Source organism: Pongo pygmaeus, chromosome 11, assembly GCF_028885625.2.
Source record: "Pongo pygmaeus isolate AG05252 chromosome 11, NHGRI_mPonPyg2-v2.0_pri, whole genome shotgun sequence".
NCBI classification, from domain to species: domain Eukaryota; kingdom Metazoa; phylum Chordata; class Mammalia; order Primates; family Hominidae; genus Pongo; species Pongo pygmaeus.
This window is the reverse complement of record NC_072384.2, coordinates 132111270-132181788: the sequence shown is the minus strand read 5'-3', so window position 1 is coordinate 132181788 and position 70519 is coordinate 132111270. Positions and strand designations below refer to the sequence as shown.

Sequence of the window (70519 nt, the reverse complement as noted above, 5' to 3'; positions counted from 1 at the left end):
TCAAGTGATCTCCCCCCTCAGCCTCTCGAGTAGCTGGGACTACAGTCATGAGCCACAGTACCTGGCTAATTTTTAAAATTTTCTGTAGAGATCAGGTCTCACTATGTTGCCCAGGCTGGTCTCAGACTCCAAGCTCAAGTGATCCTCCCGCCTTGGCCTCCCAACGTGCTGGGATTACAAGCGTGAGCCGCTGCAACCCGGCCAGAAACTTTTTTATAGTCCACGACATTTTGCAGCTCCTTCTTTCAAAAGATAGAGTCTGTTTTCTCCACTACTGGAATCAGGGCTTGGTCTTATGACTTGCTTTGGTCAAGGGGACAGTAAGGAGCATGACACAAGCAGAGGCATAGAAAGCATTTGTGTTCATCCCTGAGAGGTCTGAGAATAAACATAATAGGAAAAGCATTTGTTTGCTGGGGCTTGGCCTCTCTTGCTTCTTTTGGAGCCCAGCTGCCGTGTGAAGCCTGGTCTGCTTGATGAGGAGATTAACCTGGCTCCGGTTGCCCCCACCACCCCAGCCAAATGCAGACATGTGAGTGAGGCCATCTGGGACCCAGACCAACCAGCTGCAGCCCATCTGCCAGCAGGCTATGGCCACATAGTGAACTAGGTGAGACCAGCAGAAAAACTGAGGCAGGAGGTGGGAGTTGACTCTGGAAGCAGGGCTCAAACACCTGACCAAATTGAGGACTAGCTAAAACAGGTTGGGGGTGGAAGCAGCTTTCCATAAGACCCTCCCACCAGCATGCCCATGTTAGTTTACCATTGCCATGGCAACATCTGGAATTTACCATCCCTTTCCATGGCAATAAGCCAACAACCCAGAAGTTACCACCCTCATCCTAGAAATTTCTGCATAAACTTTGTTTGTTTGTTTTGAGATGGAATCTTGCTCTGTCACCAGGCTGGAGTGCAGTGGCGCAATCTTGGCTCACTGCAACCTCTGCCTCCTGGGTTCAAGTGATTCTCCTGCCTCAGCCTCCCAAGTAGCTAGGACTACAGGTGCACACCACCACGCCCAGCTAATTTTTATATTTGTAGTAGAGATGGGGTTTCACCATGTCAGACAGGATGATGTTGATCTCTTGACCTCATGATCTGCCCACCCTGGCCTCCCAAAGTGCTGGGATTATAGGCGTGAGCCACTACGCCCCGCCAATTGTTTTTTAATTTGCATGTAATTAAAAGTGGGTATAAATATGAGTGCAGAACAGCCTCTGAGCTGTTATTCTGGGCACCCTGTCTATGGGGCAGCCCCACTCCACTAGGAGCAGTACCTCTGCTGCTGCTGTGCACGGCTGTGTCAATAGAAGTTGCTGTTTAACACCACTGGCTTACCTTTGAATTGTTTCCTGGGCAAAACCAAGAACCCTCTCAGGCTAAGCCCCAGTTTTTTTGTTTGTTTGTTTGTTTGTTTGTTTTTTTGAGACGGAGTCTCACTCTGTCGCCCAGGCTGGAGTGCAGTGGCGCTATCTCGTCTCACTGCAAGCTCCGCCTCCTGGGTTCACGTCATTCTCCTGCCTCAGCCTCCCAAGTAGCTGAGACTACAGGCACCTGCCACCACGCCCGGCTAATTTTTTGTACTTTTAGTAGAGACAGGGTTTCACCGTGTTAGCCAGGACGGTCTCGATCTCCTGACCTTGTGATCCGCCCGCCTCGGCCTCCCAAAGTGCTGGGATCACAGGCGTGAGCCACCATGCCCGGCCCTAAGCCCCAGTTTTGGGGCTTGCCTATCCTGCATCAGAAACACTCAGCTGAGCCCAACCCAAATATAATAATAATAATAACAATAATAATAATAATAGTAGTTGCTTTTTTTTTGAGACTGAGTCTCACTCTGTCACCCAGGCTGGAGTGCAGTGGTACAACCTCAGCTCACTGCAACCTCTGCTTCCTGGGTTCAAGTGATTCTTCTGCCTCAGCCTCCCCAGTAGCTGGGATTACAGGCACCCAGCACCACACTTGTCTAATTGTCTAATTTTTGTATTTTTAGTGGAGACAGGTTTCGCTCTGTTGGCCAGGCTGGTCTTGAACTCATGACCTCAAGTGATCTGCCGGGCTTGGCCTCCCAAAATGCAGGGATTACAGGCGTGAGCCACAGCCCAGCCGTTGCTTTAAGTTACTCAGTTGTGAGGTGGTTTGTTACATAGTAAGGGCCAACTGATACCAAGCATCTTAGAAGAGACCTGTGACTATCACTGCTTTCTTTTTTTTTTTTTTTTTGAGACGGAGTCTTTCTCTGTCACCCAGGCTGGAGTGCAGTGGCGGGATCTCGGCTCACTGCAACCTCCGCCTCCCAGGTTCAAGCGATTCTCGTGCCTCAGCCTCCCTGAGTAGCTGGGATTACAGGCGCCTGCTGCCATGCCTGGCTAATTTTTGTATTTTTAGTACAGATGGGATTTCGCCATGTTGGCCAGGCTGGTTTCAAACTTCTGACCTCAGGTGATCCTCCCACCTGGGCCTCCCAAAGTGCTGGGATTACAGGTGTGAGCCACCGTACCCAGCCAACTATCACTGCTTTCTATGAATGGTTTTCTCTGGCTGCTCCCATCTGTACCAAGTTAACCTTTTCAGTATTATAAAGAAACATTCTTGGATGGGCGTGGTGGCTCACACCTATAATCCCAGCACTTTGGGAGGCTGAGGCAGGCAGATCACCCGACATCAGGAGTTCGAGACCAGCCTGGATAACATGGTGAAACCCCATCTCTACTGAAAATACAAAAATTAGCTGGGTGCGGTGGCATGCACTTGTAGTCCCAGCTACCCGGGAGGCTGAGGCAGGAGAATCGCTTGAACCGGGGAGGCGAAGGTTGCAGTGAGCCAAGATCGTGTCATTGCCCCCCAGCCTAGGAAACAAGAGCAAGACTACATCTCCAAAAAAAAAAAAAAAAAACGAAAGAAACATTCGTTGCCACCAGTCTTGCTATTAAAGTTTCCTAGCATTTTAAAGACATCAGCATAATGAGTATCAGCTGAAAAGTCTTAAAATTAATACCCCACAAAAATAGGATGTGAGCTTTATTAGGCCAACTCCTGAAATTACCCATATGGATTGTCTCAGAGGAAATTCAAAACATGTTTTAAATTATGGAATGTGTTTAACATGTAAAAACTGGTCTTGCTTGAATACTCTTGAATATCCCACTGGAAGGAGCTGGTGGAACACTCAGGTTTTACTCAAAAAATTTTCCTGAAAGAAATGGCATCATCTTCTGAAAACCAAACTGAGGAGACTGTCTTGGTAGGGTTGGGCAGGGGCAAGAGAGTGGGGGGTGGGTTGGAGGAGCCCTTGGATATGGGGAGAAACCCAGTGTCCTCCCCAGCCAGATCCAGCTCTCTGCTGCCTCCAAGTGCTGGTTCGATGGCATCTCAGGAGAGTGCAGCCTGTGATTCCATGGGTTGGCTGATCCCTCAGACTTGAGTCTGAACCCCAGACCCCAAGTGGCAAGGTGAATAGGAGGTTTGTGCTCTGTACCTCACTCCCACGCTTACCCCAAAAGCTGCCCATTCACTGTCATGCCACAAGGTGTCCGGTGACAGGAGATCAGGAATCATTAGCAACCACTGCCTCTTCCGGAGCAATTTAATTTTGGGGTCCAGTTAGCATTGTATTCAATACACAGAAGGTCATCCAAACCCCCCACTAAGTGTGAGTTCCATCCACAGTAATTATATAAGAGTTGAATTGCACCGAAATTGAACTTTTTGTTTTTGTTTTGTTTTGGTGGTCAAATACACACACAACGTACCATTTTAAAGTGCAGAATTCAGTGGTATTAAGACCATTCACAATATTGTGCGACCATCGCCACTACTTAGTCCCAGAGCTTTTTCATCACCGGATGGCAACCCATACCCATTAAGCAGCCACTGTATTTGACTTTTGACATAAGGTTACAATTCCTAGACACTTAAACATCTATTAACTTTGAAATGGCATTTTAATTTTTATATTTGGAGTCAATTAATTTTTTTTATATGGAGGTTCACTCTTGTTGCCCAGGCTGGAGTGCAGTGGTTCGATCTCAGCTCATTGCAACCTCCGCCTCCCGGGTTCAGTGATTCTCCTGCCTCAGCCTCCCGAGTAGCTAAGATTACAGGCACATGCCACCACATCCGGCTAATTTTTGTATTTTTAGTAGAGATGGGGTTTCACCATGTTGGCCAGGCTGGTCTTGAACTCCTGACCTCAGGTGATCACCTGCTTAGGCCTCCCAAAGTGCTGGGATTACAGGTGTGAGCCACTGCACCCGGCCAAGAGTCAATTAATTTTTTAAAAGTCACACACATTCTCACAGGACCTTCAAAGCTGTAGGCTTAGGTCTATGCCTAGAGGGTCTGGGTCGAAGGAGGCCAGAAGAGCCCCTCTCTACTCCCACGTCCCCATCCCACCATGGGCTTCTGGGACTTGGGCCCTACTGTCTTCCCCACAGTAGCCCTGCCTCCCTACATCACACTGCCATTGGCCAGTGATTCTTCTCAATATCTTCATACAGTATAATGATCTTTCCAAAATATGAAAGTATTACATGGCATTATAGATAAGCTGGAACGTGTGGATGAGCGTAAAGGGGAATAGCCACCCTCCCTAATTCTACCCCCTTGAGAGAACCGCTGTTAACATGTGGGCATGCTTTTCCCTCAATCCCTTTTTCTAGAGAAAATTGCCACTAAATTCTGGGCTTTCTGCATTTTATTTTTTAAAAAGTGCCCAAGTGTCGGGCATGGTGGCTCATGCCTGTAATCCCAGCAATTTTGCAGGCTGAGTTGGGCAGATCATCTGAGGTCAGGAGTTTGAGACCAGCCTGGCCAATACGGTGAAACCCCATCGCTACTAAAAATACAAAAATTAACTGGGTGTGGTGGTGCGTGCCTGTAATCTCAGCCACTCAGGAGGCTGAGGCAGGAGAAATGGGCAGCAGAGTGAGACTCCATCTCAAAAAAAAAAAAAAAACCCAAAAGTAACCATTCAAATGACCATACTTCAGCCAATATATATACAAGTCATATTTGCATTTACAAAATTGAGATCCTGTTGTACTTTCACTTTTACACTTTGCTTTTGTTCACTTATGAAAATGATATTTTGAGCAATTTTTTATCTTTAAACAATTTTAATAGCTGTATAAATTTAAACTTAAATATAAATTTAATACAGTTTAAGATATAACTTTAAATTTAATAGCTGCAGGCTGGGCGCAGTGGATCACGCCTGTAATCCAATACTTTGGGAGGCCAAGGCAGGTGAATCACCTGAGGTCAAGAGTTCGAGACCAGCCTGGCCAACATGGTGAAACCCTGTCTCTACTGAAAATACAAAAATTAGCCGGGCGTGGTGGTGGGTGCCTGTAATCCTGGCTACTCGGGAGGCTAAGGCAGGAGAATCGCTTGAACCCAGGAGGTGGAGGTTGTAGTGACCCAAGATCATGTCATTGCACTCCAGCCTGGGCAACAAGAACAAGACTCTGTCTCAAAAAAATAAAAATATGTAATCCCAGCACTTTGGGAGGCCAAGGTGGATAGATCACGAGGTCAGGAGATCGAGAACATCCTGGCTAACATGGTGAAACCCCGTCTCTACTAAAAATGCAAAAAATTAGCCGGGCGTGGTGGCTCACGCCTGTAATCCCAGCTACTCGAGAGGCTGAGGTAGGAGAATCCCTGGAACCTGGGAGGTGGAGGTTGCAATGAACTGAGATGGCACCACTGCACTCCAGCCTGGGCAACAGAAAGAGACGCCATCTCAAAAAAAAAATAAATAAATAAATAAATAAAAATAAAAATAAAAAAATAAAAAAAATTACTAGCTACATTCTTATCATATAGGCACATCATACTTTAACCAATTTATCATAGGATGCTTTTTAGTCAGTTTTCACAGGGTTAAGCTGTGATAACAAACCATCCCAACATGTCAGTGGCTCACAATGATAAAGGCTTATTTCTTGCCTGTTTTTCATTTTTTAAATTTTATTTATTTTTTCAAGACAGAGTCTCACTCTGTCACCCAGGCTGGAGTGCAGTGGCGTGATTTCACCTCACTGCAACCTCTGCCTCCCGGGTTCAAGTGATCCTCCTGCCTCAGCCTCCCAAGTAGCTGGGATTACAGGTGCCTGCTGCCACGCCCGGCTCATTTTTGTATTTTTATTTTATTTATTTATTTATTTTTTTTTTGAGATGGAATCTCGCTCCGTCACTCAGGCTGGAGTGCAGAGGCATGAACTCGGCTCACTGCAACCTCCGCCTTCCAGGTTCAAGCAATTCTCCTACCTCAGCCTCCCAAGTAGCTGGGATTACAGATGTGTGCCACCATGCCCGGCTAATTTTTGTATCTCACTCAAGACAGTGTTTCACCATGTTGGCCAGGCTGGTCTCGAACTTCTGACCTCAGGTGATCCGCCTGCCTCAGCCTCTCAAAGTGCTGGGATTATAGGCGTGAGCCACTGTGCCTGGCCCATTATTATTATTATTATTATTATTATTATTATTATTACAGTCCAGAGGTCTGTTATTTTTTAACACTTATTATGCCATGAATTCATAAGGAAGAGGTTCCAGCAGCTCAGGTTCCTTCCCACTGGTTCTCACAAAGTGAGCAGGCTGGCGCTTCGGTTGAACCCAGGTATCTTTCTCTGGCTTCTTTCTTTTTCTGATAATTTTCCTTCATGCATTTCAGGAAGCTGTCTCGGCTCTTAGAGTGCTTAACGTGCTCAGTACGCACATTAATTGTCTTGGCAAGAATCTTGCCCTGAACTTGTTTGTTTACAACAATGCCAACAGCATCCTGGGGAACACTGTAGACTCTTCCAGTTTCGCCATGGTGACACTTGTGGGGCATTCCTTTTTGAACAGTACCGTTCCCTTGGTGTCTACAATATCACCTTTCTTATAGAATCGCATATACATGGCCAAAGGAACAACTCCAGGTTTTCTAAAAGGCCTGGAGAGCCTATATCGGGTACCTCTCCTCTTTCCCTTTGTGTTCGTAATTTTGGCGAATTAAAGGAAGATGGCTACAGGAAGATGGCGGTTCCGGCCAAAAGGACTCATTTTTGTATTTTTAGTAGAGATAGGGTTTCTCCATGTTGGCCAGGCTGGTCTCAAACTCCTGGCCTCAGGTGATCTGCCTGCCTCGGCCTCCCAAAGTGCTGAGATTACAGGCGTGAGCCACCGTGCCAGGCCTGTTTTCTTTTTCTTTTTTTTTTTGAGATGGAGTTTCGCTCTTATTGCCCAGGCTGGAGTGCAATGGCACTATCTCGGCTCATCGCAACCTTCACTTTCTGGGTTCAAGTGATTCTCCTCCCTTAGCCTCCTGAGTAGCTGGGACTACAGGCATGTGCCACCACGCCTGGTTAATTTTTGTATTTTTGGTAGGGACGGGGTTTCTCCATGTTGGTCAGGCTGGTCTCGAATTCTCAACCTCAGGTGATCCGCCCACCTTGGCCTCCCAAAGTTCTGGGATTACAGGTGTGAGCCACCGTGCCCCGCCTGTTTTTCATTTCTTTTGTAGGCTAGTTGTGGCTGGGCTCTTCTTGGCTGTGTATCAGGTGTGGTTGTAATTCTTCATTCTAGACTAAAAGCCAAAGCAACAGCCCTCATGTGGGATACAGTCTTGTGGCCAAGGACAAGAGCAAGTGAGCAATGGCACTCAGTTTCTGCTCTGAAGGGGCACTGCTCATGTCCACACATGTGCCCTTCGCAAAGGCCATCATGGGATCAGTGGGGCTGGATGAATACTCCTTCCCCAGAAGAGAGAAGGTGGACTCAGCTTTCAGGAAGGGGGAGTGAATGATTGGGAACAATAATACAATCTTCCACAGATGTTTCCATGTTTAAATGATCAGGGAAGAGCTGTTGATTTCTCATTTTCAATGTCATTAGAGCATATATATACTTTTTTTTTTTCAGACAGGGTCTCCCTCTGTTGCCAGGCTAGATGGTGTGTAGTGGCACAATCTCAGCTCACCGCAACTTCTGCCTCCCAGGCTTAAGCGATCCTTCTGCCTCAGTCTCCCAAGAAGTTGAGACTATAGGCGTGCACCACCATGCCCAGCTAATTTTTGTATTTTTTTTTTTTTAGTAAAGTTAGGGTTTCACCATGTTGGTTAGGCTGGTCTCAAACTTCTGGGCTCAAGAGATCCGCCCACCTCAGCCTCCCAAAGTGTTGGGATTATAGGCATGAGCCATTGTGCCCAGCCACATTTTATATGATTTTATGTATTTATTTATTATTTATTATGTATTTATTTATCTTTTCTTTTTTTTTTTTTTTTTTGAGACGGAGTCTCGCTCTGTCGCCCAGGCTGGAGTGCAATGGTGCGATCTTGGCTCACCGCAACCTCCGCCTCCCAGGTTCAAGCAATTCTCCTGCCTCAGCCTCCCATGTAGCTGGGAATACAGGCACCGGCTGCCACACACGGCTAATTTTTTTTTTGTATTTTTAGTAGAGACGGGGTTTCATCATGTTGGTTAGGCTAGTCTCGAAGTCCCCACCTTAGGTGATCCTCCCGCCTCAGCCTCCCAAAGTGTTGGGATTACAGGCATGAGCCACCGCGCCCGGCTCAGGTAATGTTTTTTAAAGCCAAATAATTCTATAGGGCTTATTAAACAAACAAAAACAAACAAAAAACCCCAGCAGTTTCCTCCACCCAAATTACCACACCTCAACCAATTGATAAGGAACTTTTTTTCAGTCTTACTATGTGCCAGGAATTGTGCTAAGTAATTTTCCCAAGTATATCACTTAATCTTTACACCTACCCCGGGAGGTAAATATATTACCTCTCCACTGATTATGAAATTTGGCTGAAGAAGCGACTTCTTACCGTCAGGGGGCAGACTTGGGACAGGAACCCAGGACACTGACTCCAGATACAGAGAGCAAAACTTAAGCCTCAGCAGTTCTCAAAGCATGGTCCTAACCTAGCAGTAGGGCATCGCTGGAGACTTCCTAGGCATGCGTGTTCTTGGGTCTGCCGCTGCCTGGCTGACTTGGGAACTCCGGCTGGGCCCAGCTGTCTGAGTTGCAATCAGCAGTGAGGAGACTCAGAGACACCAACGATTGACCACTGGGCTCTCCTTGACAGCTGGCTTTCCTTCCTGCCCAGGAAGGCACCCTGGGCCCCTTCCGTTTCCCCCTTTCCCTGACTTCAGTGACAGCCCCATCTGCCTGCTGGACGCAGATGAGAGCCGCTGAAGATGCTGCCCTGCCCCTCCCAGCTTCAGGGACCACTCCAACTGCCCCCAGCACAGCATGGGGCATGTCTGCAGCATGGCTTCAGGGTGCTTGTGTGAGGGAGAGCCCCTCCCTCACAGTGAGTGGGGGTTCCTGGTCCGCAGTTGGGGTCTGTGTGAGTATTGGAGAATCTGGAGTCGGGAGGAGGTGGAATGTGATTCCGAGGGGAAGGCCTCACGTCACGGGCGTTTCTGGACTAGAATGGGGAGAGCCTAGGGTAGGAGAGTTAGGAAAGGGGTCCCAGGCCAGGAGAGGAAGGAGCACCCACGGTCAGGTGGGAAACCCCCGGGACTGTCCTCCCGAGGGGTTTTTCTGAGTAGACTGCGTGTGCCTCAGTGGAGTGTCTTGGAAGCATCAGGAGAGGTGCCCACTCTCCTCCCCACCTGAAGCCTGGTGGCCCCTCTGCCCTGGGACACTTGCTCTGGACTTTGAAGTTGGCTGAGCCCTCTTGGGTCTGTGTTCCCGGGAGATCATGAAGGACCTGACCTGCTGGGTGGTCTAAGACCCGTTGAGACACAGGCCCAGGGCCTGGGGAATCCACCCAGCAACTGGGTTTGGAGCCGGACCCTTCAGGGGCTTGCCGAGGAGGAGCGAAACCACGACACCAGAACCTGGGCTGATGGTCCAATTCATCTGGTCTAGAGATCAGCTGTTTCAGATCGAGTCACTTCATTTGGTAACTGTACCCATTTCATTTGGTTCTCTCGTGGGCATTCATTTAAAACATCACTTTCAGCTGGTTGCGGTGGCGCACACCTGTAATCCCAGCACTTTGGGAGGCCAAGGTGGGCGGATCACTTGAGGTCAGGAGTTTGAGACCAGCCTGGCCAAAATGGTGAAACCCTGTCTTTGCTAGAATGTGAAAAATTAGCTGGGCATGGTGGCACGTGCCTGTAATCCCAGCTACTCAGGAGGCTGAGGCAGGAGAATTGCTTGAACCCAGGAGGCAGAGATTGCAGTGACCCGAGATCGTGCCACTGCACTCCAGCCTGGAAGACAGAGCGAGACTCGGTCTCAAAAAAAACAAAAAACAAAAACAAAAAACAACATTACTTTTGAGCCAGACTTCTGGCCCCTTGACCTTCCATGACCCCCTGGCCTGACCAAGCAGTGCCCCTGGTGTGTCTCCCATCTCCACCTCCAGCTAAGCTGGGTATTTATATTTTCCATCTAGGAAACAAGTGGAATAAATACCAAGCCTATGAATGTTAGAAATTTCCAAACTAAGTTCATCGCTGAGCTTTAGAGGGCTTACTTTTGGCCCCCAATTTCCACTCTGGTGGGTTTAATCTCAGCCCTTGAGGGCTCTCTCCCTCCAGGTCATTCCAGTGCCAAGGCCAGGGTGGGTGGGCAGCAGGTCCCCAGTCAATAACCCACACCATGGCTGCAAGACTCTCTTTGGCTTTTTTTTTTTTTTTTTGAGACACAGTTTCACTCTTGTCGCCCGGGCTGGAGTGCAATGGCATGATCTCGGCTCACTGCAACCTCTGCCTCCCGGGTTCAAGCGATTCTCCTGCCTCAGCCTCCTGAGTAGCTGGGATTACAGGCGTGTGCCACCACACCTGGCTAATTTTTGTATTATTATTATTTTTTGAGACAGAGTTTCGCTCTTTGTTGCCCAGTCTAGAGTGCAGTGGCGCAATCTCGGCTCACTGCAACCTCTGCCTCCCGGGTTCAAGCAATTCTCCTGTCTCAGCCTCCCGAGTAGCTGGGATTACAGACACCCACCACCACACCTGGCTAATTTTTGTATTTTTAGTAGAGACAGGGTTTCACCATGTTGGCCACACTGGTCTCAAACTCCTGACCTCATGATCCACCCGCCTCGGCCTCCCAAAGTGTTGGGATTATAGGCGTGAGCCACCACACCCAGCCTTTTATTTATTTATTTATTTATTTATTTATTTATTTATTTTAAGACAGTATTTAACTCTGTTACCCAGGCTGGCAGGCTGGAGTACAGTGGCACATCTCTGCTCACAGAAGCCTTGACCTCCCAGGCTCAAGCAATTCTCTCACCTTACCCTCCCAAGTAGCTGGGACTACAGGTGCACAACACCATGCTCAGCTAATTTTTGTACTTTCTGTAGGTTTTGCCATGTTGCCCAGGCTAGTCTTGAACTCCTGACCTCAAGTGAGCGGCCTATCTCATCCTCCCAAAGTGTTGGGATTGGAGGCATGAGCCACTGCACCCCGCCTCTCTGTTTTTCTGCCAGATTCTTGAAGGCCAGCTGCTCCCCACAGCTTGGGGCTGCCCTTGGGCCTCAGGACTCCTCTGACACGGCCCTGGGTCCTCTTCCTGGATGTCTCAGGGCAACAGCATCCCTCTCTTGGTCTCGCTTCATGTCCAGGAGCAGGACCCAGGAAACAGGCCCCCTGCCCTCCGACTCTCGCTGCCCCTTACCTCCCCCCTGCCATCTTTCCGTCCTGTCCTCTAACTGGGGGAGAGGACCTTGTCCCCCGCTTCCAGTCAGACACTCTGCCCTTCTTTCCTTCTACTTGCTCAGTAAACCCTCCAAGTTCTCTTGAGACCTTCAGCTTTAAGAAAACAAAAGCCAGAAGGACCTTCAGGGAGGAAGAGGCCCTGCAGAGCGGGTGGCCTGGGGTGGCGTGGGAGGGCAGAGGCGGAGACAGCTGGGAGGCTGAATCAACAGGACCTACTGTCTGTGGATGGTGAGGAGAGGAAGACGTCAAAGCCGAGCCAGAGAGGCCAGGAGGTCCAAACTGGAGACGTGAAGAAGCTGTCCTCTTCATGGGGAAAGTGAAAGCCGCGGCCTCGCCCGTGGGCGTGTCCGGAGGACCATGGAAACGACAGGGGTGGGAAGAAGCAGGGCCGGGAAAGAGCTGAGCCTGGATGCTGGGCCCGGAGGGAGGGCAGGGGCAGCCTTGGTAAGGACCACCCTGGGGAGTGAGAATGGAGTCTGCAGAGGGAGGGCAGAGGGCCAGGCCTCAGCGTGAAGACTGCTTTATTTAGGGGATGGAGGCAGAGGAGCGGGAGAAAGGGCTCGGAAGGTTTACAAATAGCGGACAGGGACCAGCTTGGCCCACAGCCCCATGAAGGCAGTGGGTGGGAAAAGGAGTCGAGGCGTCAGTGCGTCTCCAGTGAGCCCTGTGTGCAGTCGGTGCTGGGCATGGGTGTGTCGGCTCAGTATGAGGGCTGAGTATGTGCTGGCTGAGTACACAGACGAAGGAAGGAAATGTGTGAGTCTGGTCAGGCTGCTGTAACAAAGTGCCACAGACTGGGGGGCTCAAAACATAGCAATGAATTTTCTCACAGTTCTGGAGGCTTGAAGTCCAAAATCAAGGTGTCAGCTGGACTGGCTTCTTTGGAAGCCTCTCTCTGGCTTGCAGATGGCCACCTTCTCTGCTTCTTCACGTGGACTTCCCTCTATGAGTGTCTGTGTCCTGATCTTGTTTTTTTTTTTTTTTTTTTTTTTTTTTTGTGATGGAGTCTTGCTCTTGTCAGGCTGGAGTGCAATGATGCGATCTCTGCTCACTGCAACCTCTGCCTCCCAGTCTCAAATAATTCTTCTGCCTCAGCCTCTTGAGTAGCTGGGACTACAAGTGCACACCACCACGCCCAGCTAATTTTTGTATTTTTAGTAGAGATGGGGTTGCGCCATGTTGACCAAGCTGGTCTCAAGCTCCTGACCTCAGGTGATCCGTGCACCTTGGCCTCCCAAAGTGCCGGGACTAGAGGCATGAGCCACCATGACTAGTCCTGATCTTGTCTTCTTATAAGGACACCATTCATATTGGATAGAGCCCGCTCCCATGACCTCATTTAACTCTACCTCTTCAAAGATCCTATGTCCAAATATAGTCATACTAATTGAGGGTTAGGACTTCAGCTTATGAATTTTGGGAGGACAATTCTGCCCATAACGAGGAGTATCTACATATTGTCAGGGAGACAAAATATACACACTTAAGTAATGGACAAGATAGTGTACAGTTATTTGCTAAACTGTGTGCTATAAACAAATGAGAAAATAAGATAGTATATAAGAAATGACTACACATGGAGACACTGAAGAAAATATAGTTCAATAATGCTTTGAACACTCAACCAGCTTTAAATAAGAGCAGAAAATGTCTGGGTGCCGGGAATACAAAGAGAACATAAAATGAGAGAGTTAGTGGGAGAAGAAGTTGAAATGGCTCATGGAGTTTTGGAGCCAGATGTTGGCCTTCAATGCTTTGGGCAGGGGTTTTGAAATTACAAAGGGGGCCAAGAAATTAGCATAACTGGCACATCTTGGGAGCTTGAGAGAGGCAAATGCAAAGCCTTTCTGTAGGATTGTTTCTACAATTTAGGAATAAGAGACTCCCATGGAAAGCATCCCCCACTAAGTTGAGCTCACAAGGGGTCAAAAATTAGAAAAGCAACAGTCAGAAGGAAATAGGAATAATAGCCTCCCAAAGAATAGAATTAATAGAAAAATCTAAAATGTACTCTAATGCAAAGTGTTTAAAGCGTTCACAGGAAAAAAAAAAAGAGCTATAAACCATAAGGTAAGGACCGAATAAAATGAAAAAAGGATAGGCAGATTCGAAAAATAATTAAACAAAAGTTATAGCTATAAAAATACAATTACAGGACAGGAAAAAACATCATTGGATGAGTTAAACAGTATTTTAGACACAGCCAAAGAAAGAATTAGTGAATCAGAAAACAAAGCTGAAGAAATTTTCCAGAATGCAACACAATGAGGTAAAGAAATGGAGTTGGGAGGAGAGAATGAAATGATGCAGCAGCCATTAAACAAGAGTTCCAGAGGAAGAGAATAACAGAATGAGAGAGAGAGTTCATACTTGAGGAGCTAGAAATGGCCAAACCTGTGCTAAATAATGTAAATAAGTGTTACATAATTAAAACAAGGAAAGAAAAAGACCAATTTCACTTTAATGCAACCACTTAGAAGACCCATATAGTGCTTGCTACATGCCAGGCATTGTTTTAAGCACTTTACATATATTAACTTGTTTTCTAGAAAATAATACTTCAGGGCTGGGCATAGTAGCTCACACCTGTGATCCCAGGGCTTTGGGAGTCTGAGGCAGGAAGATTGCTTGAGGCCAGGGGTTTGAGATCAGCCTAGGCAACATAGTGAGACTCTGTCTCTACAAATTTTTTTTTTTTTAATTAGCCAGGCATGGTAGTACTTGCCTGTAGTCCTAGCCACTCGGAGGCTGAGGTGGGAAACCAGGAGCTTGAGGCTGCAGTGAGCTATGATCATGCCACTGCACTCTAACCTGGATGACAGAGAGCAAAACCCTGTCTCTAAAAAAGTTTTTTAAAATAAAAAAAGAAGATAATACCACAAAAGATGAGAGGAGATTGGCATTAAAATATTCTAAGTTCATTATATTATTTGAGAAAAATATGGAGATTTTAATATGTTTAAATATCGGTTCCTTCTGTATCAAGAGGAATAAATATTGAACTCAACTTGATTTCTTTTTTCTTTTTTTTTTTTGAGATGGACCTTCACTCTTGTTGCCCAGGCTGGGGGAGCAATGGTGTGATCTTGGCTCACCGCAGTCTCCATCTTCCAGGTTCAAGTGATTCTCCTGCCTCAGCCTCCCCAATCTGGGATCACGGGCATGAGCCACCACACGCGAGTAATTTTGTATTTTTAGTGGAGATGCCATTTTACCATGTCAGCCAGGCTGGTCTTGAACTCCTGACCCCAGGTGATCCACCTGCCTTGGCCTCCCAAAGTTCTGGGATTACAGGCGTGAGCCACTGCTCCTGGCCAACTTGATTTCTTTCTTTTCTTTTCTTTTCTTTTTTTTTTGGATGGAGTTTCGCTCTTGTTGCCCAGGCTGGCGTGCAATGGTGCGATCTCAGCTTACCACAACCTCTAGCTCCGGGTTCAAGCAATTCTCCTGCCTCAGCCTCCTGAGTAGCTGGGATTACAGGCATGCACCATCATGCCCAGCTAATTTTGTATTTTTAGTAGACATGGGGTTTCTCCATGTTGTTCAGGCTGGTCTTGAACTCCTGAACTCAGGTGATACGCCCACCTCGGCCTCTCAAAGTGGTGGGATTACAAGCGTGAGCCACCACGCCCGGCCCCAGCTTGATTTCTTAGTGATGATCACTGTATCTCCTTTTGCTCCCTGCCTTCTGGGTACTTGGCAGGATGACATTTCCTGGCTGTTTTACCATTGATTAGATGGGGCCATGGGGCTAGTTCTAGCCAATGAGCAGAAGTGATTTGACATCCAGGCTAAATACTTAGTTACCAGTACCCTCCAGGGCTCTAAATAGAGTGATGGTCAACATGGTGGTTACTCCATCAGTATCAGCCCATCAGTGACATAGATAAGAAGAATACCCCTCTTGTCTCCCTGTAGAGACCCTGAGAAAGAAAGAAACTTTTCTTGTGTTCAGGGCTGGTCTAGAAGCTTCATAGTATCACCAGAGACTCATGTTTCCTCTGCCTTTCAGCTCTGCCATTCTTAGGGTGTGATGTCAAGCCTCCACATCACTTCAGGGTCCATGATAGCTGCTGGACCTCCAGCCATCACATCTGTATTCCAGAAAGGAATTAGGAGATGGAGGCTAAGGAGAAGGTAAAAATGCTTTCATCAGCTGTCTGTCCCCAACCCTCTCTTTTATTTTTTATTTTTTTGTAGCAACGGGGTCTTGTCATGTTGCCCAGGCTGGCCTGAGCTCAAGTGATTTGCCTGCCGCACCCTTCCAAAGTGCTGGGATTACAGATGTGAGCCACTGTGCCCAGCTAGCCTCTTTTTTTTTTTTTTTTGAGACAGAGTTTCACCCTTGTTGCTCAGGCTGGAGAGCAATGGTGCAATCTCCGCTCACTGCAAACTCTGCCTCCCAGGTTCAAGTGATTCTCCCGCCTTAGCCTCCTGAGTAGCTGGGATTACAGGCATGCACCACCACGCCGGGCTAATTTTGTATTTTTAGTAGAGACAGGGTTTCTCCATGTTGGTCAGACTGGTCTCGAACTCCTGACCTCAGGTGATCTACCTGCCTCGGCCTCCCAAAGTGCTGGAATTACAGGTATAAGCCACCGCGCCTGGCCTTTTTTTTTTTTTATTTGAGATGGAGTTTTGCTCTTGTTGCCCAGGCTGGAGTGCAATGGCATGATCTTGGCTCACCACACCCTCCGCCTCCCAGGTTCAAGCGATTCTCCTGCCTCAGCCTCCCGAGTAGTTGGGATTACAGGTGCCCGCCACCATGCTCGGCAAATTTTTGTATTTTTAGTAGAGACGAGATTTTACCATGTTGGCCAGGCTAGTCTTGAACTCCTGACCTCAGGTGATCCACCTGCCTTGGCCTCCCAAAGTGCTAGGATTACAGGTATGAGCCACTGTGCCCAGCCTCTCTCTCTCTTTTTTTTTTTTTAGAGACATGGTCTCTGTTGCCCAGGCTGGAGTGCAGTGGCTATTCACAGGCATGATCTAGCTTACTACAGCCCAGAACTCCTAGGCTCAAGCAATCCTCCAAGCAACTGTGTGTGTCTCCCTTAAACCGTTTCCTCATAAGTCCCACTCTACAACCTCTGAATGGCCTCCTCTAGTTGGGAAATGTAGTCATTTAGCTGAGACATGCAGTGTAAAAGGTCACTTGGAAAAACAAACAGTCTAGGATCTGTCAGTCAGGAAATAGGGAGAGAGGAAACAACATCGGGTGGGCAGCCTGCAGCCTCTGCCACAGGGTCCCAGCCCAAATCTCCTCTCATCTCTCGCAGTCCAGGCTCCACTGAGCAGCCACGGTGATTGTTTAACTTTAAGGCAATGCATGTACATGGTTAAAAAAATCTAGCAGTGTAGCTGATATGATGGTAAAATGCATCTCCTTTTCACCCCATTCCCCACCCTCCCACCCCAGAAACAATCTCTTAAATTTTCCACATGAGGATGAGACCACGTCCCTTCCGTGACTCTCTGAGTCGGCCCCTGGGCCTTGCCTTCCTGTCTGCCTTCAGCTCAGGCCACTGGCCCCCTGGTTCCTCGTGATGGGTTCATGGCTTCCAGGGGGTTCCTGGCAATGCTGCCTAGTGGCCTTTCCCTTTGTGTCCCCTCTTCCTGGAACACTCCCCCTCAGTTCTTCAGAGCTCTGTAAAACTGCAGTCCAAACTGGCCCATTTCAGTTCCACTCTGTTCAGTGGCGAGGTTTTCTCCTTGGGCCCCAACCTGTATGTATCTGAGTCTGCCTCCCTCCAGTCAGGAGCTTAAACTCTCGGACAGCTGCGTGCCAATGCCATCAACCACTAAGGGACACAATGGGGCCAGCCTAGGGCACCGTGGGAAAATGGGGAGGGACCCTGACCCAAATGTGAGTGAACTTAGGAGCTGAGGAGCCATTCATTCATTCAATATACATCAGGTGCTACCTCCTGTAGGCCTGGTACTGGGGAGACACAAGAGAGCAAGTTGGGCCTGTTCTCCTGGAACTTACAGACCAGAGGGGGAAGACAGACAATAAATAGGAAAATAAGCAAACAGAGAAAGATCGTTTCACATTGTCATTCCTCTGCCTTTCAGCTCTGCCATTCTTTTTTTTTTTTTATGGAGTCTCCGTCTGTCCCCCAGGCTGGAGTGCAGTGGCGGGATCTCGGCTCACTGCAAGCTCTGCCTCCCGGGTTCATGCCATTCTCTTGCCTCAGCCTCCCGAGTAGCTGGGACTACAGGCGCCCGCCACCATGCCCAGCTAATTTTTTTTTTTTTGTATTTTTAGTAGAGATGGGGTTTCACCGTGTTGGCCAGGATGGTCTCGATCTCCTGACCTCGTGATCCGCCCACCTCGGCCTCCCAAAGTGCTGGGATTACAGGAGTGAGCCACCGCGCCTGGCCAGCTCTGCCATTCTTACGGTGTGATGTCTAGCTTCCAGATCACTTTAGGGTCCATGATAACTGCTGGACCTCCAGCCATCACATCTGTATTCCAGAAAGGAATTAGGAGATGGATGCTCATCTCTCCTACTGTTGTAGGAGAACAGGCTCATCTCATTCTCTTGTGTTCATTGTTCCAAAAGGACCTACGCAGGAGATGTTATAGAAGGTTTGGGGGCAAGATGTCAGGACATGTGGTCAGAGCCCTAATGGATGAGAAGGTGCTGGGCAAAGAGCCAGGGAAAGGGAATCTCAGCAGGGTAAACAGCACATGCAAAGGCCCTGAGGTGTCAGAGAGTGACCTGGCAGGGGCACAAGAAAGGAGAAGGGGAGTAGAAGTGGGCAGGGCTGGGCCACAGGCTGTGTTGGGCACTGGGTTTATACTGAGGGTCCTCAGGAGGATTTTCAGCAGACAGTGGCGTGATCTGGTCTGATTTATGGGAGAGCTGGACTTTGCAAGTCCTTTAAGTGGTTTCTGTAATTTTCCATTTATAGTGTGGACTTGGGATAGCTTTGTGGGGATTATTTTTGGTTCTCTGGCCATTTTGGTCAAACCGACAGCAGAATGCATTTTCCAAGCATGGAGCAGCAGGGCAAGTTTCAGCAAATGCCCCACCTGCTCCTCCGTGATCTCGAGGGCCATCTCCCCTGGAGACACTCACACCCTCCGAATGGTGGACTCCATGCTCTTGGCACACAGACACCCAGCACCTCGCATGCCTGCCTTCCATGAAGGGTAGATGTATCCCTGTGGGCTCTGCAGAGAGACAGAACCAACAGGACATGCACACATGCATGTGTATGTGTACATATGTGTATATCTACATATATTATTTATTTCAAGATGTTGGCTCCTGTGATTGTGGGGGCTGGCAGGCTGGAGTCTCAGGCAGGAGTTGATGCTGCAGCCTTTTTTTTTTTTTTTTTTTGAGATGAAGTCTCACTCTGTTGTCCAGGCTGAAGTGCAAAGGTGTGATCTCAGCTCACTGTAACCTCTGCCTTCCAGATTCAAGCAATTCTGACACCTCAGCTTCTTGAGCAGCTGGGATTACAGGCACGCACTACCACGCCCAGCTAATTTTTGTATTTTTAGTAGAGACAGATTCTCACTATATTGCCCAGGCTGGTCTCAAACTCCTGAGCTCAAGTGATCTGTCCACCTTGGCCTCCCAAAGTACTGGACAGTGCTGCAGTCTCGAGGCAGAATTTTTTCTCTGGGAAGAGCCTCAGTTTTTGCTCTTCAACCCTTCAACTGTTTGGATGAGGCCCACCCACATTTTTGCAAGTCATCTTCTTTACTTAAAGCCAACTCATTATAACACCTAGTCTCTACCCACAAAATTAAAAAGCTAATAAATAGGCCGAGTGTGGTGGCTCGCACCTGTAATCCAAGCACTTTGAGAGGCTGAGGTGGGCAGATCACTTGAGCTCAGGAGTTTGAGACCAACCTGGGCAACATGGTGAGACCCTGTCTCTACTAAAGAAAATACAAAAATTAGCTGGGCATGGTGGGATGTGCCTGTAGTTCCAGCACCTCGGGAAGCTAAGGTGGGAGGATTGCTTGAGCCCAGGAGATCAAGTTTGCAGTGAGCCATGATTGTGCTGCTGCACTCCATCCTGAGTGACAGAGTGGCAGCCTGTCTCAAAATAAATAAATAAATAAATAAATAAATACAGTAATTAATTAATTAAATGCAAAAAGAAAGTCAACTCATGGTAGATGGTAGTTACATTTACAAAATACCTTCACAGCAGCACCTAGATTAGTGTTTGAATTAATAACTGGGTACTGGCGGCCACAGTGGCTCATGCCTCTAATCTCAGCATTTTGGGAGGCCAAGGCGGGCAGATCACTTGAGTTCAGGGGTTTGAGACCAACCTGGCCAACATGGTGAGACCCCATCTCTACTAAAAGAATAAATATCAGCTGGGTGCGATGGCGCATGCCTGTAATCCCAGCACTTTGGGCGGCTGAGGCGGGTGGATCATGAGGTCAGGAGATCGAGACCATCCTGACTAACACGGTGAAATCCCATCTCTACTAAAAATGAATGAAAAAAAAAAAAATCAGCTGGGCGTGGTGGCGGGCACCTGTAGTCCCAGCTACTGGGGAGGCTGAGGCAGGAGAATGGCGTGAACCTGGGAAGCAGAGCTTGCAGTGAGCCGAGATTGCGCCACTGCACTCCAGCCTGGGTGACAGAGCGAGACTCTATCTCAAAAAAATAAAAAAAATTAAAAATTAAAAATTAAAAAAATTAAAATTAACTGGGTGTAGTGGTGCGCACCTGTAGCCCCATCTACTTGGGAGGCTGAGGCAGGAGAATTGCTTGAAGCTGGGAGGTGGAGGTTGTAGTGAGCCAAGATTGTGCCATTGCACTCTAGCCTGGGCAACAAAGTGAGACTCCGTTTCAAAACAACAACAAAAACAAACAAACAAAAAACTGGGTACTAGTTACTAGCTTGGCCTAGCCAAGTTGGCATGTAAAACTAACATCTCAGTAAAATATATAAAACATAAAATCAAAATCCTTATTCTATGATCAACTCATGCAATCTTTGAGCCAGCCTGAGGCTCTCTGGTGTTGTGGCTCTGAGCAACCCTGTATGTGAGTGTTGGGAACATTAACATTGACCAACTGTCTTTGGGTTGAAGATGAGGGCGTTTGACGGAGGCTGAACAGGAAAGAATAAAATTCTGGGCATTCATTTCCCAATCTCGGCCTGGAGGCCAGTGGCGGAGGCCGTGTTGAGCCCATAGCTCTCCTCTTTGCCTTTTGACTCTTGGCCTGTGCTTAGAGTGGCGGTCAGCGAGTTCACAGCCAAAATGACAGGGGCCTCGCTGGGCAGAGGACGCCTCACTGCACTGGTCCCTGTGCCTCCTTTCCCCTTGTTATGGGCTGAGCTACATCACCCCCAAATTCCTGTGTTGAAGTCTTAAACTTCAGTACCCTAGAATATGACTGTATTTGGAGATAGGGCCTGAAAAGAGGTAATTACGGTAAAATAAGTTTACAGGGGTGGGCCTTAGTGCAATATGGCTCATGTCCTTATGAGAAGAGGAGATTAGGACACAGATATGTGTGTGCACAAAAAGACCCTAAGAAGACCCGGGAGAGAGAATGCAAGCCAAGGAGAGAGGCCTCCGGAGAAACCAAATCTGCCGATACCTTGATGTTGGACTTCAGCCTCTAGAACTAGGAGACGATAAATGTCTGTTTATCCACCCAGCCTGTGGTATTTTGTTGTGGCAGCCCTGGCAAATGAATACACCTCTTCTCTGAGGGGCCAGAAGGGTGTTCCTGGTTCCCTAATTTCAAGTCTTGGCTGTGCAATCTTTGCCTTCTCTTAATCGGAGAACTGAAGATCACAGTCAAGGAGTCTGACCCTTCCCACAGACTCTGCTGAACTCTGCCCCACACCCTTCCGTAAACTCATTTGTCTCAGTCTTGGTGGTTTGTGTGGTCAGAGACAGCCCAGCCGCAGGAAGAGGCAAAATAAGCTTCAGGGGAAGTGAACACATCCCACACAACTTGCCTCTGGGGTAAGGGGCAGTGACAGGGCCTGACTGTTTAACGGTCCCTGCCACTGTTCCCAGGTCTGAAAATGTGTGTCAGCCTGTGTGCACATCACATCAGGTGGATGCCTGATGGCTGAGGACAGCTCTGTGGCTGTTCTTGACTTTGCTCCACGCCTTGGGCAGTCAGCCAGGGGGACAGCACTCCTGGCCAGTTTCCCTACAGACAGGGCTCAGGGTCAGCTCTACCCCAAGGGGTGCCTTGACTTCCAGCCCAACAAGGGGGATTGCCGTGGCTTGGGTTTCTTCAAAAAGACCTGGAGGCATGAACTTGATGAAGTCATTTATTTGATACATAAGCCCAGAAAGCATGGTGAGGGGGTGGAGGAAGAGAGAGAACGAAGAGAAGAAAGAAAATGAAATGTGCATTCTGGCTGGGCCCGGTGGCTCACGCCTGTAATCCCTGCACTTTGGGAGGCCGAGGTGGGCAGATCACGAGGTCAGGAGATCGAGACCACCCTGGCTAACACAGTGAAACCCCATCTCTACTAAAAATACAAAAAAAAAAAAAAAAAAAAAAAATTAGCAGTGGCCGGGCACGGTGGCTCATGCCTGTAATTCCAGCACTTTGGGAGGCCTAGGCGGGCGGATCACGAGGTCAGGAGATCGAGACCATCCTGGCTAACAGGGTGAAACCCCGTCTCTACTAAAAATAGAAAAAATTAGCCAGGCGTGGTGGTGGGCGCCTGTAGTCCCAGCTACTCGGGAGGCTGAGGCAGGAGAATGGCGTGAACCTGGGAGGCGGAGCTTGCAGTGAGCCAAGATCGCACCACTGCACTCCAGCCTGAGCAAGACTCCGTCTCAAAAAAGAAAATGAAGTGTGTGTTCATTCCCAGGCCAGTCAGGACTACGGGCAGGCAACATGGTGGGGACCCCCTGATATACCCTGTGGAACATGGTTTAGAGTTGTCCCGCCCAGGGACAAGGAAGCTGTGGTGCATTTGTTACCTATTTTTATTTTTATTTATTATTTATTTTTTGAGACAGGGTCTGGCTCTGTTGCCCAGGCTGGAGTGCAGTGGCGTGATCTCAGCTCACTGTAGCCTCTTGCCTCAGCTGCCAGAGTAGCTGGGATTACAGGCATGTGCAAACACACCCTGCTAATTTTTGTATTTTTGGTAGAGACAGGGTTTCACCATGTTGGCCAGGTTGGTCTGAAACTCCTGGCCTCAAGTGATCTGCCCGCCTTGGCTTCCCAAAGTGCTGGGATCACAGGCGTGAGCCACTGTGTCTGGTGTATTTTTAAAAACAGTTTTATTGATATATAATTCACATACCCATTGAAAGTGTACAGTACAGTGTTGTGTTGGTTGTTGTTGTTGTTTTGTTTTGAGACGGAGTTTCGCTCTTGTTGCCCAGGCTGGAGTGCAATGGTGCAATTTCGGCTCACCACAACCTCCACCTCCCAGGTTCAAGCAATTCTCCTGCCTCAGCCTCCCCAGTAGCTGGGATTACAGGCATGCACCATTATGCCTGGCTAATTTTGTATTTTTAGTAGAGACGGGGTTTCTCCATGTTGGTCAGGCTGGTCTTGAACTCCCAACCTTAGGTGATCCACCCACCTGGGCCTCCCAAAGTGCTGGGATTACAGGTGTGAGCCACGGTACCCGGCCAAGTGCAGTGGTTTTTATTGCCACCATCTATGTACAATCATCACCATAGTCAATTTTAGAACATTTTTATCACCTCAAAGAAACTCCATTCTTTTTAGTGATCACCTCTATTCGTCCCTCCCTCAGCCCTAAGCAACCACTAATCGGTTTTCTGTCGCTATAGATTTTCCTGTTCTGGACATTGCTATGAATGGAGTCATATAATATGTGGACGTATGTGACTGGCTTCTTTCACTTTTCAAGATTTATTCAAGTGATAGCATGTATTACTACTTTGTTCCTTTTTATGCTTAAATAATATTCCATTGTATGGATATACCACATTTGTTTATTCATTAATCCATTGATGGACATTTGCATTATTTCTACTTATTGGCTATCATGAATAAAGCTGCTGTAAACATTCACATATATGTATAGGCCCATATTTTCATCTCTCTTGTGTATATCCAGGAGTAGAAGTGCTGGATCATCTGGCAACTCTATAATCATTTGAGGAACTGCCAGCCTGTTTTCCTAAGTGGCTACACCATTTTACATTCCAACCAATAGTGTATGAGGGTATTAGTTATCCATTGCTGTGTAACAAATAACCCCAAAATATAGCAGCTTAAAACAATTAACATTTACTGTCTCACACCATTTCTGTGGTAAGCTGATGGTTCTGGCTCAGGGTCTCTTAAGAGGCTGGAATCATCTTGAAGACTTGACTAGGGCTGTAGGATACTCTTCCGGCATTGCTGGGTGGCTCACTTGCTTGGCAAATTAGTGCTGGCTGTTGGTAGGAGGCCTTGGTTGCCTGCTGTGTGAACCTGTCCACGAGGCTGCTTGAGCATCCTCACAACATGGCAGCTTGGTTCCCCCAAAGCAGTGATCCAAAAGATTGTAAGGTAGAAGCTGCAATGCTTTTGTTTTTAAATATTTTTAAATTCTCATAAAATACACATAAATTTTACCAACTGAACATTTCCAAGTGTACAGTCAGTGGCATTTAGTACATTCACATTGTTGTGTTACCATCACCACTATCCATCCACAGAATTATTTTTATCTTGCACAATGGAAGCTCTGTACCCATTAAATAACAACCCCCCATTTCTCTCCCCCAGGCCCAGGCCACTGCCATTCTACTTTCTGTCTCTATGAATCTGATTACTCTAGGTATCTCTTACCATATTTGTCCTTTTGTGACTTATTTCACTTACCATAATATCCTCAGGCTTCATTTGCATTGTAGCATATGTCATAATCTCCTTCCTTTTTAAGGCAGAATAATATTCCATTTTATGTATATACCACATTTTGTTTATCCATTCGTCTGCCAATGGACAGATGAATGGGTTGTTTCCACTTTTTGGCTTTTGCTAATGATGCTGCTATGAACATGGGTGTATAAATATCTCTTCAAGTTCCTGCTTTCAAATCTTTTGGGTATATGCCCAGAAGTGGAATTGCTGGATCATATGATAATTCTATTTTTAATTTTTGGAGGAACTGCTGTGCTGTTTTCCATTCTAGTGATGCCATTTTGCATTCCCGATGACAGTATACAAGTGCATAAGGGTTCCAATTGCTCCACATCCTCAGCAACTCTTGTTGTTTTCTGATTTTTAAAAAATAGTAGTCAACCTAATGAATGCGAGGTGGTATTTTGTTTTTCATTGTGGTTTTGATTTGCATTTCCCTAATGATGAGTGATAATGAGCACCCTCTCGCGTGTTTACTGGCCGTTTGTATAACTTCTTCGGAGGGATGTCTATTCAAGTCCTTTGCTCAATTTAGTTTTCGTAATGCTTTTATGATCTAGTCTTGGATGGCATATGCTGTCATTTCCTCAATATCCTGTAGAATGGTTCAGCCCTGTTCAATGTGGGAGGCAACTACACCAGGGTATGCACACCAGGATGCGGGGATTGCTGGGATTGCTGGCTGCTCATGGGGCATTTCTCTACTAGTGCCACCCCTAGAAGGAGCGTTGTTCCTGGGTGTTAACTCTCTGGCACTCTGGCCTACATCAGCACCCACAGAAGACACTCCACTGTGCTAAAGAGCACCCCCAGGCAGAGAGAGGAGCTGTCAGCACGTTCAAGCCATGTCTGCAAATGTCTAAGGGAGGCCAGTGATCACATCGAGTGCCACAGTGGGTCTCCTGTGTCCTGCATCCTCACTGAGAGGCCACCACGGCTCAACACTTGCTCTGATGCCAATATCCATCCCCTCCTCTGCATGAATATGCCATGCCCTTGATCTGTTCCCAGTCCTGTGGTTGAAACTAATTCTTATCTGCTCCTCCTGTAGTTGGTCTGCAGCTATTTCTGCAGATGCCCGAGGACTTCTTTTTTTGAGTTGGAATCTCGCTGTGTCTCCCAGGCTGGAATGCAGTGGCGTGATCTCGGCTCACTGCAAGCTCTGCCTCCTGGGTTCACGCCATTCTCCTGCCTCAGCCTCCCTCCAGGACTTCTTTAACTATAGTTGACTTTTGAACAAAGTGGGGGTTAGGGATGATGACCCCGTGTGCAGTTGAATATCCGTGTATAAATTTGACTCCCCTCAAACTTAACTAATAGCCTACTGTTGACTGGAAGCCTTATAGACAACACATACAGTTGATTAACATGAATTTTGTACGTTATGTGTATTATGTATTGTATTTTTACAATAAAGCTAGCTAGAGAAAAGAAAATGTGACTAAGGGCCAGGTGAACGCCAGTAATCCCAGCACTCTGGGAGGCTGAGGTGGGAGGATTACTTGAGCCCAAGAATTCGAGACCAGCTTGGGCAACATAGTGAGACCCCATCTCTATGAAAAATAAAAAATAGGAGGCCAAGGCAGGCAGATCATGAGGTCAGGAGATCGAGACCATCCTGGCTAACACAGTGAAACCCCGTCTCTACTAAAAATACAAAAAATTAGCCGGGCATGGTGGCGGGCACCTGTAGTCCCAGCTACTCCGGAGGCTGAGGCAGGAGAATGGTGTGAACCCAGGAGGCGGAGCTTGCAGTGAGCTGAGATTGCGCCACTGCACTCCAGCGTGGGCGACAGAGCGAGACTCTGTCTCAATAAATAAATAAATAAATAAATAAAATAAAAAATTATCTGGGTGTGGTGGTGCACCTGTAGTCCCAGCTACTTAGGAGGCAGAGGCAGGAGGATGGCTTCAGCCTGGGAGGTCAAGGTTCCAACGAGCCATGATCGTTCCACTGCACTCCAGCCTAGGTGACAGAGTTAGACTTTGTCTCTTGAAAAAAAAAAAAAAAAGCAGCCTGGCCAACATGGCAAAACCCCATCACTACTAAAAATACAAAAACTATCTGGGCATAGTGGTATATGCCTAGAATCCAGGCTACTCAGGAGGTTGACGCAGGAGAATCACTTGAACCCAAGAGGGTTGCAGTGAGCTGAGATGGCACCACTGCACTCCAGCTTGCGCAACAGAGCGAGACTCTGTCTCAAAACAAAACAAAACAAAACAAAATGAAAAAAAACAAAACAAAACAAGAAAAAGCCCACCCTGTAATTTACATATCTGAAATCCAACCCTCCATGTCATTATGTTCTTTACAGGTTTCTCTTGGCAACATACCTTGCCTGGATGCCTTTCCAGGACAGCCTGTGTGGCCTGACCTCCCTCCTTCAAATGCCTGCACACCATTCCACAGCACTGGTGTCCTATTATTGTCTGTTCTCTATTGATAAAGATAGCAGGTGCCTTTGGGGTCTCTGTCTCCTCCCCTTGGTGGGACTTTGATTCCAGCTGCATCTACAGAAGAAGAGTCCCAACTCAGCTTGGCGTCTTGCATCTTCTGCTTTCTGCCCCAGGACCTTCTCGAACACACGGGAGCCCTCTGGACCCTTGTACAAACACAGCCAGAAAGGGCTGCAAAGTTAACATCTCTGGAGGAAGTCAGTTATCCACAAACTATCTGATCTTTCAGGAAGATGGTTCTAGGAGGCATGTGGGACACTCTGCTTTCAGAAGCTAAGACAAAGACAAGTCTCTAGGGGGCTAAGACAAGGAAAATTCATGTGGTCTCCAATTTTTTCCCTATCACAACAAGGTTATCCTAGTACCACTTATCTCTCTATATTTGAGCCACTATTTATTTATGTTTGAGATGGGAGTCTTGCTGTGTCACCCAGGCTGGAGTGCAGTGGCATGATCTGGTTCAAGCGATCCTTCTGTCTCAGCCTCTTCAGTAGCTGGTACTACAGACACGCAGCACCATGCCCAGCTAATATTTGTACTTTTTAAAGTAGAGTTGGGGTTTTACCACATTGGCCAGGCTTGTCTCGAACTCCTGATCTCAAGTGATCCACCTGCCTCAGCCTCCCAAAGTGCTGGGATTACTGGTGTAAGCCATTGTGCCTGGCCTGAGCTACTATTTTTTTCTAAAAATTTCTAGAGGTAAAGTTTCAGAGCCAAAAGGATAGACTTCTACATATTGGTAGCTGTTGCTAAACTTGTCCTCTAGAAATGTTGTCATTCCCATCTACAGTGATGGAGCGTGTTTCCTTCTACCTGGGAGCCTGGGTGCTGTGAGGAGGGTGTCTATGCAGTGAGTGGGCAACAGCTCAGAGTGAGGATTCAGATTGGGTTAGGAGGGGTCTGGTAGGGGCAATGATGGTAGCAATGGAAGGTGAATTACACACTGAGGAGGTTGGCCCGAAGAGGAAATATGCCGAAAATAACAGAAGACGAGTTTCTTCCTCTCAGGGAGGTGTCGTAGGGATGAATGCTGTAATGTCAAATTGGAATTACAGGTACTGATGTCAGTGCATGCTTTTCAACATTTATAGACAGATATAAAAATAAGTATCAGGCTGGGTGCGGTGGCTCACTCCTGTAATCCCAGCACTTTGGGAGGCCAAGGCAGGCAGATAGCCTGATGTCAGGAGTTTGAGACCAGCCTGGCCAACATGGTGAAACCCTGTCTCTACTAAAAATACGAAAATTAGCCGGGTGTGGTGGTAGGTGCCTGTGATCCCAGCTACTTGGGAGGCTGAGGCAGGAGAATCACTTGAACCCAGGAGATGAGGTTGTAGTGAGCTGAGATCATGCCACTGCACTCCAGCCTGGGTGACAGAGCAAAACTCCATCTCAAAAAAAAAAAAAAGTGTCAATATATATGTGTGTATACATACAGTATATACAGTATGTGTGTACACATACAGTATATACAGTATGTGTGTATACATACAGTATATACAGTATGTGTGTATATATCTATATATTTATACATACATATATTCCCTAGCTCTGCCCACTGAGAGGGTCTGGGAGCAGCAACGCCCCAACAGTAATGAGCACACTCAGCACTCAGATCTTGAGCACTGATTTCATTACCACAAGATCTGACCCAGATCTCATGACTATTATTACATATATATATATTTTTTGAGGCAGAGTTTCGCTCTTGTTGCCCAGGCTGGAGTGCAATGGTGTGATCTCAGCTCACTGTAACCTCTGCCACTTGGGGTTCAAGTGATTCTCCTGCCTCAGCCTCCCAAGTGGCTGGGATTACAGGCAAGTGCCACCATGCCCTGCTAATTTTGTATTTTTAGTAGAGTCGGGGTTTCACCATGTTGGTCAGGCTGATCTTGAACTCCTGACTTCAGGTGATCCACCTGCCTCGGCCTCCCAAAGTGCTGGGATTACAGGTGTGAGCCACCACTGCTGGCCTTTATTTATTTATTTATGTATTTATTTTTTGAGACAGGGTCTTGCTCTGTCCCCCACACTTGTGTGCAGTGGTACAATCATAGCTCACTACGGCCTTGACCTCCTGGGCTTGGGTGATCCTTCCATCTTAGACTCCTAGGTAGCTTGGGCTACAGGCATGCACCACCACACCTGGCTAGTTTTCATATTTTTGGTAGAGATAGGGTTTCGCCATGTTGCCCATGCTGGTCTTGAACTCCTGGGCTCAAGCAATCTGCCCGCCTCGGCCTCCCAAAGTGCTGGGATTACAGGTGTGAGTCACCGTGCCCGGCTGATCTTGGTTTCCATCATTCTCCACTAAAGGAGCCAGAGCTCCTTGGAAAATGGCTTATTCCAGGATAGCCCAGAGAAATAGGAGATGAGCCTAGAACATTGTATTGTGCCAGAAAATACAAAATATTCATAATGACACATGAAAAGGATATAGGATCCAACTTGAAGGGGCTCCCACTGGTCAAATCTGGGACAAATTTGAACATCAACACAAATAATGATAATGAATTAGTATCCTTTGAATAGAATAAGAAATCATGGGTCCACATGGATATAAGTAGAAGTGATAAGAGGAAGTTTCTCCTTCTAGTCAAAGTCAGCTCGGAAATGAAGGGATGATGGGGTTTAGAATCACCATTTGGCAGCCATCGTAGTGATAATTTATGCATACAAGAATCATACACAGGCCAAGCATGATGGCTCCCGCATGTAATCCCAGCATTTTGGGAGGCTGAGGTGGGTAGATCCCTCGAGCACAGGAGTTCGAGACCAGTCTGGGCAACATGGTGAAACCTCATCTCTACGAAAAAAATAGAAAAATTAGTGGGCACGGTGGTGTGTGCCTGTAGACTCAGCTACCCAGGAGGCTGAGGTGGGAGGATCAGCTGAGCTCGGGAAGTCAGAGCTGCAGTGAGCCGTGACTGCACCACTGCACTCCAGCACCTGGGTGACAAGCAAGACCCTGTCTTAAAAAAAAAAAAAAAGGTCATAAACAGATGCTAAAGTTCTCCTGGGCATCTTTTTGCAAAATGGTCTTGCCAACCTTATAAGCCTGCTGGGACAAGCTGTCTCCCAACTCTGGGTCTCACAATGCCTTGTGACTCCATTGTGCTCACACTAGCCGTCTGCCACTCTCTCTGAGGCTGGGCGCCTTTGACAAGGGCTTGAATCCCTGAGTGGCAGGGTCATCTGTGGTTTGTTCTGGCTGCTTGGCACCTGGGCTGTCTGCCAGGGGCTGTGGATGACCCACTGGGTGGGGAATCTGCCCCTCCTCCCCTCCAGAAGGCTGCAAGACCCATGCTCACCCCACCCATGCAGCAAGAGTGCAGCAGCAGGACCTGACTTTGTGGCATCCTGTCTCTCACCCTGGGGCAGGGGGTCCAGGGCAAGTGCTTCAAAAGGCGGGGACATGGTGCCAGCCTGGGGCCAGTGTCCACGGGATGCAGGGCCACACTGCCAACCCTTCTAGCTGCAGCCCCACCATCTCCCTGCCCCTCCAGCCTTCTTGTTGATTCTGTGAGCTGCCGAATGTTCTTCAGGAAATCCGACCTAAATCAGCCAGAGTCAGTTTTGATTTTTGAAAACCAAGATCCTTACCTGTTGTAGTAGCTCACACCTGTAATCCCAACACTTTGGGAGGCCGAGGTGGGTGGATCACTTAAGGCCAGGAGTTCGAGACCAGCCTAGACAACATAGTGAAACCCCATCTCTACAAGAAATACAAAAATTAGCCAGGCATGGTGGCGCATGCCTGTAGTTCCAGCTACTTGAGGGGCTGAGGTGGGAGGATCGATTGAGCCAGGCAGGTTGAGGCTGCAGTGAGCCGAGATCGCACCACTGCACCAGCCTGGGTGACAGAGTGAGCCCTGTCTCAAACAAACAAACAAAAACAAACAAACAAACAAAAAAACAATTCAACAGGAGGATCTTCTGGCACCCTGTCTTTCAGTCTTCACATACCTGGCCTTCTCTTAGCTTTAGGCCAACTGTGCCCATGTTGGTGCCCGCTCCTCCATCACACACCCTCAGTGCACCTGCCTTTGGTCCCCTTTCCCTGTGTCCAACAGTTGCTGTTGATACACCCAGCACTGTTTACTTACCTCCTGATTCAGTCTTTGTTCCTAAGAACACCCCAACCCTAGAAAGACGCATTCCGTATGCATGCACCACTGTCATTTCATCACCACTTTCCGGTTCTTTGATATATTTCCTCCAATTTAATGTTATTCCCTTTGTAATGCTGACCTTCCTCGCACTCTGAATATTTACTGCTTTAGTATCTATTGGCTGTGGCAGCAGCCTGCCTTGGGAACAGGCAGTAATGGAGAAGGTTTGGAAAACAGTCATTGAACTGACTAAAAGTGGCCTACTTTTTAAAAAGTGGCACGACGTGCCAGTGATTCTAAACAATGTCGGTGATAAAATATTACTCCTGCCAGGTGGACTGCCTCCTTAACACCTACTCCCTGGTAGGCTACTGCCTATTGGACAGGTGGAACTAATGGTATTCATAGAACACTTCGAAACTCAACCAGAACAGAAGCATTTAGTGGTAAAGGGGCATTATGTCTGCAACTGACTCTCATAGTCCCCCCAAAATATAGGAATCCTTTGTATTATTCTTTCGACTTTCCTGTAGGTCTGAAATAATGCTAATATAAAAGGTTAAAAAGGTCAGGGCTGGGCGTAGTGGCTCACACCTGTAATCCCAGCACTTTGGGAGGCCAAGGTGGATGCATCGCCTGAGGTCAGGAGTTCAAAACCAGCCTGACCAACATAGTGAAACCACGTCTCTACTAAAAATACAAAATTAGCCGAGTGTGGTGGCGGGCACCTGTAATCTCAGCTACTTGGGAGGTTGAGGCAGGAGAATTGCTTGAACCGGGGAGGTGGAGGTTGCAGTGAGCTGAGATTACACACACCATTGTACTCCAGCCTCGGCAACAAGAGTGAAATTCTGTCTCAGAAAAAAAAAAAAGTTAAAATGGAAAAGAAAACAAAACTACTAAATCAAACACAGCAAACTGCTGCAGACTAACAAGTTCCTGAGTCCTGATGCCGGTCACCTGTTGCAGGGGGAGAAACTTTTGTTCTGAAACCTCCCTCTGATCATGACTATGAGCATTTATAAATGGGAAGACCCCAAGAGGAGCTTCTGTAACACACCCAAGTGTGGTGTGTTAGCTGGGGAGGCTGGTGGACTTGAGGGTGGCCTTTATTGCTTGGAGGAGTAGGTGCCAGGAGTACCCTACGGGCACACAGTAAGATCTGGCCCCATTCCAGGGTGGCATGAGGGACACACAGGCCCTAGACATGAGAGACCCAGGGTTTCTCTGGCCTTCTCACTGTGTGACTTGAACATGTCCTCCCTTTGGCCACAAGCGGAAGTTGGGGCCTGGTACACAGGCTGAGCCCCTGGGAGGAGGTGACCGGCTCCCTGTGCCCAGCACCCTGCCTGAAGCCTGTGGGCTGGCTGTCTCTGGGAGAGCTCAGGAACAGGCCTCATAGTCCTCAGGGGGCAAGGGGCTAGACAGTCCCCAGTGGCCCCCTCTAGGAGCAGGAGAGGCAGGGGCAATGCTCCCTGGAGGTCTCCTCCGCTGCTGGTCCCCACCCGGCTGCAGGGCCCCGGCTGCCTGCACTGTGGCTGGGCTCCCTGCAAGCCTGTGTGCTCCTTTGCACTGGGACTCAGCTCTCCTGCCAGGGGTGCTGGGGACCTTGCCCTTCCAAACCCTGCTAAGGACAGCTCCCACCCTAGCCCTGCCTCCCAGCAGCTTTCTGGTATCGTCCAGAGAATTCCAGGCTCTTCAACCCTGCACTGAGTGCTTAAACTCACATTATCCCTCTAAATCCTCATGGCATCCCTGAAGGACAGGGGTTGTGTTTGTGTTTTACAGGCAAGGAAGCTGAGGCCTGAAGTGCAAAGTGGCTTATCTGAGGCCACGCTGGCAGAATGCGGATTCTCACTCTGGCCTCGCAGCCTCCAAAGCCTGTACTCACCATGTTCCCTGTCTGGCTTGACCATCTCTCCTACCAGCTTCTGTGAGCAGACCAGGGCTGGCGGCTCAGGGAGCATGGGTGGATGATCACACACAAGCCACGTGGCTCCCTGAGGTGCAATCCCAGCTCCCAAGTTGGGAACCCCATCACCTGAGAGGCCCAGACCTTCCTCCTCTCTCTCCTGGCCATGGCCAGGCCGGGACCCCGCAGAGCAAAACAGTGCTGAGTGGGGAGCTCTCTGACCTTGGAAGGTGCCCAGATGGGTACAGCGACTCTCCCTTGCTTCGGATATTTACTGTTCTGGTTCTCCATGTTTGCCCGATGAAGCCCAGTGACAGGGGGTCGTGGGTGGTCCCCACTGCCCAGGCTGCAGAACAGTGCCTCCCTCCCGTCCAGAGCTACAGTGTCCCCAAGCTCATCTCATCCTCCCTGCCTCCCCTCTGCAGGCAGTAAAGTGGGGTGGGGTTGAGGTGTTTCTAGGGGAACCATGGGCTTGCCAGGAGCTGCTGGTCAGCCCAAGGCTGAGAAGGTTCTAGTTTTAGCCTGGCCTGGGTTTAAGCAGCCCCTCTTGGCTCTCAGGGAATCAGCAGGATGAGGAGGGGATACGGAGCTACTCACATGCCTCTGGCCCCATGAGTCCTGCACACGCCTGGGACCTGGGTGGTATCTCAGCAGCTCCTGGAGGTCCCAGTGGCCCTCCCTGAATGCATTTGCTGTTGTGCAGAGTTAGGTCCTTGGCCCCCTCGTCTGGGCAGACGCCCACCAGCCAAGCTTAGGAGATGGATGTGTACACCCAGAAAACCGGGGGATGCCACCTCGGGACGGAGTAGGAGAAGGAGGATGTCATATGTTTCTGATGGGACACTACCGTGGAGGCCTTGAGCTCAGGCCCAGAGGCCAGGGCCCCTAGGGCCCTCTGCACAGTGCAGAAGTGAGGGCCACAGCCATTGTGGCCACTGAGGCTCTCCTTTTTGGGGGCTGCTCTTTAGCCTTTGATGGCTGCTAATGCTGTGTGAATGATGCAGCCCGCTGTAGGAATTCCTGACTGGCAAGAGTCATTCTGCCTCTGCAAGGCTGGGTGGGTCCTTCCCCATCCCCTCCAGGGCTGTGTGAACCAAAGGGTCCACAGGGACTTTCGGACTGCTCAGAGTCTGTGCAGAGTGGTATGTGTGTGTGCGTGTGTGTGGTGTGGTATGTGCAGAGTGATGTGTGCATGCATGTGTGTGTATGTGTGTACATGCATGTGTGTGTGTGTGTACATGCGCGCGTGCGCGCGCGTGTGTGTGTGTGTGTTCCAGTGAAGGGCTGGGGTCCAAATGTTCATCACTTGCTAAGAGCAGCCTGTGATGCCACGGTGGGCTCTGTTGCTGAGTGATGTCATCCCTCCTTGCCTGTCTGTTGTGCTGGCAGCCCTGTTACTGAGGATTTCTCCTGGACTAGCTCATCAGGGGCTGAGTAGTTAATTCCCAGGGCACCACTGAATCCTTCCTCCCAAGGCCCTGGGGACCACGTGCCCCTGCACTTCCCACAACCGTCCCCTGCCTGGGACTCTGTTTACATGTGGAGTTCCTGGGAAGGCCGGCCTGGTGCAGACTCCTTGAGGGCCTAACTCCCATCCCCAAGCCCAGACAGTGACTTATGGAATTGGGGGGCAGTGGGGAGGAGGAGGGTGCAGGAAAGCTGCGGAAAGGAGGAGCCTCCAGTTGCCACTAAATGATGACAATCCCACCCCACATTTCTTGAGTGCTGGCCATGTGCCAGCCCCTGTGCTGAATCTTGACGCTCAGTGTCTCATGTCACCCTCACAATAGTGGCGATGGTGGTTAGCCCATTCTACAGGAAGGGGAACTGAGGCACAGAGCTTCTGAGCTCACGGCGGCCTCTCGGGGTCCTGTGGCTTTGTGACCTCTCCTGGTGCTCCTCAGTGTGATTCTGGGGCATGGGGCTCTCCAGAGGGCGTTTGTCAAACATGAGGATTTCTGGGCCTTGCCCAGGCTAAGGAGACCAAACTCTGGGCAAAGGCCCCGGAACCAGCATTTTACTCTGCATGATCCGTCATTTCTAGGGTCCCTAGAAGTTTCTGATGAAATAGCTTCCAGCTAAGGAGCTGATTGCAGGACTAGGGAGTGGGGGCAGGTGAGGCACTGGGATTTGCATGTGGGCAGTGTGGGGGAGCAGGAGACTGTGGCTGGGCGTTCTTAACCCTTCCCTAAATTCCCTCCATCCTTGTCTATACCCCCACGCTTGGTACAGTGATGGGGGCAGAAGAACATTTGAACGGATGAGGGGGACAGTATTTGGGGCTGAGGACAATGGTGAGGAGAGGGTGGCCCAGGGAGGCAGGTGAGGAGTGGGGGGGTCCACACCAGGCTAGACTTTGGTGTGCTCTTTTTCAGAAGGCAGTGGGGGGGCCCCAAGGAAGAGTTTCGAGGGGGTGATGGTCGTTGGTGGCTGTGGGAGGATGGACTGGAGGGAGAATAGGGGGCTCCTGCCCAGTCTTGCAGGGCCGAGCGCCTGGACTCAGGACCGGAGGCCCCGAAGGGAGCAGCGGGTGAGAGGGGCTGCGGAGGCTGCAATCATGGGCCTTGGGACGGAAGAAGAGGCCTGGAGCCTGGGAGGATGGACCCCACCGGGGCACGTGGACTTCAAGGGGCTGGTGGGCCGTCCCTGGCCTTGGAGGTGGGTCTGAATGGGCGGCAGGAGGAGCTGGAGGCCGCAGGGACAACGTGACACGGCGTTAGGCTAAACTCAGCACGCTGGAGGGCTGGAATCACATGTGAGCCCCAGGTCTCTCGGGCTCCTCCTCTGCGGCTCTCTGAGGCTCAGTTTTCTCATCTGTAAAACGTGTTGTTGCGAGGTTCCGTGAGATAACGCTGCTTGTGGAGGCGTCGCCTCCGACAGCCGCGTCCTTCGCCGGTGCGGGAGCGGGCGCTGCCCGGGCTGCGGGGACTGCACTGCCCCCTGGCGGCGTTCCCGGCCGGACAGGCGGGGCGTCGGGGCGCGGGCTGGGGCTGCTGTCAGTCAGTCCACTGGCTCCCGCGCCGCGTCTGTGTCCGTCTCTCGGAGGGTGGAAGCCGGGGTCTCGCGGGCCGCAGGACTCATGGTAGGTGCGCAGGCGCCGGCGTGGACTAGGGCGCGGCGGCTGGGCCGGGGCTTGGTGCCGGCAGGGTCGTCCTAGGGCGGGAACGGTCCGAGGGCTCCGTCGGGGCGCCCCGCGTCCCCGCCACCGGGGAGCCTCGCAACTTCTCGGGTCATTTGTGTCTTCCGGCCAGGGGCGCCGGGGGGCTGCGGGCTTGCGACCTTTCCTCGAGGAGCAGGGCGCCTCCCTCGAGGACCAGGGCGCCTCCCTTGAACCCGGGCTGGCGCCTGCGTGTTTCCAACTGGTCCCCGAGGCTCCCGCGCTACTGTGCAGCGGGGGTGAGGGCGGGCGGGCGGAAGGGTGTGGGGCTCAATAGAGGAGAGGGAACCCCAGAACTGGCAGTGCCAAGGGCGTGAAATATGGAGACTTTGAACAGTTCAGGTGACAGAAAACAGAAAAAAGAATCACCTTGTGGATCAAGCATTTGTAGTGTTTAGCCTTGACACTCCCTCACTTGACTCTCATAGTGACTGGGTCCCCAGAGCAAGGGGGTGATCCTCGTGCCCTTCCGTATGCCAGGCAGGCCCTGTGTTAATGCCTTTAATGGATTAAACTCCCTGGATCCTCCTAATAGGGAAACAGCCTCAGAGAGGTTACCTCGCTAAAGGTCACACAGCCTGGAACTGGGGAGGCTGGATTCGAATCCAGGCAGTTGCTTCCTGAGCGCTTGCTCTTGAAGACCCTGCAATACCAGGCATTGTGCCCATTTTACAGATGCCCAAACGAGTGCCTCATCTAGCATCATTGCTTGAAAGAGGAGACACCCAAGATCTGTCATTTACTCAAAGGTTCCAATAGATCATGAAATTTAAAATCAAAACCCCACGTGTTTTTTTTTTTTAAATGTAGATTTTTACTTTTTTTTGTTTGTTTGTTTTTTGTTTTTTTGAGACAGGGTCCTTCTCTGTTGCCCAGGCTGGAGTTCAGCGGCACAATCTCGGCTCACTGCAACCTCTGTCTCCTGGGTTCAAACAATTCTCCCGCCTCAGCCTCCCAAGTAGCTGGAATTACAGGCGTGTGCTACCACGCCCGGCTACTTTTTGTATTGTTAGTAGAGACGGGGTTTCACCACATTGGCCAGGCTGGTCTTGAACTCCTGATCTCAAGTGATCCGCCTGCCTCGACCTCCCAAAGTTGTTGGGATTACAGGTGTGAGCCACCGCACCAAGCTTATTTTTACATCTCTGACTTGTGGATGGAAGAGTTTTTTCTTTCTCAGTGGTGCCTAAAATAATGGTCATCTTAGCGCTAATGTCACCTTTGGCTTGATGAGTGAGGACAGAGCCAGCATTCCCTGAATGACCTTTCTGGGCATCTCTCCCCTCTGTTCCACAGACTCCTCTTTGCCTCAATTGCTCTGTCCTCCCTGGAGACCTGTACCCAGGGGGTGCAAGGAGCCCCATGGCTTGCAATGGCAGTGCGGCCAGGGGGCACTTTGACCCTGAGGACTTGAACCTGACTGACGAGGCGCTGAGACTCAAGTACCTGGGGCCCCAGCAGACAGAGCTGTTCATGCCCATCTGTGCCACGTACCTGCTGATCTTCGTGGTGGGCGCCGTGGGCAATGGGCTGACCTGTCTGGTCATCCTGCGCCACAAGGCCATGCGCACGCCCACCAACTACTACCTCTTCAGCCTGGCCGTGTCGGACCTGCTGGTGCTGCTGGTGGGCCTGCCCCTGGAGCTCTATGAGTTGTGGCACAACTACCCGTTCCTGCTGGGTGTTGGTGGCTGCTATTTCCGCACGCTGCTGTTCGAGATGGTCTGCCTGGCCTCAGTGCTCAACGTCACCGCCCTGAGCGTGGAACGCTATGTGGCCGTGGTGCACCCGCTCCAGGCCAGGTCCATGGTGACGCGGGCCCACGTGCGCCGAGTGCTTGGGGCTGTCTGGGGTCTTGCCTTGCTCTGCTCCCTGCCCAACACCAGCCTGCACGGCATCCGGCAGCTGCACGTGCCCTGCCGGGGCCCAGTGCCGGACTCTGCTGTTTGCATGCTGGTCCGCCCACGGGCCCTCTACAACATGGTAGTGCAGACCACCGCGCTGCTCTTCTTCTGCCTGCCCATGGCCATCATGAGCGTGCTCTACCTGCTCATTGGGTTGCGACTGCGGCGGGAGAGGCTGCTGCTCATGCAGGAGGCCAAGGGCAGGGGCTCGGCAGCAGCCAGGTCCAGATACACCTGCAGGCTCCAGCAGCGTGATCAGGGCCGGAGACAAGTGACCAAGATGCTGTGTAAGTGTCATGGCTGGGAAGAGGGGCTGAGCCAGGCACTGGGTATGAGGTTGGGGCTCCTGCGGCCTGGGAGAAGGGGCTGAGTATCTGGGTTTATGGGGGACAAGGAACTCCTCTAGTCTCGTGTGTGTGTGTGTGTGTGTGTGTGTGTGTCTGAGTTGCACTCCTGTGTACTCTTTTAGATTACCCTACTAGAATCTTACACCAAAAATACCTGTTAATGGCTAATGGTAAGATTGTGTAATTTGTGGAGTCCAGTGCAACATGAAAATTCAGGGTCCCTTTTTCAAAAATGAATAAGAATGTCAAGACAGCAACAACAGAGCATCAAACCAAGCCCAGGACCCTGCTAAGCTTGGGGCCCTGGCTCTGGAACCAAAACACAGAAAGGGCAAGGCATGTGGTTGGGCTCCAGGATGACAGAAAATGGGATCTGGACCCTCCAGGTCTCAGGTCTCTCCTCTCCTCTTTTTTTTTTTTTTTTTTTTTTTGAGACAGGGTCTTGCTCTGTCACTCAGGCTGGAGTACGGTGGAGTGACCACGGCTCACTGCAGCCTCAACCTCCCAGGCTCAAGCGATCCTCCTACCTCACTCAGCCTCCTAAGTAGCTGGGGCTACAGGCACATGCCACCATGCCCAGCTAATTTTTTCATTTTTGTAGAGACGGGGTCTCACTATGTTGCCAGAGCGGATCTTGAACTCCTGGTCTCAAGTGATCCTCCCACCTCAGCCTCCCAAAGTGCTGGGATTACAGGCATAAGCCACTGCACCTGGCTCTTTTTGGTTATTAACACGTCTTGGCCTTGTTCTTCTCGGCAGCAGCCTGCGAGGCATGGCCACCGGCACGCCGTCTTCTTTCCTGAGGAACTGCTGTCTTTCCTTAGAGATGAATGAAAAATCCCAAGAAGGATGCTGATGGGCGGGGCCTAGGTCATGCCCCACCTCCTGAGCCAGAGTGGCAGGATGCCGAGGTGCACAGCCCCCCAGTGGAACTACACAGTGGGATCTAGGGGAGCAAAGTCCCCCAGAGAAGGGGAAGAGGGTGTTGGAGAGGCCAGGTGCTGAATTTCCCCCATGCCATGTCTGCGGTTCCCTGGGAACCACAGGAGTGACCATTTGTCTAAACAGCCCCATCCCGAGGCGTGTCTGTGAAGGCCAGGCTCAAGGCACAGGGGATCAGGCCGCAGACGTGCAGATTAGGGCAGGCCAAGGTACTGGGATGAGGCTCCGGATCTCTGTGGCCTGGACCTGGCTCTTTTTCAAAAGCTGTGGCCCTGGGGAAGCAAGACAAACATACTAAGCCGATCAAAGATCCGCCCCATCCACCTACCTGCATCCCAGCTCAGCCCCACCTCAGCAGAGCCTGAATCAGGCCAGTGGGGTGAGCCAGGTCAGCAGAAGGCCACTGAGACTTTGGACAGAGCCAGCTAACAGGGGGCTGCTCCATCCCGAGTGACTCGCTCCTCTCGCCCCTCAGGCATCGTCCCAGAGCCCAATCTCTTGTGCAGCTCCTGAGACGGGGCTGACCCCAGAGCTGTGTGCATGCCTCCCAGCTCTGCACTGTGAAGCCTGTGCTTGGGACCAGCTGCCCACTGCCGCCCTGCCTCCCGCCTACTACCCTGTCCCCTCCCTGAAAACATGGGTGGGCAGAGTCTGCAGTAGGTGGTCAGCTGGGGTGGCTCACCCCTGGAAGGTGGGCTTCCTGCTTGCTGGCCTTCTCTCTTCCCTCCCTCCCTCCCTTGTTCACTTTCCGATGGCCCTCTGTGCACCAGGCCAGGTGCCAGGGAGGTTGTGAGCAATATCCTTTTTGAAATCTGGGATTATGAGGAAAACCATGCTAGGGTATGATGGGGAAGACACTGCCCATCATACCCTAGGAAAGCTAGTGAGTTGCAGCAGCAAACCCAAGAAACAAGAAACAAAAATCACGGCTGGCCCTGTGGCAGAGACCCAGGGAAGGGCATAGTTGGGTAAGAACAAGGCAGGAGGGATTTGGGGAGAAAGAGTGAAGGTTTGGCCAAACTCTCCTACTTTTTGTTAGGGAGGGGGTGGGCAAGGGCCTGGCAAGTAAGATGCGGGGCAGGTTAGTGCAGGGTAAGACATTCAGATGGGCCTTGGGGAGCTGGGGGCTGGAGCTGAAAAGGCCGGGGCCAAGGCAGGCAGTGTGTGTGTGTGTGCATGTGTGTGTCTGTGTGTGTGCAGGCAGTGTGTGTGTGTGTGTGCATGCATGTGTGTGTATCTCACTCTCCCTGGCCCCATGACCTTCGGTCTGCCGCTCTCTGAGCACATGCCCCATTCTTCTTTTCTGTACTTATGCATCAGCAAGCATGGCCCCCAAGTGGGCATCCAGAGTAGCCCTAGCCCCACAGCTTGTATCACTACAGTAGCTCAGCAGCCACAGCTAAGCGTCACCCAATTTCATATTCCAGGGTGAGAGAATCTGATTGGGCTGGCTGGGCTCAGGTGTCCACACCTGGTCCAATTTGCTGTGGTCAGAGGCAGGGATATGCCCCATTGCCCACAGTCAGTGACCATGGTGAGGGCAGCCTCTCTGAGAGAGGCATGGCCAGAACAGGCAAATTTCCAGAAACTTCCACCTGGGTGATCGGTGAGGGTGGCCTGTGGGATAGTAGAGGATGTGAAAATGGGTGACCCAAACTGAAGCCCAGGAAGGCAGCTGAGGGGGCTCCGGCGGGCACTCGGCCTCCCTTCTCTGTCCCTGCAGTTGTCCTGGTCGTGGTGTTTGGCATCTGCTGGGCCCCGTTCCACGCCGACCGTGTCATGTGGAGCGTCGTGTCACAGTGGACAGAGGGCCTGCACCTGGCCTTCCAGCACGTGCACATCATCTCCGGCATCTTCTTCTACCTGGGCTCGGCGGCCAACCCCGTGCTCTACAGCCTCATGTCCAGCCGCTTCCGAGAGACCTTCCAGGAGGCCCTGTGCCTCGGGGCCCGCTGCCACCGCCTCAGACCCCGCCACAGCTCCCACAGCCTCAGCAGGGTGACCACAGGCAGCACCCTGTGTGACGTGGGCTCCCTGGGCAGCAGGGTCCACCCCCTGGCTGGGAACGATGGCCCAGAGGCGCAGCAAGAGACCGATCCATCCTGAGTGGAGCCTCAAAGTGGCTCCACCTGGAGGGGCGGAGGGGCCAGAGGGTCACCTGGAGCTGGGGAGACACATCTGCCTTCCTCTGCAGGGATGCCTTCACGTACTGTCCCTAGTTCAGCCTAGAAATTCTGACCAGCACCTCAGTTTCCCTCAGACGGAAACAGCAGGAGGAAGGATCCCTGAGTGCTGAGGACTCACACTGACCAGACGCCACACCGTGTGCTTCTTATCCCTCCACTTCCACTCCCCCAGTTCAAGTCCTTCCCCTGCAGAAATATCAGTTAGCTGGGGCTCAGCAGTCCTCCCTCTGGGGACTCCCTGCCACCACTGCCAGTTTCTGAAATGGTCCCACTGGGTCCTCGCTGTCCTTCCCAGTTCCTGTTCAGGTTCTGGCAGGGGCCCAGGGATCCAGGGGACCTGGTTCCCGTCTCAGCCCTGCTGTCGCCACCTTGTCATGCGCCATCAAGCAGATCAGTCTACCTTTCTTTTTTTTTGAGACGGAGTCTCACTCTGTCACCTAGGCTAGAGTGCAGTGGCACGATTTTGGCTCACTGCAACCTCCGCCTCCTGGGTTCAAGCGATTCTCCTGCCTCAGCCTCCCGAGCAGCTGGGACTACAGGCGAGCCCCAGCACGCCCAGCTAATTTTTTTTTAATTTTTAGTAGAGACAGGGTTTCACCATGTTGGCCAGGCTGATCTCAAACTCTTGACCTCAGGTGATCGGCCCACCTTGGCCTCCCAAAGTCCTCGGATTACAGGCGTGAGCCACCGCACCTGGCCAATCAATCCACCTTTCTAGGCCTTGGATCCTTGCCTGAAAAATGAAAGAGGCGCTGGCTTTCCACACTGTCATGCTTTGGCACTTTAGCTGTGGTTTTCTTTCTTCGTGTGTGTAAGCCACGGCTTATAATGAAACCAACAATACCCTCAGATTGAAAGGGCGGAAGTTATTATCTGCATCTTTATCAACCCCAAGCCCCACTTCCTCCCTGGCCTCCACATGCCCTCCCCAGCCTCTCCCAGCACAAGTGGGGCAAAGCCAGCACGGAAGCAGACCCTACCACCACAGCCCACCTCCGGCCTCACATACGTGCAGGCTGGCTCGCGAGTCCAGTGAGCAGAGCACTGGACTTGGCTGGCCAGAGGGTCTCTGAGGGCAAGAGACATGGCCAACCAAGGGCAAGGAGTGACCCTGTGGAGGGTTCTGCCGAACTCAATGCAGTGAGAAGAGGGACAGGGACAAGTAGTCCTTGAAACTGAGACCCATTCTGAATCCCTGCAGGCCAAGTCATTGCTCAGCCAGGACTCAGTTCATGGAGGAAACTTGTCCTGCTGCAGTCCCTGAGTCTTGTCCTCCTGAGAGGAAGCCCTGGCTTCCATGGCTGGGAGCTGGAGGATGACCTGCAGTCGGTCTGTCTGGGTTCTCCCTGCAGCTTCCTAGCTCATGCCCATAGCTCATGCTCCCTGCCGAGAAAGTGGAGGACGTGGTACAGGGTTGCAGATGTTTAGTTTTAAAAATTCAATTATAAAAATAATAAATGCTCATGATAGAAAATTTGGAAAGTGCAAATAAGCAAAAATGAAAACAATTTTAAAAATGTAAAACCTCTCTTGCCAGGGAATAGGGGAAGGGGAAGTGAGGAGTTCTTTAATGGGTGCAGAGTTTCAGTTTTGCAAAATGAAAAAGTTCTGGAGATCAATTGTGCAACAATGTGAATATACGTAACAATACTGAACTATACCCTGAAATAGTTAAGATGGTACATTTTAGTTATGTGTATTTTACCACAATTTTTATAAAAAGAGGATTAAATCTAAAGGAAAGAAAAAATTAAAACCACCCATAACTTTACTCTGAAGCAGTAACAGTGGCATGTTTCCTCCTAATGATTTGTCATATGGTAGTTTTATTTTATATACACAATACACATACACAATTTTGTATCTGGCCTTTTGTCCAGTGGATGTTCTATCCAAGCTCACGCTTGCACTCATTTGACTCATGGGATCCACTCTGATGGGCCTTGGCCAGCCCCGGGGGAGTAGGACTCGCATAAACCATCTGGGTGAATTCCCAGATGCTGGCCAGGAAGGCCTGGATGCCCCCTGCCTACTAAATCCCTGGCTCGGGGGAGGAAGAGCTGTCCTGCCTGTCAGTCCTGCCCAGTGGACAAGTTCTGGGAGAAGCACAGGGGCTCCCGGGCAGAGAGCAACAGAGGCTGGGGGTGGGAAGTGGGGACACTGAGGACAATGGGAGAAAATGGGAGAAGTGGGGACCTTGTGGAGGCCAGAGAGTGGATGAGGCAGCTGAGGCGAGGCTGGCTGACGGAGGTGGTTTCCTCAGTGGGGAGCCCTGAGCCTGCCCTGACTGAATGCACACAGTCAAGCCCTGAGTGGGGACAGCTCCTAAGAAGTGGGCCTTGGGGGAGGGTGGGGGATAGGGGAGGGGAGTGACTGTAGGGACAGGGAGATTCTGCAGAGAAAGGAGCCTGTGAAAAGCTGTGCAGAGCCGTGAGCACCTGAGTGCTGCCTCTGAGCTCCCAGGGAAGTAGCCTTGGGGTGGGAGGGGGAGATGCCAGATCCCAAACTGCAGGCTGGACCCTGAAGTTGTTTCTCAAGACCAGCTCTGGACTCCCAGAGGCCTGCTTCAACCACGGTCAGAGGCACCTCATGCTCAAGGCACCCTGGACAGCACTATGAAGGGCCTCCATGTGCAGGCAGCAAGTGGGCGGGCAGTGGGGTTGTTAGAAGGGTGCCCCTCTGGGCCAGGCGTGGTGGCTCATGCCTGTAATCCCAGCTCTTTGGGAAGCCGAGGCAGGTGGATCACCGGAGCTCAGCAGATCAAGACCAGTCTAGGCACCATGGTGAAACCCCCGTCTCTACAATACACACACACAAAAAGTAGCCAGGTGTGGTGGCACACGCCTGTGGTCCCAGCTACTTGGGAGGCTGAGGTGGGAAAATCACCTGAGCCCAGGAGGTCGAGGCTGCAGTAAGCCAAAATTGTGCTACTGTACTCCAGCCTGGGCAAATTGGAGTGAGGCCCTGTCTCAAAAAAAAAAAAAAAAAAAAAAAGAGAGAAAAAAAAAGAAGGGTGCCCCTTTGTGAGCACCATGTATGTCTCCGCAGCACGTCAGCAACAGGTCCTGTCAGTCACTGGTTCTCATGGAAAACGGGAATAGCAGCTCTGAACTCAGCCCTTGAGAAACAGGGATGGCAACGGAAAGGGCAGAAGCAAGACCCGGCAAAAGCACCAGTCACGCTGGGGCTGCATTCTCCTTGGTCCCCAGTGCTACTCCCAGGTCAGGAGGCCTCCATGCTTCTCAAAGTATCTAGCTCATCTGGGGCTCAAGTCACCTCCCCTTCCGACTGCGGTCACCAAATCCCTCCTCCTCCTGCGGAGTTTAGGCCCTTTCTACTTCCCCTCTTCTCCACTCCTGCTGCTTTCCTGGGTGACATCAGAGTCCATGGGTGACCCCACTGCTGCCCTGGGTGCCAGCTACTGATGGTTCCTGCAGCTCTGGAGACCCCACCCCAGTCTCCTAGCCCCTTGGTCACATCCTCACTCCCAGTGCCTCCAGGTGCTCTCCCATTTCAGAAAGTGTGAGCTCTTGACCGCTACTGCCTCTATCCTTCTCTCTGCTCCTATGACACATTTATTCTTTTATTTTGGTTTGAGATGGGGTCTTGCTTGGTCACCCAGACAGGAGTGCAGTGGCACAAACATGACTCACTGCAGCAGTCAACCTGCTGGCCTCAAGCAATCCTCCCACCTCAGCCTCTCAAGTAGGACCACAGGTACACATCACCATGCCTGGCTAATTGTTTTTTCTTGTGTTGTAGAGACACCGTCTTGCCACGTTGCCCAGGCTGGTTTGAAACTCCTGGGCTCAAGCAATCCGCCCACCCTTGGCCTCTTAAAGTACTGGGATTACAGGCGGGAGCCACTGCATCTGGCCATATTTATTCTTTAACCTCATCTAGACTTCCAGGTTCTAGACTGCTTTCTCCCAATCCATCAGCCTCTTCTGAGCTTCACTTCTTTTCTGATCCCACCATCAGTTAATCTGCCCTACTCTGCCAGTGTTCCTGAGGGTGAGTACACTGGAATAATTCTTCCCTTCTCAGAAAAAGGCTTAATTTCCTTGAAAATTTAAAGTCCAAGATTAGTCTCATCAACAAACAAAGCTGCATATGCCTACCCTTCCTTCTGTTAGGCATCTACTCAGCAAAGGTAAAGTCTGTAGCACTGCACATCTGTTCTCTTCATTACCAGGTGGCATTTCCAGATCATTCCTGGCATCTGGGAGCCTATCTCATTTTTGTATGCTTCTCCAAGTCTCCCCCTTTCCCTATTCTTGTCTTCTAATGGATCCATCAGGTTCTTCTTCCAAATTTCCTTGTTGTGTGCTCGCTTCAGCAGCACATATACCAAATTTCCTTGTAGAGAGGAGTTGCCTGGTTGGGGAGAGGGGGCACACCCTAGCATTTGAACTCCTTTCTTATTGGGGGAAATCTCTCACTGTGTGACTCAATGGAAGACTAAGCCCAGTCTCCCAATTACAGGGGTGAAAGAGTTCTGGACACTCTCCACTGCTGACATCTACTGGTACATGATGGACCAAGCCAGCTGGGTGACCCAACATGGGACCTGTATCTGGAGCAAGTGACACTAAGACGCACAACAACAGAGGCAGGCGTGTCCAGGGGCAGCAGCACTGACAGCAGTATCCTGCCCAGTCTGTCTTGGGTTCTGCCCTTTTTCTCAGCCAGGTTTTCCTGCCTTCCTGTTGATATTTGAGCTACTGAGAGCATTTCAATAAGTTCTTTTTCTGCTGAAGTTGGCTGGAGTCATTTGCAACCGAGAACCTTAACTGATCTATCCACTGGCTTGAAGGTTACAGGTTATGTTTGTTCTACTAGCAGTTATCTTTACAGTTTCTAAGATTAGCAAATATTATTGATTTCTTTTAAACTGCAAACTACAGTCTGTAATATTCCGTAATTATTCTAATCCCCCTCCTCCTCCTGGCAGGAAAAATGAGGACAGATTTCAGAATTTGATCCTAGAAACATATGTACACTATTTTATTTCATTTCATTTCATTTTATCTTATCTTCTTATCTTATTTTATAGAGACAGGGTCTCACTATGTTGCCCAGGCTGGCCTTGAATTCCTGAGCTCAAATGATCCTCCTGCCTTGGCCTCCCAAAGTGCTGGGATTATAGGCAAGAGCCACTGCGCCTGGCTCATACTTACATTTTTCTAACAGTCTAAACCTCTTCAGCACAAGAAAGAACCCCAGTGTGCTTCTACTAACACACTGAGAGTTAGCAGAGTGGAGTGTGGAGGTGGTGAGCAAGGACTCTCTGGTCAGGCTGCCCAGCTGTGACTCCTGGTTCTGCTGCTAATTATGCTTACATGTCAGAATGACCTAAGGCCAAAGTCAGACTGGACTGATAGGTACTGACATTTCTAAAGAAAGAATATACAATCTGCCTGCACACAAATGAGACTCAGAGGCAAACACTGACAGTCTGCTACATCGTTCCAAATGGTGTCCAGGTTTCTAAATCTACAAGGTGTAGTCTGAGGATGGTGGTGACTCTCTAAAGTAAATGTTCTTTCTGTGGCCCCTTAAAGGCAATACTCCAACCTAACATTCAAGTTTCTGCACAAGGCAGGGCAGGAAAACTGGGGACTGGGCAGGATCAAAGGCCTGACGCATAGGTGCGGGACAGTGGGGACTCAGGGAAGGCGGAACTTGGGTGAGTAAGTGTGCCCTGGTCAATAAGAGGAGGCCATGGGCTGGAATTAGACTGGAGAGCCTGGAAGCTGCAGCCACATCCTATGGAACATCCACAAGAATTTCTGGAACCTTTTAATCTAATATTCAAGCCCCTTCTTCACCTCTAAGCAACATAGGCATCATTCATCCAACATTTATTGAGCACCAACCATGTGCCAGGCGCTCTGCAAGGCTGAGGCGGGGTGAAGGAGAGGGCAGATAAACATACTGGCATATAAGTGCTTTGACAGCTGGAACTCAGGCATCAAAGAGAGGCACCTGCCCCAGCCAAGGGAAGGCTTCCAGGAGGAGGTGATGCGCCCAAGGCTCATAAAGTCCTGGGGAGAAGGGTCTGACTGGCCCCTGAGCTTTGGCCAGGGAAGCAGTTCCACCAAAACTGAATCAGGGGAGAAGGTGGAGAGCCTAAAGGCAATGAGGGATGTCAGGAGGCAGAATGAACACTGGACAGGCATACACAAAAGCAAAGCAACTGAGGTCCACTATCATCACTGCTGACATGTGGACTTCCCTGGCTACCCATCCTGGAACTTGGATTTGGAACCTTCCCTCCAGTCTTTCTCTCTGTTCGTCTCACCTCCTTTAGATGTGTTCAGGCAGGATTTCTTTTATTTGCATTTTAGGAAATTTGAAAAAAGTACAAAAAACCACCAAAAAAAATTACTTCCATTTCCAACACCCAAATTAACTGCTGTTAACATTCTGGCAATTTGATTCCATCATTTTCCTGCATATTACCCCCCTTCAATGTAATGAGTAGGCTGGGCACGGTGGCTCACACCTATAATCCCAGCACTTTGGGAGGCTGAGGCAGGCGGATCGCCTGAGGTCAGTAGTTCAAGACCAGCATGGCCGACATGGCAAAACCCTGTCTCTACTAAAAATACAAAAATTAGCTGGGCGTGGTGGCACGCGCCTGTAATCCCTACTACTCAGGAGGCGGAGACAAGAGAATCACTTGAACCGAGGAGGCAGAGGTTGCAGTAAGCTGAGATCGTGCCACTGCACTCCAGCCTGGGTAACAAAGCAAGATTCCGTCTCAAAAAAAAAAAAAAATTTAATGAGTAACAGATTATCCCCAATCATTTGCTTTGTAAAACAACACTGCTGGCCAGGCGCGGTGGCTCATGCCTGTAATCCCAGCACTTTGGGAAGCCAAGGCGGGCGGATCATCTGAGGTCAGGAGTTCACGACCAGCCTGGCCAACATGGTGAAACCCTATCTCTACTAAAAATACAAAAAGTTAGCTGGGTGTGGTGGCAGATGCCTGTAATCCCAGCTACTAGGGAGGCTGAAGCAGGAGAATCGCTTGAACCTGGGAGACGGAGGTTACAGTGGGCTGAGATCGTGCCATCGCACTCCAGCCTGGGCAACAAGAGGGAAACTCTGTCTCAAAAAAACAAAAAACAAAAAAACAAAAACAAAAAAACAAAAACAAAAACAAAATTGCCTAAAACCATCTAGTGGAAGGTTGATGGTTTTCCTGGATGGATCAAGCTGGCAACACTCAAATTGTCTGATCAATTTTAACACCACTGAATGTGGAACAACCAGATCTGAAGTGGTTAAGTGCCCCCTAGAGGGACATTACAGAAGTACACAGCACCAAAAAGAATTCTTGCAAAACAGCTGAACCTGAATCTAACCAAGCCTCTAGTTTACAAAAACACTGATGAAGGAATATGGTAAAGAACCACAAGATTGTCAACCAAGTCCAGATTAGAGACAATTCTATAGGACAACTGACAGTTTCTCCAACAAACAAAAGGCATTTTTAAAGGGGAGGTTCTCTATTATAGATTTTTAAAAGATTTAATGGCCGGGCGTGGTGGCTCATGCCTGTAATCCCAGCACTTTGGGAGGCTAAGGTGGGAGGATCACTTGGGCCCAGGAGTTCGAGACCAGCCTTGGTAACAGAAGGCAATCTCTTCTCTACAAAAAATGAAAAATAAAGAAAATTAGCCTGGTGTGGTGGTGCCCCAGCTACTTGGGAGGCTGAGATGGGAGGACTGCTTGAGTCCAGGAGGTCGAAGTGAGCCAAGATTTAGCCACTGCACAGCCTGGTGACAGAGGGAGACTCCATCTCAAAAATTTTTTTTTTTAAAAAGAGACATATTAACTAAATGTAATGTATAGATATTTTAAAATCCTAATTCAAAACAAACCAACAATTAAAAGACACTTTTTATTTTTGTTTTTTAGAGACAGGGTCTCACTTTGTCACCTAGGTTGGAGCACAGTGGTGGGATCACTGTAGCCTCAAACTCCTCCTGGTGGGCTCAAGTGATCCTCCTGTCTCAGCCTCCTGTGTAGCTGGGACTACTGGCACACACCCAGCTAATTTTTTTTTTGGTAAAAATGAGATCTCGCTGTGTTGCCCAGGCTGGTCTCAAACTCCTGGCTTCAAGCAGGAGGATCGCTTGACCCCAGGAGTTCAAGACTAGGCTGGGCAACATGGCAAAAGTCCATCTCTAGAGAAACAACAACAACAACAACAACATCCCCCCCAATGGCAAAAGTCCATCTCTACAGAAACAACAACAACATCCCCCACAAAAAACCCCCAGAATTAACCAGTGCATGCCTGTGGTCCCAGCTACTCAGGAGGCTGAGGCAGGAGGATTGCTTGAGCCTGGGAGGTCAAGGCTGCAGTGAGCCATGATGGCACCACTGCACTCCAGCCTGGGTGAGAGCAAGATCTTGTCTCAAACAACAACAACAACAAAAAACCCCCAAAGTTTGCAACAAAGATTCATGTATATGTCTCTCCAGCAGTCTGAATGCTCTCTAGGTTAGATACATGCAAGTGGATTTGCTAAAGGAAGGAATGAGTATTTTTACCTTTACTAAAACTGCCAAATTTCTCTTCAAGTGTTTTTAACAATTTGCCCTTTCAGCAGTTTCTCCACAATCCCCAAACACTCGTAATTTCTGTCACTCTGACAGATATAGTATCTTAAGTTGCATTTCCCTAATGGTTGTATAGTTGAGCATGTCTTCATATCTTTACCACTCAAATTTCTCCTGAAAATGCCTTTTCATATCCTTCAGCCATTTTTGTTTTTTTCTTAATTTATATTTCATTCATATTACAATATTAAATTTGTTTTGTATATGTTACAAATATTTCTAATTTGTTTCTTACGTTTTAAATTGGTTTATAGAAACTCCCGCATCCAGAAGTTGTAAATTGTAATGTGGTCAAATCTGTCATCATTTCGCTGGTAGGGGAGAAAATATTTTCCTCTCCCATCTTAAGGGTTATGGCTGACACCTCTATAACAAGGTTAATGAGAGAAAGGCATAACAGATTTAAAGTCTTATGTGACACAAGAACCTTAAGAAACGAAGACCCCATGACCTAAAGAAAACTGTATTTTTATGCTAAGTCTGATGAAAGAAGTAGATAGTTGTGCAGAAACATGATTGGACAAAAGGGGCATCGTCTAATGGTCATACATAGGGGTGGGAGGAGACTTCGGCACGGCCCGTTTGTTCAGATTCTTTCTTGCGTCTCTGCATGACACTTCTCCCCCCCAGGTATGGTGCAAGACTCCTCTAGAATGAGGGTCTTACGACCTACTTCACATGAGGTAGGCCAGTGAATTCCTTTATGACCCTGCTTTATGGGAGAAAGGTGGGAGCAGATTACAGAGAACTTGCTTCTGTGGTTTTCTCAACTGCCAAGGTGCCATATTTTGGCCCCTTTATGGATTTTGCTTGTGACTTATCCTGTCCTTGTTATTGATTTTAATAATACTTCCTGGCAGGGTGTGGTGATTCAATTTGCTAATACTTTATTTGAACCCTGCATCTATTCTTAAATGAAATGGGCTTTTGCCTTTTCTTCAGTTGTTCTTGATCAGATATATATATTTTCTTAAAATATTTGGGCTAATCTCATAAAGTAAGCTAGGTAACAAGAGTTTGGTGAGGTACCAAATCTAAAACAGGTAGGCAGATTGTTTTTTCTATTCTCATTCTTTCCCAATTTGGGTCTTTCTGAAGCTAGGATAGGGCCAGGGCTCCTTACTCAAGATCACCCTTCCCTATCCCCCAAACACACACAATATCCCCAAAGTGTCATTGTTCAAGTTCCAACGTGGGGCTAATTCCTAGGAGCTTGATCCTCCTACTGGGGCTACTGGTGTTAATGGCCATGAGGCCTTGTGAGAGCACATGTTCATGACAGTCCAACTCAAAGAAACTAGGAGAGAGTATTAAGAGATGGAGAATTAAACCTTAACTACCGAGCCTTAACTTCTTTAAATGAAAAATGAAACTTATTACCATCTAAGTCACACGTGTGTTTTGAGATGTCCATGATAAATTTTGAAAAAGCACCTAGTACGCTGGGTGGCACAAACACGCAGCGGGGCGAGGGCCCCTACGGCAGCGACAGCCTTAATGGAGTGACCCTCAGCTGTCGTCTCAGTGCCTCCTTCACGGCTGGAAACGGCGAGAACGCTAACACAGCCCTCACTGGGCGAGACGCGGCTTGAACGGTTTAACGGCCCAGAGCGCTGGGAACCCATCCCGGCACACGCGCCCTTACGGACTGGTCGCTTTAACGACTGCTTTTCACTTTCCGACTGCCCCTCCGCCAGAGGAGAGTCGGACCGCAAGACCGTCACCAACTCCTCGAACTCTGGGGCACCTCAGCCTTCTCCCGCGCCAACGTGGCGCGAAGACCTGGGACACCGCGGGCACCTGGACCAGCGAACCCAAAGCACTGCCTCCGGCGCTAGACCGCAGCAAAATGTCCGCTCCACGCGCAGGCGCAGCACGTGCTGCCCTCTCCACCCCGGCTCAAGACTCACGCCCCCAGGCTCCCGCAGTGCCCGCCCCTCCCAGGGTCGCGGCTCAGGATTGGTTCAGGGGTTGCGCGGGCTCTGATTGGGCGAGGCGGAGTCACCAGGGCGCCTTATCTTTACGTGGCCGTCTTCCCCGCGCGCTTTGGATCTGGGGCAATAGCTGAGAGGGCGTCACCAGCGTGTGGGCGCCCGCGGTTTTCTTCGGGCTGTCCCTAGGCGTCGTGCCCGCGTCCGTCACGCGCGGTGGCTTCCAGGGGCGCACCGCGACAGCCTTAAAGGAAAACCTGTTAGGGACAAGGGCTGCTGTGGGCAGCGAGGGTTATAGACTCGTGTGTTCTGAATTCTGGTGGGGGTAGTGATGTACGCTGCCCCAGTTCACAGAATTATCTGACTGGGGAAGTAAAGGTAATTGAATTGCAGGTACTGTTTTTGGCCCTTTTGCCCCCTTTATTTTGGCCCAGTGTGCTTCCATTTGAATAGTCTGTAGTGGAACTATTTTTTTTAAAAAAACAGTTATTTGAAAACACGTGACGGGTCAGAATGAGAGGAATAGGAAGGAATTCCTGGGAATTTGTCCTTTTTTTTTTTTTTCTTAAGGAGTTTCCACTTGTCAATTGTGGCAAAAGAAGAGGTATGGGAGACCTCACCTACAACATCAAAAATCACCTTTTGTATTTGTTTTTCTGTTCGCTGGTGTGAGTAAAAGATACCAAATGAAAATTAAAAGTTAAGATGAGGCCTAACATAAGTTTATTCCAAATGCCAGTTTACTGTTGGAAATACTAGAGGCAAAACGTGCCTGGCTTGGAATGTGTGATGGCCCTGTCATGTGCCTAATAATAATCTTGTCCATTTTGAGCAGGAAAAAAAATCAAGGTGAACTGAAGAAAATAAGTCTTTCCCCAAAGGAGGTAGAAGATGGGGAAGATGAGATGTCAGAAGCTAAGGACAATGGCAGTAGAGATGAGGTAATTATATGTACAGAGTTGAGCAGAATAGCATTTATAATTAATGTCAACAATTAAAATCCAGAGTAAAGCAGTTAAACTGCATTGTTTAATCTCAAAAGTTGGCCGGGCTGGGTGGCCGTCGCCTGTAATCCCAGGACTCTGGGAGGCGGAGGAGGGTGGGTCGCTTAAGCCCAGGAGTTTGAGACCAGCCTGGGCAACATCGCGAAACCCGTCTCTACTAAAAATACAGAAATTAGCCGGACGCGGTGTCTCCCACCTGTAGTCCCAGCCACTCCGGAGGCTGAGGTAGGAGAATCGCTTGAACCCGGGAGGCGGAGGTTGTAGTGAGCGTGCCACTGCACTCCAGCCTGGGAGACAGAGTCTGTCTCAAAGAAAAAAAAAAAAAAAAAACACACAAAAACCTCAAAAGTGATATTGCAAACACTTTTCAACTAGTATTACAAGTCCACACTAAACTTGATACCAAAACCTGATCAGGTCATTTGGAGAAATCACAGACCACTGTCTCTTTAATGAGCATAGATACAAAAATTCCAGAAATATTAGCAAATTGAATATCAGTGTTATGCAAAGAGTAATACATCATAATGCATCGTGACCAAGTGTGGGTTATTTTGGGAATGCCAAGGTGTTCTTTGTTTGTAAAGTGATACTGGTTTTCTGGTAATACTGGTTTAAATCTCTTCATTCTTTAAATTGATTCATTAAAATCCATTCATTTATGGCCCAGGAGGGCGGTGCTTTCCCTCAGCCCTGCCTGGCTGTTTTAAATTTAAAAAAAAAAAAAAAAAAAGAAAAAAAAAAGTCTATTACTTTGTGTACCTGCCAAACATGTTTTCATATTTTCTTTTGACATAATCCTCACTATGTTCTTCTGAGAGTCTCTCCTTTGGAATTTGAAAATAGATAGGTTTAAGTTGAGTCCTGAAAGAATTAAGGTGATTTAGTGGGTACAGAGCTAATGAATATGGAATGTTTCATATGTGCAGCCATTGTACAAGGGCTTTATGCCAGGGGTCCCCGAGCCCTGGGCCACAGACTGGTACTGGTCGATGGCCTGTTACGAACCAGGCCGCACAGCAGGAGGTGAGTGGTGGGTGAGTGAGGGAAGCTTCATCTGTATTTACAGCTGCCTCCCCATTGCTTGCATTACTGCCTGAGCTCCGCCTCCTGTCAGATCAGCTGCAGCAATAGCGTCTCATAGGAACACAGACCCTATTGTGAACTGCGCATGTGAGGAATCTAGGTTGTACGCTCCTTATGAGAATCTAATGCCTGATGATTTGTCACTGTCTCCCATCATCCCCAGATGGGACTGTCTAGTTGCAGGAAAACAAGCTCATGGCACCCACTGATTCTACATTATGTTGAGTTGTATTTCATTATATATTACAATGTAATAACAGAAATAAAGTGCACAATCAATGTAATGTACTTGAATCATCCCTCTCCCCTCCCACCGGATGCATGAAAAATTGTCATCCACAAAACCGGTCCCTGGTGCCAAAAAGGTTGGGGACTGCTTTATACATTGTTTCATTTCATCCTCACTGTGACCAGGTTAGGTAGGCATCATATAGCTCCATTTTTTAGACAAGAAAGCGTGCTCGCTTCGGCAGCACATATACTAAAATTAGACTAGAAAGCAGATTTAGCCATTAACCAGCTTGTTCATGTTTCCGGAACTAATAAGTGACAGCCAGGGTTATACATAGGTCTGCTGAATCCAAACCCCCTATACCTTCCCCATTCATTTCTCAGTCTTCTCCTAAGCAGTTTGTTCTGAGAGGCAGATAGCATTTATTTGTTGTCCACTTTGAGCAGCTGGTTGTGTGATAGAAACTTTCTTCAACCCTCTTCAGTCTAGTTGTTTTAATTAATCAAAAGTAAAAGTGGGTTTTGGGTGCCCTTGTCACACTTATTAGGGATGATGGATTTGTTAATTTACTTGACTGTAGTAACCATTTTGCCATAAGTATATTAAAACATGTTATATACTTTATACAATTTTTTAAAAAGTAAAAGTAGGGAAATCATGAAAATTATCCATCCATACTTTTTGATTTTAATTTAAGACATATTATGTATTCCTTTGGCAATATTTTCATACGGGACCACGGCCTTATCTTTGAGTCCACTGCTGGAGTAGCTTATCTTCCCTGCATAAAGTACACACATAATGCATCTTCTGCAATTTAAAGTTTGTTTCTTTAAAGCAAAGGAAAACTCTAACCTCCTAGTAAGTAAGGCAATTTGAATACAGATTCCCGCAGTTTCACAGCTTTTCCCATTCTTTTATGGTTGCTCATGCAAACTTAATTTGATTGCAGTTTTTTCAGCTTTATCAAGTACCTCCAAAGCACTGAAGTTTGTTTTCATAGACTCAATAACTTTTTGCATTTATTTTATTTTATTTTTTGAGATGGAGTCTCACTCTTGTTGCCCAGGCTTGAGTGCAGTGGCTCAGTCTTGGCTCACTGCAACTTCCAGCTCCTGAGTTCAAGTAATTCTTTTGCCTCACCCTCCCAAGTAGCTGAGATTACAGGCATGTGCCACCATGCCCGGCTAATTTTTTATTTTTAGTAGAGATGGGGTTTCATCATGTTGGTCAGGCTGGTCTCGAACTCCTCACCTCATGTGATCTGCCCGCCTCGGCCTCCCAAAGTGTTGGGATTACAGGTGTGAGCCACTGTGCCCCACCCTTTTTGCGTTGATTGTATTGGTTTATGTGATGTTTAGTTAATTCTGCAGTTGAAACTGCAAATACAGGTTAGCAAACAACACAGGTGCTTATTAAAGATACAGTTCAGCTCACAGGTATAGAGACACTCACATTAGTAGGAGTATCACAGAGTGGCCCTCTCATGCTTGGGATTTCATAAGCATCAAGTTATTATAGTAAGACCTGTTTGGAATTGAGACAGTCATTTAATCCAGCCAGTTGGTTAAGTTGACATAGATAAGAGAGCATGTACTATATCGGTTGAGTATCCCTTATCCGAAATGCTTGGGACCAGAAATGTTTTAGACTTCAGATTTTTTGGATTTTGGCATACTTGCAGATACGTGAAGAGGCACCCAAGTCTAAACACAAAATTCATTTATGTTTCATATATACCTTATATACATAGCCTAAAGGTAGTTTTAGTTTTCCCTTGGGTACACTGAATAAACTGTGTTTTGCACCTGCATTTTGACACTGACCCATCACACAGAGTCAGAATTGGGGCTCTAATGACATGAATAATTGATGTATTTTCTCCTGGGTCAGTAGCGTCCCTACTTGTAGAAATCTGGATGCTTCCCTGTGGATATTCTGGTTTGTTAGTGCTAAGTGAAGTCTGAGAATTTTTCTTGTTTTTTTTTTTTTTTTTTTTTTGAGATAGAGTCTCACTCTGTCACCCAGGCTGGAGTGCAGTGGTGCGATATCAGCTCACTGCAACCTCCACCTCCTGGGTTCAAGCAATTCTCATGCCTCACCTGCCCGGGTAGCTGGGACTACAGTGTCCACCACCATACCCGGCCAGTTTTTGTATTTTTTTTTTTAGTAGAGACAGGGTTTCACCATATTGACCAGGCTGGTCTTGAACTCCTGGCCTCAGGTGATCTGCCCACCTTGGCCTCCCAAAGTGTTGGGATTACAGACATGAGCCACCATGCCCAGCATTCTGTTTTTTTAATTTTCTTTCTTGAGACAGAATTTCACTCTTGTTGTCCAGGCTGGAGTGCAATGCCGTGATCTCGGCTCACCACAACCTCCGCCTCCTGGGTGCAAGAAATTCCCCTGCCTCAGCCTCCTGAGTAGATAGGATTACAGGCATGCACCACCACGCCCAGCTAATTTTGTATTTTTAGTAGAGATGGGGTTTCTCTATGTTGGTCAGGCTGGTCTCGAACTCTCGACCTCAGGTGATCCGCCCACCTCTACCTCCCAAAGTGTTGGGATTATAGGCGTGAGCCACCAGGCCTGGCCTTCTTTTTTTTCTTTAGACAAGCATGTCAGGTGATTCTGGTGCTGGAAGCCTTTTTACTACATTTCTCTAGGAGAAATTCGTCCTAGAGAGTTGAAATAGTTGTTGACTTACATGCCCGACCCGAATCTTGCACTTAGTGACTGTGCAGTGTGATTGTAGCTTCATGAAGAGGCATCTTTTCATTGTTGGTGTTTCTCCTCCAGGTTCTTGTCCCTCATAAGAATTGCAGGAAGAATACAACTGTCCCAGGAAGGAAAGGGGAGGAAAAGTCTCTGGCTCCTGTGTTTGCTGAGAAGTTGATATCACCAAGCAGGAGGGGAGCCAAGCTCAAGGACTGTGAGAGCCACCAGGAGAATGAAGACAGGAACAGTGAGTTGGACCAGGATGAGGAAGATAAAGAATCCTTCTTCAGGGGGTTCCTGGTGAGTGGCTGTGAGTTAGAGACAAGCTGCCGTGTGTGCCATTCTACAGCACTTGGGGAGAGATTCTGTTAAAAATCCATCCCTCTGAAAACTGCCTTGGCAATTCCTGGTTGATTCTTCAGGATGGGCCTCATTGATGGGGAGTCTCAGTGGATGTTTGACTTTTGCTTTCTACCTGACCCTAGTCAGAGATTTTTTCTTTTTTGAGACAGAGTCTTGCTCTGTCACCCAGGTTGGAGTGCATTGGTGTGGTCTTGGCTCACTGCAGCCTCTGCCTTCTGAGTAGCTGGGACTATAGGCGCACACCACCATACTGGCTAATTTTTGTATTTTTAGTAGAGACGGGGTTTCACCATGTTGGCCAGGCCATCTTGAACTCCTGACCTGAAGTGACCTGCCCGCCTTGGCCTCCCAAAGTGCTGGGATTACAGGCATGAGCCACCATGCCTAGCCCAGAAATTTTCTCTTTGAATACTATACATTGATGAATTCTGTCTTCATGCTTATGATCCATGCAGGTAGGTCGTCTCAGATTTAATTTTCAGTGGTTTTTTTCTGTCTTGATGGAGTCTGTGTAACATTTAAAATATTGCTACCAAAGCAGTAATTCTTACTATAGTTATTAAAATGCAAGAACAATACATTTAAACTTATTTCATAATTAAGTTAAAATGAGGCTGGGTGTTGTGGCTCATACCCTGTAATCCCAGCACTTTGGGAGGCTGAAGCAGGAGAATCGCTTGAGGCCAGGAGTTCAAGACCAGCTTAGGCAACAGGGCGAGACCCTATCTCTACAAGAAATTAATAAATTAGCCAGGTATGTGGGCATGGTGGCTCACACCTGTAATCCCAGCACTCTGGGAGGCTGAGGCGGGCAGATCACGAGGTCAGGAGTTCAAGACCAGCCTGGCCAATGTGGTGGAACCCCTCTCTACTAAAAATACAAAAATTAGCCGGGCGTGGTGGTGCATGCCTGTAATCCCAGCTACTTGGGAGGCTGAGGCAGGAGAATCGCTTGAACCCAGGAAGTGGAGGTTGCAGTGAGCTGAGACTGCACCATTGCACTCCAGCCTGGCAACAGAGTGAGACTCCGCCTGAAAAATAAATAAATAAATAAATAAATAAATAATAAATTAGCCAGATATGGTGGCACACACCTGTAATCCCAGCTACTTGGTAGGCAGAGGTGAGAGGATGGATTGAGCCAGGGAGATCGAGGCCTCAGTGAGTTGTAATCTCACCACTGCATTCCAGCCTGTGCAACATAAGTGAGACCCTATCTCAAAATAAAATAAAATAAAAAGTTAAAGTGGCTGTGAATTTTTTCTGAGATATACAGCCAGATATAAAAGAACAATTGTTCTCTGAAAGGAGAATTTGTCATTCTTAACTAGTCTATGTAATAATAATTGATTAAGTGGCTTCCCTTGTGATTCTAGGGGTGGGGGAAAAGATAAAGCTGGGACCAAAGTTAGAGAAGACCTTCCCATGAGGGCTGAAGATGATGAACAGGATGACGACAGTGGCAGTGACAAAGGCAGTGAGGAAGAGGAGGAGGGGGAAGGTCAGATGATCTGAATCACCCTGTTAAGCAGTGTGGCTGGCATCATGGAATGCTAGTTGTAAGTGAAGCCCATGAGAAGGGCTGTTGTATTTATTTTATTAATTTAAATAACTTTCTTATTAATTTAGAAATGCTTTTAAAAGTACCCTGACCAGACTCAACTCATGAGTCTTGTGACAATTAAGTGTAGCTTAGGAATGATGTTTGTGGACAGTATAAAAGTTTCCAGTTTACTCATTAGCGGCCCAAGCAGATGATTACAAATGCAATATTCTGTCTTTCACCCACAGAACCTATCAAAGAAACACCTGATAAACAAAATAAGGAAATGGCTAATCAGAAAGATTCCCCTGGAGCCAAAAAGCAGAAATTAGAAGGTAACAGGCCGGGCGTGGTGGCTCACGCCTGTAATTCCAGCACTTTGGGAGGCTGAGGCCGGCGGATCACGAGGTCAGGAGATCGAGACCATCCTGGCTAACACAGTGAAACCCCGTCTCTACTAAAAGTACAAAAAATTAGCCGGGCGTGGTGGCGGGTGACTGTAGCCTCAGCTACTCGGGAGGCTGAGGCAGGGGAATGGCGTGAACCCAGGAGGTGGAGCTTGCAGTGAGCCGAGATTGCGCCACTGCACTCCAGCCTGGGCAACAGTGCCAGACTCCATCTCAAAAAAAAAAAAGAAAAGAAAAGAAATTAGAAGGTAGCTTATTGGCCGTGGTTTAAAGCACAGGAGATGCATGGAGAATGTCACATTGGCAAAAACTTAGTCTCCATTAGCCCAAACGAGCAACAATGGGATTTGCTACAAAAGCTTGGTGTTACAATTTTCAATGGATTTTCTTTTAGTGCGACTTTTTCTGAACTGAGTTCTTTTTTTTTTTTTTTTACCTTTCTGTGTAGCAACTGAACCATGTGTAGCATTCCAAATGTTTGTTGGAAACCTGAATTTCAACAAAACTGCTGCTGAACTAAAAGTTGGCCTCAGTGAATTTTTTGCTAAAAATGATCTTGAAGTTGTTGGTGTCAAAGTTGGCTTGTCCAGGTAAATACCAATCAACTAAGAAGGTTTTTAAGAGCGTATCAGCCCAGCACTTACTATTCCTGGAGAATTTAGGAGTTCCAGTAGCTTTATACTACTACATGATGGTTCATAGGCTGCTGTCTTCTCAGGTCTTTTGTCATCTGCTCTTCACCCTTTGGTGGGATTTTCTCTCAGTCACTTGCAGTTTAAAATGAATATGTAAAATCCTCCAATGGCTCATGTTTAGTAAATCTGTTATATTAAACTTTGCTACCCCATTTTCCCAACCAAAATATTAAAATAATCCCAAGATCTTCCAAGTCTTAGAGACAGGGTCTCACTATTTTACCCAGGCTGGTCTCAAACTCCTGGGCTCAAGTGATCCTTCCACCTCAGCTTCCCAAAGTGCTGGGATTACAGGTGTGAGCCACTGTGCCCTGCCTGTTTCTTAAAAATTTAAAAAAAAAAATTTTTTTTTTTGAGACAGTCTCCCTCTGTCGCTCAGGCTAGAGTGCAGTGGTGCGATCTCACTGTGGCCTGCCTGTTTCTTAAAAATTCCAAAAAAAATTTTTTTGAGACAGTCTCCCTCTGTCGCTAGAGTGCAGTGGCGTGATCTCAGCTTACTGTAGTCTCTACCTTCCAAGTTCAAGCAATTCTCTTGCCTCAGCCTCCCGAGTAGCTAAGATTACAGGCGCCTGCCACCATGCCCGGCTAATTTTTGTATTTTTAGTAGAAACGGGGTTTTGCCATGTTGCGCAGACTGGTCCTGAACTCCTGGTCTCAAGTGATCCACCAGCCTCAGCCTCCCAGAGTGCTGGGATTACAGGTGTGAACCCCTGCACTGAGCCAAAAATAAATACATAAATAAATAACTTTTTTTGAAACAGGGTCTCACTCCGTTGCCCAGGCTGGAGTGCAGTGGTGTGATCGTGGCTCACTGCAACCTCTGCCACCTGGGCTCAAACAGTCCTCCCACCTCAGCCTCCTGAATAGCTGCGACTACAGGCACACATCACCATGCCTTTTTTGTACATGCGGTTTCGCCATGTTGCCCAGGCTGATCTCAAACTCCTGAGCTCAAGTAATCCTCCCACCTCAGCCTCCCAAAGTGCCGGGATTACAGGTGTGAACCATTGCGCCCAGCCAAAATTTGTAATTTCAAGCCACACTTTCTATAGCTTTTGGTTAAATTTTGTCAGTTGTTAAGCAGAAAACTAATAGAGATGTCAGTAGGCAAACTCTGCACTGATTCTCAGTCCTTGCTCTAGAACGAGGTCTCTTGACTTCAGCACTACTGACATTCTGGGCTGGACAATTCTTTTTTTTTGGAGACAGGGTCTCTGGCTCTGTCATTCAGGCTAGAGTGCAATGGTGTGATCTCGGCTCACTGCAACCCCTGCCCTCCAGCTGAAGCCATCTTCCCATGTCAGCCTCCCGACTAGCTGGGACCACAGGCATGTACCACTATGCCCGGCTAATTTTTGTGTGTGTGTATTTTCTGTAGAGACAGGAAATACATGTTGACCAGGCTGGTCTCAAACTCCTGAGCTCAAGCAGTCTGCCTGCCTTGGCCTCGCAAAGTGCTGGGATTGCAGAAATGAGCCACCGCGCTGGGTCTGGGCTGGGCAGTTCTATGTTATGGTGGCTGTCCAGTTCATTGTGGGATGTTTAGCAACCTCCCTGGATTCTACCCATTAGACACTAGATGATTCCCTGTTTGTAACAGCCAAAAATGTCTCTAGAGATTGTCAAGCTTGCGCCCTGGGTGAGAACTACTTCTCCATAGTTGCTTCACAGTACTGACTGCCAGTTTGTGGAGTCTTGGTTTTAAATTGTAAATTAGGCAGCTGCTCATAACTTAGTGCTGATTTCTATTCCAACAGCTAGTGTAATTAGCTAACCAGAGGCATATGCTCTTCATCTTACCTGTGTGTGCTTTTTGCCTTTTCTTCTACATCTCTGTAGGAGATTTGGTAATGTGAATTTTTTTTTTTTTTGAGACAGAGTCTCGCTCTGTCGCCCAAGCTGGAGTGCAGTGGCGCGATCTCGGCTCACTGCAAGCTCCGCCTCCCAGGTTCATGCCATTCTCCTGCCTCAGCCTCCCAAGTAGCTAGGACTACAGGCGCCTGCCACCATGCCCGGCTAATCTTTTTGTATTTTTTTAGTAGAGACGGGGTTTCACTGTGTTAGCCAGGATGTTCTCAATCTCCTGACCTCGTGATCCACCTACCTCGGCCTCCCAAAGTGCTGGGATTACAGGCGTGAGCCACCGCGCCTGGCCGGTTATGTGAATTTTAAATTTGCTGTTGATCAAGAGAAAGCCTTGGAACTCAGTGATACAAAAGTCCTTGGGTATGAAATTAGAGAAACCAAAGGGAAAGGAAACAAAGGTATGCAAACAAGGTAATTTGTTCAAAGGTATCGATGTATCTAGAAGATTCTGGGTCAGGCAGGAATATCACAGTCTTTCTAATTTGATGCAAGTAGTCCTCAGTTTCCGACAGGCCACCTGCCTCCGTGGCACCTTGCCCTCTCTCCTGTGCTTGAGCTGCATGGCTCACCTTTCTCTGTCATAACATTCTTTCCAGGACTCAGTCCCTGGCTACTTGAAACCCATCCATCCAGTTTTAGCTTAAATATCACTTCCTCAGATCAGAAAACTCTTTCCTTACCCCCACACTAGGGTAAGTCTTCTCTACTAGACTTCCCCATTGCGCCTTTTACTTGTCCATCCTGGCACTTATCAAAGTTTATAACTACATGACCCTTCATTTACCAGTCTTCCCCAACAAGAACATGTTCCTGAGAGCAGAGGCCAAGTTCGTGTTTTCACAGCGAGCATGTAGCACAGGCCCTAGCCCAGAGTATGTGTTCAAATATTTGTTAAACTAATGAAGATGTATTGTTTCCACTTTGCAACTCTTTGAGGGGTATTTTTTCTTTTTTCTTTTTTTTTTTTAAACAGAGTCTCGCTCTGTCGCCCAGGCTGGAGTGCAGTGGTGTGATCTTGGCTCACTGCAACCTCCACCTCCCGTGTTGAAGCCATTCACCTGCCTCAGCCTCCTGAGTAGCTGGGATTACAGGCACGTGGCACCACACCCAGCTAATTTTTTGTATTTTTAGTAGAGACGGGGTTTCACTGTGTTAGCCAGGATGGTCTTCATCTCCTGACCTCATGATCCACCCACCTTGGCCTCCCAAGGTGCTGGGATTATAGGCATGAGCCACTGTGCCCTGCCCAAGGGGTATTTTTTCTATCTTAGGGGACTTTTGATGCTTACTAAATCTAAACTCACCAAAAATATTCTTTTGTTTTTATGTAGATCAAAATGCCAAAACACTTTTGATCAAGAACCTGCCTGACAAAGTCAGTCCACATGAATTAAAAGAAGTGTTTGAGGATGCTTTTCAAATCAGATTAGTGAGCAAAGATGGGATGAGTAAAAGGTGTATTTTGCACCTTGTACTGAATAAGAATGTATGTCTACTGGATACAAACATAATGGAATTTCCATACATTCTCTCAAGTCTTTTATGCCTGATTTTAGAGAAGGAAAGAGTAGTTATCCAGATTTCTGCCAGTAGGCATAAAAAGCCGAAGGGGACATCATAAAGGGACAGCCAAAACTCCTGGAAAACTGTAGTGGTGCTATAGAGAAATAGAGACTTCATCTGCTACCAAGTACAAGATTGAAGATTGGAATTTATTCATAGATTATGTACATTCCTTCTTCTCTCTCCAGGGCTGACTCCACTAGAATAATGTACTTAGTAACTTGCTTGGACAGTTACCAAAATAGCACATAGAATTGAATTGTTAGGTTTATGTTGTAACCAATTAATGAAACACTGTCCTTAGGTATCTAGGCTTTGGTAGAGTAAGGGAGTGAATATGGTGAAATTAGAGAGGGTGGAGTATAATATATTTTGAAGGGATTGTCATTGAGGTGAAAATTGAGTATTGGGTTTACAGATATATTTGAGCTAAATGTGTTGGTGTAGGTGAACTCTAAAATAATCTGTAGCAGTATGTTCTGATGAATGTAATCTCTAGAAAGAATACTACAGATCTAACAAGCATAAGATAGAACTGTATGTATTGACCTGGAAATCCATGATAAGTATGGGAAAACAAATCTGAAAGAATAAATTCCAAATTGTTAGCAGTGTTTACTAGCAGGAGATTTGGGAGCACTCTGCCTATAGTCTCCAGAAAACCAGCAAACAAATTCCTGCCAAAAGCTATATAATTTCTCAAAGTTTAATTAGGTTTTAATTAAATATACTTAAATCTTTGTAATCATTTCTCTACCTGAAGAATTACTGTGTCACTTCTCAGCCTTTTGGCTAAGATCAAGTGTAATATCTGTTTTTTCAGTTTAATATCTGATATGTCCTAAATTAAAAATAATAAAAAATAAATAAAGGGGAGATAAGAGAAACCAGAGAATCCATGGCCATGTGAAATAAAGCATAGTACCTATGCTAGAAAAGAGTGTGGTGCAGGCTGGGCATGGTGGCTTATGCCTGTAATCCCAGCACTTTGGGAAGCCAAAGCCGGCGGATCATGAGGTCAGGAGATTGAGACCACCCTGGCCAACATGGTGAAACCCCATCTCTACTAAAATACAAAAAATTAGCCGGGCGTGGTGGCGCGCTCCTGTAGTCCCAGCTACTCGGGAGGCTGAGGTAGGGGAATTGCTTGAACCCGGGAGGCAGAGGTTGCAGTGAGCCAAGATTGGGCCACTGCACTCCAGTCTGGTGACAGAGTGAGACTCCGTCTCAAAAACAAAACAAAACAAAAACAACAACAGAATGTGGGGCATTATGTTTAAGAATCTGACTCAGACCAGGCACGGTAGCTCATGCCTAGAATCCCACCACTTTGGGAGGCCGAGGCGGGGGGATCACCTGAGCTCAGAAGTTTGAGACCAGCCTGGCCAACATGGTAAAACTCCGTCTGTATTAAAAATACAGAAGATTAGCCAGTTGTGGTGGTACATACCTGTAATCCCAGCTACTCAGGAGGCTGAGACAGGAGAATCATTTCAAGCCGGGAGGTAGAGGTTGCAGTAAGCAGAGATCGTGCCACTTCACTCCAGCCTGGGCAACGAGCAAAACTCTGTCTCAAGAAGAAAGAATCTGACTTGATATGTCCTTATTCATACCTTTCACCAAATTAAATTACAGGTTCATTAGAGATTTCATGTAAAATATGAAACCATAAAGTATTAGAGGAAGACATAGAGAATATTTTTGGGTTTTATTTGTTTTAATAATCTTCAGGAGAGGAAGGCCTTTTTAAGTATGACACAATCCTGGAAGTCCCAAAAGAAAAGATATATAAATTTGGCCAGGCACAGTGACTCACACCTGTAATTCCAGCACTTTGGGAGGCCGAGGCAGGTGTATCACCTGAGGTTAGGAGTTCCAGACCAGCCTGGCCAACATGGTGAAACCCTGTCTCTACTAAAAATACAAAAAAATTAGCTGAGCATGATGGTGGGCGCCTGTAATCCCAGCTACTCGGGAGGCTGAGGCAGGAGAATCGCTTGAACCTAGGAGGTGGAGGTTGCAGTGTGCTGAGATCATGCCACTGCACAACAGCTTGGGTGACAACAGCGAGGGAAACTCTGTCTCAAAAAAAAAAAAAAGATATATAAATTTGACTGCAGAAATATATTTTTACACGGAGGAAAAAAAATCCCCATAAGCAAAGTCAAAAGACAAGTGACAAACCAGGGAAAAATATTGGTAACTCATCAAAACTGAAGACTGGTTTTACTGATATAAAAGTGCACCAGAGGCCAGGTGCAGTGGCTCACGCCTGTAATCCCAGCGCTTTGGGAGACTGAGGCAGGCGGATCACCTGAAGTCAGGAGTTTGAGACCATCCTGGCTAACATGGTGAAACCCCATCTCTACTAAAAATACAAAAAATTAGCCAGGCATGGTGATATGCGCCTGTAATCCCAGCTACTCAGGAGGCTGAGGCAGAAGAATCGATTCGCTTGATCCCGGGAGGCAGAAGTTGCAGTGAGCCAAGATCACGCCACTGCACTCCAGCCTGGGCGACAGAGCAAGACTCCCTCTCAAAAAAAAGTGCACCAGGCCAGGCATAGTGGCTCACACCTGTAATCCCAGCACTTTGGGAGGCTGAGGCAGGTGGATCACCTGAGGTCAGGAGTTCGAGACCAGCCTGGCCAACATGGTAAAACCCTGTCTCTACTAAAAATACAAAAAATTAGCCAGGCATGGTGGCAGGCACCTGTAGTCCCAGCTACTCGGGAGGCTGAGGCACAAGAATCACTTGAACCTGGGAGGCGGAGGTTAGTGAGCCGAGATTGCACCATTGCACTCCAGCCTGAGCAACAAGAGTGAAACTCCATCTTAAAAAATAATAATAAATAAATAAAAATAAAGCATGTCCCCGTGATGAAACCTTCTGAAGGCCAGGTGTGGTGGCTCATGCCTGTAATCCCAGCACTTTGGGAGGCCAAGGTGGGCAGATCACCTAAGGTCAGGAGTTCCAGACCAGCCTGGCCAGCATGGTGAAACCCTGTCTCTACTAAAAATAGAAAAAATTAGCCGGGCGTGGTGGCAGGCACCTGTAATCCCAGCTACTCGGGAAGCTGAGGCAGGAGAATCGCTTGAACCTGGGAGACGGAGGTTGCAGTGAGCCGAGATCGCGCCATTGCACTCCAGCCTGGGCGACAGAGCAAGACTCCATCTCAAAAATAAATAAATAAAAAAAATAAAATAAAATAAAAGTGCACCTAACAAATGAGTAAGAAAAATACCAACAATTTAGGGGAAATACAGGCAGGCTACAGACAGACAGGAACGGAGTTTTAAGCATAGGAAAAGATACTCATCCTCACTCATAGTAAAACAATTGTAAATAAAATCTACACTGAGATACAACTTTTTACCTATCAAGTAGTCACAGATCGAAAGGTTTGTTAGCACAGTGGAGAAGAGGGTAAAGAAACTGGCATGCTCATACTTTGTTATTGGAAGTGAAATTGGAGAAATCTCTGTGGAGATTAGGTACTTAGCCGTAGCTACCAAAGTTACAGTTGCAATTACCATTTTATCTTGCAGTTCCACTGCTAAGAATTTATCCTACAGATAGTCTCAGACAAGTGTGAAATAATGTATTGCAAAGTTGTTTGATGCAAAATTAGAATTAACCTGAATATCAAGCAACAGGTGGTTAAAATTGTCTGGCAGATCCATAAGATATTTTTCTATATAGCTGTAAAAAGGAATGAAATCGCATTTTGTGTACTGATGGGAAATAATCTCCAGTATACATTATTAAGTGAAAAAAGACAAAGTGTATATAAGTGAAAAAAGACAGTGTGTACAGTACTCTGCCTTTCATGTAAAAACATAATGGAGAACACACTGTACACAAAAAATAACTCAACATGGATCAAAGACCTAAATGTAAGAGCTAAAACATAAAATCCTTAGAAGAAAGCACACTTTGTGTATGAGTGATTAAAGAAAATTGAGAAGTTGGGCTTAATCAAAATAAAAAATGTTTGTGTTTCAAAGGCCATATTTAAAAAGTCAAAAGAAAATCTGTAGACTGGGCCGGGCGTGGTGGCTCACGCCTGTAATCCCAGCACTTTGGGAGGCCGAGGCGGGCGGATCACGAGGTCAGGAGATCGAGACCATCCTGGCTAAGATGGTGAAACCCCGTCTCTACTAAAAATACAAAAAAAATTAGCCGGGCAAAGTGGCAGGCGCCTATAGTCCCAGCTACTCGGAAGGCTGAGGCAGGAGAATGGCGTGAACCTAGGAGGCGGAGCTTACAGTGAGCCGAGATAGTGCCACTGCACTCCAGCCTGGGCGATAGAGCGAGACTCCGTCTCAAAAAAAAAAAAAAAAAGAAAAAGAAAATCTGTAGACTTGCCGGGCACAGTGGCTCATGCCTGTAATCCCAGCACTTTGGGAGGCCAAAGTGGGTGGATCACCCGAGGTCAGGAGTTAGAGACCAGCCTGGCCAACATGGCAAAACCCCGTCTCTACTAAAAATACAAAATTAGCCAGGCGTGGCGGTGAGCGCCTGTAATCCCAGCTACTTGGGAGACTGAGGCAGGAGAATCGCTTGAACCTGGGAGGTGGAGATTGCAGTGAGCTGAGATTGCGCCATTGCACTCCAGCCTGGGCAACAAGTGAAACTCCGTCTCGAAAAAAAAGAAAAAAGAAAAAATCTATAGACTGGAAGAAAATATTTGCAAATCATATATCTGTTAAGGGACTTGTGTCCAGATATATAAAGAACTCATATTACCATTCAACAATAAAAAGGCAACCCAATTAAAAAATGGGCAAAGGATTTGAATGAGCGTTTCTCCAAACGAGGCATATGAATGGCCAATAAGCATGCAAAAAGATGCTCAACATTAGTTGTTAGGGAAATGCAAATCAAAACCATGATGTGATACACTTCACATTCATTAGAATGGCTAGAATAAAGAAGGCAAACAGTAACAAATGTTGACAAGGATGTGGAAAAGGTGGAGCCCTCATATGTTGCTGGTGGGAATGTAAAATAATGCAGTTGCTTTGGAAAAGTTTGATAGTTTCTCAGAATGTTAAACATAGAATTGCCATATGGTCCAGCAATTCTCTTAAGTATCTACCTCAAAGAAATGAAAACATATGTTCAGACTCTCCTACAAATGTTCATGTCAGCATTATTTAATAGTCAAAAAGTAGAAATGACCCAAAATGTCTGTCAGTTGATGGACTGATAAAGTATGGTATGTCATTCTGTATATGACATGTCCAGTATAGCCAAATCTATATAAACAGAAACTAGAGCAGTAGTTGCTTGTGGCTTGGAGTGAGAATGGGTTGGGAGGAATGAGGAGTGACTGCCGATGGCTACTTTTGGGGACAATACAAATGTTCCAAAGTTAGTTTACAATGATGTTAGTTGTCAATGATGATTGTACAGTTGTGTAAACATATTAGAAACCATTGTAAAGTTTAAATGGGTGGATTTTATGATATGTAAATTATATCTCAAGCTTTTTAAGAAAAATTGTGTGTGCATATACATTTGCTTTTATATACACAGAATGTTGCCTCTATGGTTAGAAATTGGGTGGCCTGGAATAGGAATATAAAGAGGACTACACCATATCTTTTTTTTTTTTCCTTTTTCTACATGTTCTAAACCATATCCTTTTCTACTTTTTGGATTTTGAATCTTGTATATTACTTATTCAGAAGACAAATAACTGTCTGTGGCCCTGAATGCTGACTGTTCTTCTCTCCCTCACCTCATCCCCACAATTGCAGGATTGCATATATTGAATTCAAGTCACAAGCTGAGGCAGAGAGAGCCTTGGAAGAAAAGCAGGGAACAGAGATTGATGGGCTTGCCATAGTTCTCGACCATATTGGAGAGAAAAGCCAGGGCCAAGAAACTAGAGATAGAAAGAACAGCACCTGGAGAGGTGAGGGGTCCCAGAGCTCTGAGGATTGAGATTTACCAGGGTTGTCACAGGTGGATCCCAAGGGATCCTCTGGTATGAGGTTAGGGGCACTCGGTACTTTATTTTCTTATTATTGTTTTGAGACAGGGTCTCACTCCCTTCGCCCAGGCAGGAGCGCAGTGGCACAATCATGGCTCGCGGCAGTCTTGATTTCCTGGGCTCAGGTGATCCTCCTACCTCAACCTCCCGAGTAGCCGGACTACAGATGGGAAGGCCACTCAGCACTTTATTTTTTATTTTATTTTATTTTATTTTTATTTATTTTTTTTTTAGATGGAGTCTCGCTCTGTCACCCAGGCTGGAGTGCAGTGGCACAGTCTCGGCTCACTGCAACCTCTGCCTCCCAGGTTCAAGCGATTCTCCTGCCTCAGCTTCCCGAGTAGCTGGGATTACAGGTGCCCGCCACCACACCTGGCCGAGATCACACCACTGCATTCCAGCCTGGGTAACAGAGCCAGACCTCTTGTCTCAAAACAAAAAGAAGGAAACCCATCAGTTTATTTTTTCTTTTTTGGACACCCTCTAGGATTTTGTTTGAACAAGCTCTTATATCTGTGGTTTCAGAATTAGATATTTAATTCTCTTCAGGTATTAATTTTCTTCAAGTAGTGTTTTTGCAGGTTTAAACAAGTGACCCCAAACCCGTGTCCCTAATTTGCCTTATCTGATCTGCAAACATGTTGGCTTATACAGTAAGAGACCATTGAATTTGTTATGAGTATTTCAAAAAATCAAAAAATTTCACATAAACCCCTGGATTTCCAGCTTCTTTTGATACAACAGAAAATCTGCGCAGGTGCAGTGGTTCACACTTGTAATCCCAGCACTTTGGGAGGCTGAGGTGGGTGGATTGCTTGAGCCCTGGAGTTCAAGACCAGCCTGGGCAACATGGAGAGACCCCGTCTGTACAAAAAAAAAAAAACAAAATTAGCTGGGCGTGGTGTTGCCTACC

General features: G+C 48.1%; 2 protein-coding genes and 2 pseudogenes across 9 annotated transcripts; 3 read left to right on the top strand and 1 right to left on the bottom strand.

Moving 5' to 3' along the window:
* Window positions 1-6528: 6528 nt before the first annotated feature.
* LOC134737733 (large ribosomal subunit protein eL21-like) lies at window positions 6529-7002 on the bottom strand (annotated as a pseudogene).
* Window positions 7003-36019: 29017 nt separating this feature from the next.
* On the top strand, window positions 36020-43338 carry NMUR1 (neuromedin U receptor 1). The gene is made up of 3 exons (XM_054478734.2): window positions 36020-36106; window positions 37478-38372; window positions 41098-43338. The coding sequence occupies exons 1-3, from the start codon at window positions 36104-36106 to the stop codon at window positions 41478-41480; spliced, it is 1281 nt and encodes a 426-aa protein (XP_054334709.1). The 5' UTR covers window positions 36020-36103; the 3' UTR covers window positions 41481-43338.
* Window positions 43339-50374: 7036 nt separating this feature from the next.
* On the top strand, window positions 50375-67588 carry LOC129031146 (putative uncharacterized protein encoded by LINC00471). 8 transcript variants are annotated; one of them, XR_008500967.1, is made up of 6 exons: window positions 50375-52506; window positions 52964-53069; window positions 57250-57468; window positions 58908-59090; window positions 59323-59409; window positions 63374-64453. XR_008500967.1 is itself a non-coding variant. In XM_063648106.1 (3 exons), the coding sequence occupies exons 1-3, from the start codon at window positions 52911-52913 to the stop codon at window positions 63395-63397; spliced, it is 402 nt and encodes a 133-aa protein (XP_063504176.1). In that variant the 5' UTR covers window positions 52843-52910; the 3' UTR covers window positions 63398-64348. The 8 variants fall into 8 exon arrangements, 3 of the variants coding, with proteins under 3 accessions (XP_063504176.1, XP_063504174.1, XP_063504177.1); XR_010122897.1 differs by having other exon boundaries at window positions 50375-52521; XR_008500965.1 differs by lacking the exon at window positions 58908-59090 and having other exon boundaries at window positions 63374-64673.
* Window positions 64378-64505, top strand: LOC129032330 (U2 spliceosomal RNA; annotated as a pseudogene).
* Window positions 67589-70519: the final 2931 nt, after the last annotated feature.

Bases quoted from the DNA above. Each gene is read 5' to 3' on its own strand.
- NMUR1 (XM_054478734.2), top strand. The intron at 38,373-41,097 runs GTAAGTGTCATG...CTGTCCCTGCAG, and splicing joins ACAAGTGACCAAGATGCTGT to TTGTCCTGGTCGTGGTGTTT.
- LOC129031146 (XM_063648104.1), top strand. From the start codon at position 52,911: ATGTGTGATGGCCCTGTCATGTGCCTAATAATAATCTTGTCCATTTTG. The intron at 53,070-57,249 runs GTAATTATATGT...TTTCTCCTCCAG, and splicing joins ACAATGGCAGTAGAGATGAG to GTTCTTGTCCCTCATAAGAA. The intron at 57,469-59,322 runs GTGAGTGGCTGT...TTTCACCCACAG, and splicing joins CCTTCTTCAGGGGGTTCCTG to AACCTATCAAAGAAACACCT.